Below are 72,089 nucleotides of genomic sequence, written 5' to 3'. Positions count from 1 at the left end.
GTGTATGCATTACTATATGAACTTTAGGATGAAAAATTATGTATGTTGCAATAAAACTAATTTTGTGTGTAAGGGCACTTGTTGGAAAAAAAAACATTTTTTGGGCCACAACCTGCTTAAAAATATGAAAATATAGAGCTTATGATTTTGTCTTACCAAGTGTATCAGTTGTAGAAGGTGAGGCTTGTAGGAGAGAAAGAACTAGGATGACAACCAATATCAGCTATATCATACAACAACTGTTTTGAAATGTGACAATCTTGATGACATAGCATCCATTATAGACTACAAATTTGTGTCATGGGATCTTGCACAAACATCCAGATAGTTGAGATTAAGTGCTAAACATGAGCCTAAAATTAACATAATATTACCAATTTATAATTTAAGTAATAGTGTACTATTTATCGTCAATACTTGCTGGTGTAGGAGTAACTATGAATCCATTTAAAGAAGATGAAAAAACTTGCTGGAGAACGTGTACTACTTGTTAAAAGGTATTGAGTTTTAGATTCTGTGTCTACATTAAAACGTAATAAATTTGATAATTATTATATCATGTAAGAGATAAACTGATCATAAATCATCCCATCAATAACTATATATACTACTACTAACATAGAACTATTAGGAAGAAACATTCATCTATGTCACAATAAAAAATAAATTTGGGTAGACTAAAAAATTGACCACCACACATGATTTTTAGATGACATACAATGTAAAAGCAAATAAAAATTAGAGAAAAATATTATTAATAAGAATTCCCTATGTCAATAACTTTAATAGTTTTTAATAATTTTGCTATTGGAGTTGTTGGAGTGCATGTTGGATACAACATTGTTTTGCCACACATGCCTTAAAATATGAAATATGATAGCTTATGATTTTGTCTTACCAAGTGTATCAGTTGTAGAAGGTGAGGCTGTAGGAGATGAAGAAAGAACTAGGGTGACAACCAATATCAGCTATATCATTACAACAACTGTTGAAAATGTGACAATCTTGATGACAATAGCATCCATTATTGCTACAAATTTTTGTCTTAGACCTTACAACAAATCCAGAATAGCTGAGATTAAGTGCTAAACATGAGCCTAAAAATTAACATAATATTAACAATTTATAATTTAATTAATAGTGCTATTTACCTTCAATAACTGCTGGTGTAGGAGTAACTATGAATCCATTTAAAGAAGATGAAAAACTTGCTGGAGAAACGTGTACTACTTGTTAAAAGGTATTGAGTTTTAGATTCTGTGTCTATATTAAAAACACAGTAAATAAATTTGATAATTATTATATCATGTAAGAGATAAAACTGATCACAAACATCACATCAATAACTATATATACTACTACTTTACATATGAAACTATTTAGGAAGAAACATTCATCTATGTCACAATAAAAATAAATTTTGACTAACACAATACATTATTTTAAAAGTAAACATAAGAGAAATTATTTTGATATAACATACAATGCAAAAGCAAAATAAAACAAGATTATTAATGGAAAATTATCCTATAATTGTTTTAGAAGTTACTCACTACACAGTGAAAACAATGATTAGAGCTACAAAACATTATATAATTAATATGCAGTTATCTGTGGAAAAACTAAAGTTATAGAATGCTGAAAATATAAGCAGAGAAACAAGTTAGCATTATGGAGAAGCAGGCTGACAACCAAATGAAGCAAAGAAATGTACTACAAATGAAATAAAGACATATATCCATTATTATACTGTTTAACATTAAAAATTTAAACATTTAATTTTGTTATTGGAGATCAATTGATATCACCAGCATCAAATCTATGACTACATGAGCTATGAACATTTAAGAAGAAATCTTCATATATTTTACAATAAAAAATAAATTTTTTGATTACACTAAAATTTGACTACAATAATTGATATGTGATCTTAAATGCAAACAAATATTTATAATAATATATACAATACAAATAGCAATAGATATTAGGAAAACTAGATTGTTTAATGAGAATTCGTTACATTTTTAAAAAAATAATAATTTTTTTTTATTGTAGTTGGTGGGAGTGTACATTGTTGAATACAACATTGTTTATAGCACATACATAGAAATATGAAAATGTGGAGGTTTAGATTTTGTCTTACCAAATGTATCAGTTGTGCAGAGGAAGGAGAAACAGGATGACAACCAATATCAGCTATATCACTACAACAATCGTTTAAAATGTGACAGTTTTGATCACAATAGCATCCATTATTTGAACAAGGTGGTGATAGGAACATTATACAACATCCAGGATATGTGAGATTAAGTGCCAAGCAAGAGCCTAACATTAATAAAAAAATGAACAACTTTTAATTTAATTTAATTCATAGTTGTCATTTACCTGCAATAACAGTTGGTGTAGGAGTAACTATAAAACCTTTTGAAGAAGATGAAAAACTCGAAAGATGTGTAACTACTTGTCAAAGGTATGGAGTTTTTAGATTCTGTGCACAAATAAAATGATAGTTAAAGTTTTATAATGATATTTAGAATTTCATGTAAGAGCTAAACTGAACATGAGCACTTAACTTAATGTGCTACTAATTCAGACCATGAACTGAAAAGATTTCTGTTATAAGAGTTCCCTACATTTGTAATTTTATAAGTATGTGAATAAGTATATAGTATGAAGATGTGTACTACTTGTCAAGGGTATCGAGTTTTAGATTCTGCATAAACATAAAAATGGCAATAAAGCTCATAATTATTATATCATTAAGAGATAAAGTGATCACAGTCATTACATCAATAACTACATATTCTATTACTTTACACATGACATGTTAGGAAGAAACATTCATATATAGTGGTCATTTACCTGTAATAACAGTTGGTGTAGGTGTAATTATAAATCCTTTTGAAGAAGATGAAAAACTTGGAAGATGTGTACTACTTGTCAAAGGGTATGGAGTTTTAGATTCTGTGCACAAATAAAAGATATTAAAGTTTTATAATTGCTATTTAAATTTCATGTAAGAGCTAAACTGAACATGAGGATGACATCCAACTACATGTGCTACTAATTCAGACATGAACAGAAAAGATTTCTGTTATAAGAGTTCCCTACATTTGTAATTTTATAAGTATGTTAATAAGTATATAGTATGAAGATTTGTACTACTTGTCAAAGGGTATGGAGTTTTAGATTCTGTATAAACATAAAAATGGCAATAAAGCTCATAATTATTATATCATTTAAGAGATAAAGTGATCACAATCATTACATCACCACTAACCACATATTCTATTACTTTACACATGACATGTTAGGAAGAAACATTCATATATCTCTCAATGAAAACTAAGTTTTGACTAAACTAAAATTTGACTATCACATTACATGACTTTAAAAGCAAGTAAAAAATTGATTTAGATATGACATGGAATGCAAAAATCAAGATTATAAATGAAAAGTCATCCTATAATTGTTTAGGAAGGTCCTCACTACACAGTGAAACAATGACTAGAGATACAAATATTATATAATTAATAGCAGTGTCTGAGGAAAACTAAAGCAATAGAATGATGGATATATAAGATGGAGCAAGCTAGCATGATACATAAGCAGGCTGACAACCAATGAAACAAAGAAATATACTACAAAAGACATAAGAAAGTATACCCATTATATACTGTTTAACATTAATAAATTTAAACATTTTAATTTTGTTATTGGAGATTAAATTATCACCAGCATCAAATTGATGACTACATGTGCTATGGAAACACTATAACAAGATATTTTTTTGAAATTAAAAGTTGACACAAATTGATATAGAAATATACAAAAGAGACAATAATATTATAATAATTAAAAGCAAGTTATATAAAATAATTTTTTTCATCAGAATTCCTACATACTATAAAATAATAACAACAACTTTCCTATTGTAATTATGGGAGTGTATATTGTTGGATACAACATTGGTTTAATCACATATGATTTTAATTATGAAATGTGGATGGAGCTTCTCTTACCAAGTGTATCAGTTGTAGTAGGTAAAAACTGTAGGAGAGAAAGAAGAAGCAGGATAACAACCAATATCAGCTATATCATTACAACAATTGTTCAAAATGTGACAGTCTTGATCACAATAGCATCCATTATTTGAACAAGGTGGACATTACACCATACACAAGATATGTTCATATGTGAGATTTTAGCTAAACACGAGCCTAAAATTAACATAATTTAAACAATTTTTTAATTTAATTAATTAATAAAGTAAAAAATTTATTACTTCTAAAGTAATTACCATTGATTCTCTCAATATTAATTGGATTTAACTTCATCCCTCCAACATAACTGTACCCAGCATAAGTTGTCCAGCCATAGATAGAGACAAATAATTTACCATTTGGATTAGGATGTGTTATTGTATTAGTACCACTAAAAGATGTTGAATAACCATATCCATAGATAGAACCATCTGAAGCATATATCTCAACCCATGATGGATTGATAAGAATACTGTTGATCAATAAACTCTGGTTAAAATAAGCATCATTTGGTACAACTACACTGTAATAACTAGTACCACTTGATAACAATGCAGAGAACTGGATGGAGTGTTCATATTGTTCTATTGGTGGCACTGTGTTAAGGGAAGGATCACCAAAGTTGCCACCATATATGTGTACTAACACCAATTTGAGCAACATAGATTGGTTGATCAGAAATAATACTACAGTATACATTGTTGGTTGTATAAAACCAATTGGTGTTGTTTTCATCAAATTTGATATGTTCTGAAGTGTAATTTGTACCACATGTTTTGACTGCATTTGTTTTATTGTTAGTAGCAATCACTTTGTAACTTTTGTCCATTACTTTCGACCCATGTGAGGTGGTAACAGAAATGTCTTTCCCCAAGTTATTGTTGGTGTAAGTTGTGTAACAATAGGGTCAGCATCAGAAGTCCCAGCTGGAACTCGAGCTGCTTCATGTCCACTGATAATTGTGAGTGGACTATCAGATATAATTTTCGTTTCCAGTAAGATCAACATAAGACTTAAAAACAAAGAATGTCTGAAGTGAATGAAGAACAAAGTCAAAGGAATGTCCAGCTGAAACAATTATATTAACAGTAGAACTGTCTTGAGGATCTGATGGAACAGTAATGTCATTGTTTGGAATGATAGTCACATTACTGTTATTAAGACAACCAATAATCATGAACTGACTTGTCTGATCACTCCAACCAAAAGTAGATACAACATAGTAAGTGTGTATTGAGTTGTTGGCTGTTTATGACATGGAAGAGCTAGATATGACATGAAATATGACTGAGTACGGTAGCTCCATGCAATAACTGATATTGGCTGTTTTTTTAGAGAATAAACTTTAAGACCCTTTCCCTCCAAGAATATACGTATTATCTACCACTTCATAACTTGTTGGTATAGTGACTTTATCAGGATTATGATAACTAGTTGTACCAATATATGAGAAGTTGTCATCAAGTGATGTGACTTTGAAAGTAACAGAAGTTGTTTTCATAGTATGTATGTACAATGTATGTCCATTAGATCTAGATCTATGTAAGTGCTCAAAGAATCCCACAAAAAACTCACTACTGAATGTACTAGGTCAAGGGTTCTATAATGAAAACATTTAAATAGGGGGGTTTGCATTTAGTATATATATAAATATATAGCAAGAATGTAATTATTAAGATTAATTTTGATGAGCTGAATTTAAGAAAAAACTTAATCCAGAAAAAGAGTGCATGTACAAGAATTTTTAAAAAAGTAAAGGAAAATGTATTGATGGGTCAGGTCATTAAAGAAACTCAATATAAAATGATAGCAGGGGTAGCTATCTTATCATTACTTCATTAAATGTACAATATATAACAGTAAATAAAATTCATAAAAAATCATCAAATGTAGGGATACTGGGTAATATAAGAACTCAGACAAGCCTCAAGTAGTAATGTCAGTATATATATAATATATATATCCCTATTGTAGCTACAATAGATGTTTTAATTTCAATAGCTGTATAAGAATTTTGAGGCAAACAGTCCCATAAGAAGTCTGAAGTAAAATGCTACTCAGCTAGATAGAATGTTAATATTTTAAAGGAATGTGCTCTCAACATAGCAAAATGTTACTTTCAAAATAGATACTTTGTTGAGACATTTCTGTGTGGCTGCTATGTAGGATATCCATAATACCATTCCTAAATTGGGTTTGTTTGAGAAGTTTTTACAGCCTTCCCTTATATATAATGAAATATTTTAGAAATTTTTATTTACAATTTTCTTTAATTTTTATTTGAATTATAAATTACTAAACCTGTTTCTTGGTTTATAGAAGACAAGACAAGTCTGTTCTCATTTAGAAACAATGACAATAATGATTACTAAAGAAGCTAGGAACTCAAGTCGACTCCACTTATAGAACAGGTCTCATGGTAGAATGTCTTAATGACTATTTTCATGACCCCAATCTGTTATTCCTCATGAACATATTGCAACACACTTAATTTCAAGCAAAAAAAATGGAGTTTTTGGGGGGAGACTACTTCCCACTTCTGTAAAATTATATACTACTTTTGTTTGTTAAATCTCTTAAAATAAGATTCTAAAGGTGGATACTTATATAAAATTAAAATTCTAAGCTTTTATGTAAAATAAGCATAAAAAGCCTTCTAAAAATAAAAATATAATAAAATTGGAATCAATAACAAAATAACAAACACTGGGCGAAAATTCCCCAAGATGTTTTAATGAACCTGATACAATCGATTCCCTCACGTGTACTGTTTCATGTAGTATTTAAAGCAAGAGGTGGTCACTCAAAGTACTGAAGTCATTCTTAATTTTTTGTAGTAGCTTAACAATAATATTTTGTTTACTCACCTTTTGTATATAGCTCGCTCTATTAGTAATAGAAAACACTCGAACAACAGAGAAAAATCAGTAAGCATCGTTTCAAGAACTGTACTCTAGCGAGCTAGACCTCTCCTCCTTTTTGATAAGCTGACAGTTAGACTGCCTGTCAGCTCCTCAATAAGGAGAAAAGGGTCTAGCTCGCTAGACTAGCCGTCCGCAAATGTTTTTCTTCCTGAGTGCGCGTTTGAATAAATAATATTCACGGTCAATGGTTTAATTTAGGCCTCAAATTTCGAATAAAACACAGGTAAAACGAGTTAGATCACCTCAAAACTTATGTTCTTAACTGGTTAATAATTCAAAAGTATTGGATGCCGGACAAGAAGATTTGAGATTTATGACTGACTGCTTTCATGTGTCATCATATATTATATTTAACACCACTACTGTAAGGTGTGCCAGACCCTGTTAGCGAGTGGGCGTCTGGGGACGATATTACGACCAGTCGTGATAATTTACCACACGAAGTAAAAAGGGAAACTCCCACACTTTATTAGTGAACTGCTCTAGTTGTATCAGATAAAAAAGTACCTATTTTAAAGATGTAGGTTACCTCGGTGCTTACTTACCAAAAAAATTTCTACAAGCTAAGATTGATCTTTGTTAATGGTATCATTTTTTAAAGATATATAATTTATAGTGATATTATGATAAAACTCGGCGTGTCCACAATTAATTATTATCAATATCTTAATCGATCGATATTTAGCAGAAATCGCATCGTTTCAAAATTTACTGTATAGTCCATCACTAGAATGAGGGCGTCATAGTTTAAAACTCACTCCCCAATAAAAATCACTACAATGAAATGATACACATGCACACACACACACAAATAAAAATTATATATATTATATATATATATATATGTACCTTTGAGACGAGTTTTTAAAGTTAGAAGGAGTTGATGTGTAACAAATTGTGTAGAATTTGATATCCAGTCATCCACAGAAGACAAGAACCTATCAATTACGTGCCTGGTACATGTAGTTGCTGCTTGAAGAACCTATAGTGATATGTTATCTTCAATGATATATATTATATAGATATTATTGGTTTCAAACCTGTTGAATTGCCTGATCATTCCAGAAATCACTTGAGTCAAAGACTTCAAAGGCAAGACAATGCAAGTTAGTATCACTCAAAAGAATATCAGTACAGAATCCATTATCAGTATAACAGGATTGATGACTATTGAAAGCAATTGTTTGTAATTGACTACATATTCCATTTGAGTTGTAGACACTGCTGTTTAAAATGGCATTCATAAGACAACTTTTCACATTATCAATCCAAGGTTTGGCCCTATATATATGAATATTAATAAAATGAGTCATAGAAAACACTAAATACTTACAGCAGATGTGAAACAAGTTTGGTTATTTTGAAATTGCGGCAGTATCTGTCACCATAGGCAAGAGGATATCCATTAGTACCACATTGAAATCTTGGCTCTACACACTGAGTATAGAAGTCACAGTTACCAGTATTAGCTAGAACTGTACAGTCCTGAGCATTGACAGTAACTGTCAGATAGAGCACATTGCAAACACGAGTAGCGTCATATTGTAATGTAATGTTGTTTGTCAGTTGTATAGTTTAAATAGTTAGTCTACGCCCACTCGCTTAATTTAGAAAGTAGCATTAGCTATAGGCTCTTAGACGGTGTGTGACTCACTAATGGTCAGAATACACGAAATCTATTATATCATCATTCCCACCAATAATTACTATTGTTAAAACATTAAAGATATGACTCCAAATACAAAGTATAGTTCATAGACACTAGCCCTTAACTTGGAGCTAATACAAGCATAAGACAGTAACTACTTATTACATTGTCTGAAAATGCAATCTTTGACTGGTATCCATCATATGCATCTTGCCCATGAGTGACATCACAAAGAGAAATTGGACTAAAGACCTTTTTGCATTAATTGAGTGGGTGTCTGGACACTAGAAACATTAGCATATTCTAAATTGAGAAATTGTATATTGTAAAGTAAAACTTTGACTAAAATATGATCTTCATTCTTCCGGAACATGGATTGAGTTGTGAAATGTATATGTGACTCAATGTAGGACATATGTATCTTATCATGTTACTAGCTATCTATATTGTATATATATGTGTGTGTGTGTATGTGATAGTATTGTTTGATATTAATATATTGATAATGATACTTGATATTTTAATTGTATGAGTATTAGTAGTGGTAGTAGTATCAAGTGTTTGTACATGAAAAGCATGTTTGTTATAATATGTTGTCATGTCAATATAACTGATGTTTGTAGTCTTGATACTAATACTATTTAGTAATAAAGAAACCAAAGCTAATACTAAAACCATAAATTTTGATAAAAATACCAATACTGATATTCAAGTCATTATTATAACTGTAACTATAACTAAAATAATACAGTATACTATATCATGTTACTTATTGTAAATACTATTGAGATTGCACTCTAGATCTCTACTAATGCATGACTGCTAAAATGATTGTTTTTTATAAATAAGTGAGCTGATCATCACAACAGCAGATAGATACTATATATGAGTGGGTGTCTAGACATGATAGACTAGTGGGTGGATACTATGATTGTCATAACTGTCATATGTTAACTTAATATAAGAACAAACCAACACTTCAAAGAGTATGACATTTATATGGAGACACTCTCTTACATCATCATAGAATGTTATAATCACAGTTTGTGAAGTGTTGATATATTCTGTTTCAATGATTTCAATGATTACTAATGTGAGAGATTGAGTATTTTATGATTCATCCACATTACATCAACAGGACATCATACCTTTTCACATATATAGTATTTAAATACTTGTTAAAATGTTTGATTATGTTTATATAATTGAGCTGACATCACAAGTAAAGATAACATATGACATAACATATATTTAGACATCAAAGGAACATACATAGTATGTACAACATATGTAATGTATGAACATATCTAATCATTGTAAAGTATAAAATGTATATAGAAGATGTTATTATAATTATGTACATTATATGTATGTTTTAATCATTGCTATTGATCACTAGTATCATAAACTGTTGTTATAGATTGGTTGTTTTAACTAATTGATGGTCACTTACATGCTTACAAAGTGCTGCTATCATTTGAAATTATCAACAACACACACTGTTATGATTACTATAATTACTATGGAATTGACTGTTCATGTAGTTTCAATACTATTGATATCTCAGAAAGGGCTTGCATGTGGTTAGGGGGTGTGTCCTAATATAAACTCTATAGTAATAACACTCTGACATATGTCATGCATCCAGTAAAAAATTCGTTTGTCTAACTATCAATTAAATATTACCAGATAATCATTTACTACAGGAAACAGCTGTCAATTAAAATGAGGAAGGTGGTAGTACTGCCTATGTTGGGATGGTACGATGTTCTGTATATTCCTCTTCTGTCGTTTGTACCCTGATAACATAAAAGTAGAAGGCTTTTAAAGAATATTTTACTACAGAAAAGTATGTTTTCATACGAAAATAACTGATTTTGGAAGTCTTATTTCGAGAGCTTTTAACAACGAAAGTAATGATTTATACAGAACTTGTAAGTAGCTTCTCTGGGAGACGCCATTTTTTATAAGTTGTGTGAGGAATCTATTTCTGAAACCCACTCATTTAGATCCCAATTGTATGGAACAAGAGTATTTGCTCTTTTTGCGTGCACTACATCTCTATGACATCTCTATTGTTTGAAGCCATACTTAAACTCGTGTAGTAGATAAAACATTATTGGTAATGTATAAAGTTGGCTCGTTAATTTGTCATTTCCTTTAAAATATTGTAATTATGATGTCATTATATTGTAAAAATTACAAAACGTTACGCACAAGTGCAGACAGTAGTTACCAGGTATTCCTTCCTTTCGTTGAATGGGTATGAGGCTAGGAAAGGGAAGAGAGGGACTGTGCTTATTGAGAGATGTGTGTGGGGGTGGTCAAATGACTCTACAGGCCAGAGGCTGGGACATAGATGTGAAGCAGCAGTTCAACACTGTATCGGTTTGCAAGGGTTTTTGAGCATTGGTCAACCTGGCTAATGCTAACAGGCAAAAGGAAAGGAACTGGAAAGCGAGAAAGAAAGACAGAGAAGAAGAAAGAGATCATTAATGAAGTTTTGTAGGCCAGTATACTCTATTATACCATGTAGCCTGTTGTAGTGTGGACATCAGTAACCTTTGCTTCTGTTTTTTAAGGAGACCAGATCTATCTTGTCTTCTAGCAGGTATATATATTTACAGTACATTGTTAGTTCAATTGGCTTTTTCTACTTTGTGTTATTACTAGTACTGGTATGATTACATAAGATATACTTTCTGATGCATACATTATTAATTATAGCAATACTCTTGGTTGTAGAGTAGATCCAAGCCTGAGTACACTCATCCAACCTATAATTATATATAAAGAAAAGAGATGTTAGCATATAGTTCAAATACAGTCAAATAAAAATTTCTAAAAACTTCATTAAATGTAGAGATGACAATGAAAATATATTAAATATGAAGGCTGGGTATAAATAGTATACATGCAATATACTACATTGCAGTGAAGATTCCACTTGGCTGAGTATTTAAGGGGCGTACCCTGGGCACAAGATTGAAGATGTGATCTTAAAAGCAAACATAAGTGAAATGATTTTGAGATTACTTATAATGAAAAAGGAAATAAAAATTAGGAAATAGATTTTATTCCTTACGTTTGTAATTTTACATATTTATGACAATTTTGTTATTGGAGTTTGTGGGAATGTACATAGTTAGATACAGCAATGTTATGGAGCTTCTGATTTTGTCTTACCAAGTGTATCAGTTTTAGTAGGCAAAAATGTAAGAGGAATAAGAAGCAGGATGATGACTGATGATAGTTACATGACTGCAATATTTTTTAAAATGTGACAATGATATATTGTGACAATAGCATCCATTATTGCTACAATTTAGTGACAGGGAGTATAAACAACATCCAAAAGAACTGAGATTAAGTGTCTTGAGCCCCTGGAGTCTGTTGTTAGCATAGCAACAAATGCCAACTGATTCTTTCCTGTCAGCTGTGATGACAGATATAGTGACCAATAATTCTCCTTGACCTTGTGAGCTTTCATAATCCTCTCAAACATAACCAAAAAAGGCTTCAATCTAATCTTTCTCTTTTAAATTTCACCTCTAGACCCTTAATATCCTTAATTGTTACATAAGAGCTTAATTAGACAATGCACTAAACTAGACATACAAATTATTAAGTAAAGTTCATTTGTCTATTATAACACTATGTTTCTGTCAACACCAGTGGAGATCTTACCAGACAAATCAAGTGACAAGTCTATAGCTAAATATGTACTTACATATACTATAACTTTACACTCACTGTTATATGTATTTAGTGTGTAGTAATAAATTTATGAGGATATATACTAATTCATGCTTTGATATTCAGCTTAAAGAAGATGTATGATAATTATTGTATGACTGATAGCTAATGACAGTAAGCATTGCTATGATACAACGAATTAAGTATCAGTACAACTTTCTTTTTGTATTCTAGAGAACTTCCTGTTGATGGAACATTAATATTCTAGAGTTCCCAGCTGATTTCCAGCTAATATGTATTTAGTGAGTAGTAAATTACTAGTAATACATGTATGAGGGATATATCTTTGATGTTTGCTCTTAATATTGATTACTTAAGACAAGGAAGTAATATTAATAATACCACTATCATTATGCTTTATAAGGTTATTTATGTAACAATCATTTTGTGTGATAAAGTGTCACAATATTAATATATTTTATAACAAATATTAGTAGTTGTTTTAAAAGCTATTTGCATGTACTTAACTCTTTAATTACTCATTAATTTATTAATTTAAGTACATAAATCTCGAGGATTTATTGAGTACTAGACATGTGTGAGAGACTGGTTCATCATACAGAATAAAATGCTGGTATCAGTATTGTCCATGAACCAGAAAAGATTTCAGTAAAATATATAATATATATAATATATAATGTAGTGCCACTTCCCATTCCCATGTTTTCTGTATTTAAAAGTATTATTGAGGTATTAGTATTAAAATAATATCACACTAAAATTAAAATTGCCTATGTATCTATATATGGATGGTCAAAATGTATGCACAAATTATGTTATGCAATCTTTTGCATATAATAACAACAAGTAGAATAAAAGCATAACTTTGTAGCTGTTATAATACTCAGTACACACTGCAATGATAACACATTATAGTCTAAAACAGGATTTTGTGTTTCCAGCAATGAAAGTTTTCTGAATGAATAACTTGTGATAGTGTCTATATAATTAAAAGTAATTAACGTATGTATCAATGATAGTCCATGTAAAACATTAATAAACGACCATTATTAATACTATATATACCCATATTGTAGACACCATTATCAACACAACATATACCATATTGTAAAAATAATTATTAATACAATACATCCGATATTGAAGACACCATTATCAATATAATACATACCATATTGTAGACACCATTATCAATATAATACATACCATATGGTAGACACCATTATAATATAATACATACCATATGAAGACACCATTATCAATATAATACATACCATAGATGAAGACACCATATCAATATACATACCATATTGTAGACACCATTATCAATATAATACATACCATATTTGTAGATACCATTATCAATAAAATATATATACCACATTTTAAACACCCATTATCAGTACAATATCATTTGGTACATACCGGATTGTAGACATTAAAAAAAAGCTCTCCTGAACACACTGACCCCACTTCTTCATACACTCCTCATCTAATGGATTATCACACTCATAAGGACAGGAAGGAAGCAATTGAGGAAATGGGTAAGATGTTTTTGGAATGGTAGCAAGCATAACAATTAGTGATAGTACAATTGTCTGACTGACAATCAAGTCCAGAAGGCATAGGTCTATAGAATAGAGTATTTTATGTTATAAAGTTAAAGAGAAAAGACTTTTCCATTTTTAAATACCATGTTGCTAGTACTATAATAAGACTTACATGGAACAGATAGCACCTCTTTTAATTTGTACAAAACTCATGACTGCATTTTGGAGGACAATCTATGATATATTATTTATTTAATAATATTATTATATATTTAAGTAATATATTCATTACTAATCATTATAAACAAAAGCATATCATTTTGCTTGATTTTACTAACCTGAAAACATTTTGTTGACATTCATGTAGTGTGAAGAAATTATTATCATTGGCATTGCAACCTCTATATAAATAAATGTTTCACATTTCTGTCTGGTAGCATTGTAAAAATATCGTGAATAGTACCATGACATGGACCAGTAAATGGAGGTTGATGACATGGAATTATTCCTACAAATTAAGAAAAAAAATGCAATGACTATAATGATGAATATGTACCATACTTGGACAATCATTAGGATGGACACAACGATTTATATCTTCATCAATAAGTTGTCCTTGTGGACATCCACATCCTATGACATTTGCTATCACAATATATATCAGGACTAGAACATGTTCTTGGACAAGTATGACTTTGTTTGATAGACTTGACCATCATAGTGCAATCTATAATAAAACACAAATGTGTCATATATACATATATGATTTATCATCTACTATTATTACTATATACTTTGATCAAGACAAATGTTTACCTCCACAAATAGGACAACCACAACTACTCATTTAGTAGTCGTGAGCAATTAGAAGGTGGTGGAGTACAAGGTGGACAGAAAACATTGATCAGGATGTATACATTTGTTACTAGACACTCATCAACAATCTATAAAATGTGATCATAATATATTATAATATACATAATTGTAAACATCTAAAATTTTTTATGACAAAACTTAATTATAATAATATAATGTTCTAATCATAGCTTTAGTTCTACTTTACTTTTAAAATAGACCTAACCATTCCTGTTGGACAAGCACATCCTGGTTTACATAATGGGGAACACACAACTGGTGAATTTGATTTTCGTATAGAACATGTATCAATACATCTAGATCCACATGGTTTGAATATAGCACCTTGTACAGTACAGGATTCTATTTAAAGGTATACAAATTATAATAAAAGAGAATATTTAATTTTTATTGTTGTTTAAGAGCTTACTACACTGATCTGTCACATCAGTTTCATTGACTATAAACTTTCCTCGACATTGTCCACAGTTGTCAAGTACACATTCAGCATCAGGAAAATTAGAACAGTTTTGATGATCACAAGGATTGATAAGGCAATATATTGGTGGATTATCAGGAGGACATGAACCTAATAAAAATAAGCACATGAGTTGTCATTTCCCAATTACTAATACATACTGCAATTTGCTTGTGACATTGTGACCAGAAGTGTTTAAAGAAATTGAGCTGAACATTGACCACAACTGATGGTACACATATAGCATCAGGTATGTTTTGGACATTGTGCTGTTTCACATGGATTATGTAGACATAATACCTCTCAATGTCCTTGCACTTACCACCTGTTATAATAAAGTATTTAATAGTCTTTATATAATTGTGATCAAAAAATTTTTTATTTTCAGCAAAATCTAACAAGACTAAAATACTAGCACATTATTGTAGACAGTTATGTAAAGTTTCAAAGTTGTTTTAGGTTACCATGATTAAATTGATTTAAATCAATTCTGACGATAGCTGAACTTAATCCAATTATGTAAATATGTACTAAAAATCTCTTAATGTTGGCTATATGTTAGTCCATTAAAAGAAACACAATATAACATAATAGCTGGGATGGTTAAAATATGATCACTTAATATAAAACCACAATAAATACCAATAAAAAAGTAATAATGACAGTATAGATATCTCTACATAGTAGCCACAGTATTAATTGCAAGGTCATAATGCTCATTTGTTACAGTAGCTGTAGAAGAGTTTTTTAGACAAACAATCATAACAAAAATTTTAAATAATATATATATATATTCTAATTGTTAAAAACTGTTAATGAATCTAACTACAAGGTTTAATCACTTACCACATTGTTGTAGACAGTTATGTAAAGTTTCAAAGTTTTTTTGGTTACCATCACAACCTCCATATGTAAATTGCTGACATCTACCCACAGCATAGTTATAATACCATCGAAGGATATTGTTAGTACATGGACCACTAACTGGTAACAACAAACACAAGTCTACGGAAAAGAAATGAAATTGAATTGACAAGATCTAAATGTTTAAAATGGATATTATTATTGAAATTATTTCTACCAATCCATCATATTACATGTAAACACATGTGTACAATTTTCAAATGGCATAAAAAGTCTAACAATTTTTCAAATGGCATAAAAACCATTATTTAGTAGTTACATTATAATGATTTTTATGCTGATAAGTATGATTCTAGGGACACTCCTGTGTCCTTAAAAGTAAATATAAGGGAAATTTTAAATAACATGCAAAGATAAATCAAATTAACAAATTTATGAGTAAAAATAATCCCACAATTGTTTGGTAGTGGTAATAAATTTGAGATCATGTAGAGATAACTGATTACAAACATCACATCAATAACTATATATGCTACCACTTTACACATGAACTGTTAGGAAGAAACCACCATACATGACACCAAATTTTTTAACTGGACTAAAATTTCATTACCACAATTAAGATTTGATCTTAAAATTAAACATAAAAGAAATAATTTTTTTAGATGATATACAATACAAAAGCAAAAAAATATGAAATTAATAAATTAAAATTAAAATTAACATAATATGCTTGTTTACTTTCAATAACAATTGATGTAGGAGTAACTATAATCCTTTTGAAGAAGATTTTGGAAGATGTTACTACTTGTCAAAGGGTATGGAGTTTTAGGTTCTGTGTTTACATTAAAAAGGTAATAAAATAATAATTATTATATTTATGGAAGAGATAAACTGATTATCAGTTTCATATAATGACTATATATGCTACTACTGTACACATGAAACTGTTAGGAAGAAGGTTCATCTATATCACAATAAAATAAGTCTGGCTGGACTTAAAATTTGACTACCACAATTAAAATGTGATCTTAAAAGCAAAATTAGAGAAATAGTTTTGAGATGACATGCATTACAAAAAACAACTAAAATTAAAAGAAATAGATTTTATTTCATTAGAATTTCCTACTCAGAATTTTATAAGTTTATGATAATTTTGTATTGGAGTGTTGGATGTAACATTGTTTGCCACACATGATTATAAATATGAAATATGGAGCTTCTAATTTTGTCTTACCATTATATCAGTTATAGTAGGTGAAACTGTAGGAGATGAAGAAGAAGCAGGGATAACCAACCAATATCAGCTATATCATTACAACAATTGTTTGAAATGTGACAGTCTTGATGACAATAACATCATTGTTGCTACAATTTTGTGACAGGGACCTTTACACAACATCCATAATAGCTGAGATTAATTACCAACAAGAGCCCTAACATAACATATCAACAATGTATTAATTTAGTTAGTAGGGCTCACTTACCGTCAAAACAGTGGTGTAGGAGTAACTATAAATCTCTTTGAAGAAGATGAAAAACTTGTTGGAAGAGGTGTACTACTTGTCAAATGGTATGGAGTTTTAGATTCTGCAACTCCATAAAAATGGTAATAAATTGAAATTTATGTACCATGTAAGAGATAAACTAATCACAAACATCATATCAGTAATATGTATACTACTACAGAACTGTTAGAATGAAAAATTTGTGCATGTGGCAATAAAACTTTTTTGAGTAAACTGAAATTTGACCACAAGACATGATCTTAAAGAAAACATAAGAGAAATGATTTTGATATGATTTTTGATATAACATACAATGCAAAAGCAATAAAACAAGATTATTAATGGAAAATTATCCTATAACTGTTTTGGAAGGTACTCACTACACAATGAAACAATGACTAGAGCTACAACGATTATATAATTAATAGCAAAGTCTGAGAAAAAATAAAGCTATAGAATGCTGGAAATATAAGAATGGAAGCAAGCTAGCATGATGGAAGAAGCAGGCTGACAACCAATAAAACAAAGAAATATACTACAAATAAGATAAAGAATACCAAATACCAAATTATTTACTGTTTGATGTAAGAAACCTACTGACTAAGGTTATGTATGAGTTTCTGATTGTTCTTACTAAGTGTATCAGTTAGAGTAGATGAAACTGTAGGAGATGAAGAGCAGGATGACAACAATATCAGTTATATCATTACAACAATCGTTTAAAATGTGACAGTTTTTGATCACAATAGCATCCATTATTTGTACAAGGCGGTGATAGGAACCTTACACAACATCCAGAATAGCTGAGATTAAGTGCTAAACATGAGCCTAAATTAACATAATATTAACAATTTATAATTTAATAATACTGCTATTTACCTTCAATAACTTCTGGTGTAGGAGTAACTACGAATCCCTTTAAAGAAGATGAAAAACTTGCTGGAGAATGAGTACTACTTGTTAAAAGTATGGAGTTTTAGATTCTATGTCTACATTAAAACGGTAATAAATTTGATAATTATTATATCATGTAAGAGATAAACTGATCACACTCATCACATCAGTAACTATTATATGCTACTACTTTACACATGACATGTTAGGAAGAAACTTTCATATATCTCATATATCAATGAACTAATTATTTGACTAACACAATACATTATTTTAAAAGTAAACATAAGAGAAATTATTTTGATATGACATGCAATGCAAAAGCAAATAAAACAAGATATTAATGGAGAATTATCCTGTTTGGAAGGTACTCACTACACAATGAAACATGATTAGAGCTACAACATTATATAATTAATAGCAGTGTCTGTGGAAACACTAATTAAAATTAAAAAAACTAGGTGGATAATATGTACTACTTGTCAAAATAGTTTGGAGTTTTTTAGATTCTGTGCACAAATAAAAAATGATACTAAAGTTTATAATGATATTTAAAATTTCATGTAAGAGCTAAACTGAACATGAGCATGACATCCAACTAATGTGCTACTAATTTAGTTGTTGGAGTGCATTGTTGGATACAACATCGTTTTGCCACACATGATTAAAATATGAAATATGGAGCTTATGATTTTGTCTTACCAAGTGTATCAGTTGTAGTAGGTGAGCTGTAGGAGAGAAAAGGAGAAGTAGGATGACAACCAATTCAGCTATATCATTACAAAACAATCGTTAAAATTGTGACAGTTTTGATCACAATAACATCCATTATTGTACAAGGTGGTGGTGTAGGGACCATACACAACCATCCAGAATAGTTGAGATTAAGTGCCAAACATGAGCCTAAAAATAACATAATATGTATAACTTATTAATTAAACATATAGTGTTCATTTACCTTGAGTAATAGTTGGTGTAGGTGTAACTATAGAACACTTGAAACGAAGATGAAAAAAACTTATTGAAGATGTATACTACTTGTCAAAGGGTATGGGTTGTAGATTCTGTGTCTACATAAAAAATTATAAAATTGGGTAATAAATTGATAACATACAAGAGCTAAACTGATCACAAGTGTAACATCAGTAACTATATATGCTACTACTTTACACATGAAACTATTAGGAAGAAACCATCATATATGTTGTAATAAAACTAAATGTTTAGACTGGACTAAAATTTCATTACCACACATTAAGATTCGATCTTAAAAGCAAATATAAGAGGAATGGTTTTGAAATGTTGTGAAATACAAAAGCAAAAAATAGAAAATAGATTTAACACTATAAGATTGTTGGAAAGGTGTGTTCTATCTGTCAAAGGGTTTGAATTTTATTCTAATTTTGTCTTACCAAGTGTATCAGTTATAGTAGATGAAAGTGTAGGGAGAGGAAGAAGAAGCAGGATAACAACCAATATCTGATAAATCACTACAACAATCGTTAAAAAATGTGACAGTTTTGATCACAATAGCACAAGCATTTATTTGTACAAGGTGGTTGATAGGGGACCATACACAACATCCAGAATAAGTGAGATTAAGTGCCAAACATGAGCCTTAAATTAAACAGATTGAGAAAATGACACTATAATTTAATTAATAGTGCTCATTTACCTTGAAATAACAGTTGGTGTAGGAGTAATTATAAAACCTTTTGAAGAAGATGAAAAACTTGTTGGAAAATGTGTACTACTTTTCAAAGGTGTATGGAATTTTAGATTCTGTGTACAAATAAAAATGATATTAAAATTCATAATTATACATCATGTAAGAGATAAACTGAGCACAAGGATCACATCAGTAAACATAAGAAGTCTGAAGTAAAATGCTGCAAAATGTTACTTTTAAAAATAGATATTTTGTTTTCAACATTGTCTGAGACATGGCGTGCTATGTAGGATATCCATAATACCATTCCTAAATTGGGCTTGTTTGAGACGTTTTTACAGCCTTCCCTATATATAATGAAATATTTTAGAAATTTTTATTTACAAGTTTCTTTAATTTTTATTTGAATTATAAAATTACTAAACTGTTTTCTTGGTTTATAGAAGACAAGACAAGGTCTGTTCTCATTTAGAAACAACGACAATAAATGGCTACTAAGAAGGAACTCAAGTCAACTCACTTATAGAACAGGTCTCACGGTAGAATGTCTTATGACTATTTTCATGACCCCCATCTGTTATTCCTCATGAACATAATTGTAACACTTAATTTCAAGCAAAAAATGGAGTTTTTGGAGGAGGCTACTTCCCACTTCCGTAAAATTATATACTAATTTGTTTGTTAAATCTCTTAAAATAAGATTTCTAAAGTGGATACTTATGTAAAATCATAAGCTTTTATGTAAAATAATCATAAAAAGCCTTCTAAAAATAAAATATATAAAATTGGAATCAATAACAAATAACAAACACTGGGCGAAAATTCCCCAAGATATTTGATGAACCTGATACAATCGATTTCCTCACGGGTACGGTTTCATGTAGTATTTAAAGCAAGAGGTGGTCACTCAAAGTACTGAAGTCATTCTTAATTTTTTTGTAGTAGCTTAACAATAATATTTTCTTTACTCACTTTTTGTATATAGCTCGCTCTATTAGTAATGGAACAACACTCGAACAACAGAGAAATATCAGTAAGCATCGTTTTCAAGAATGTACTCTAGCGAGCTAGACCCTGTCAGCTCCTAATAGGAGTAAGGGTCTAGCTCGCTAGACTAGCCGTCCACAAAGACTTTTCTTTCCTGAGGGCTGTTTTGAATAAATAATATTCATGGTCAATGACTGAGGTAGTTAAAAGGCCTCAAATTTCGAATAAAACACAGGTAAAACGAGTTAGATCACCTCAAAACTTATGTTCTTAACTGGTTAGTAATTCAAAAAGTATTGATGCTGGACAAGAAGATTTGAGATTATGACTGACTGCTTTCATGTGTCATCATATATTATATTTAACACCACTACTGTAAGGTTTGCCAGGCCCTGTTAGCGAGTGGGCGTCTGGGAACGAATTATTACCAGTCGTGATAATTTACCACACGAAGTAAAAAGGAAACTCCCACACTTTATTAGTGAACTGTATCAGATAAAAAAGTACCTTTTTTAAAGATGTAGGTTACCTCGGTGCTTACCAAAAAATTTCTAACAGTGGATGAGTTAGTTTCTACAAGCCAAGATTTATCTTTGTTAATGGTATCATTTTTTAAAGATATATAATTTATAGTGATATTATGATAAAACTCGGCGTGTCCACATTTAATTAATATCAATATCTTATCCGATCAATATTTAGCAGAAATCTCATCGTTTCAAAATCTACTGTATAGTCCATCACTAGAATGAGGCGTCACAGTTTAAAAATCACTCCCAATATAAATCACTACAATGAAATGATACACATGCACGCACATACACAAATAAAATTATAATATATATATATATATATATATATATATGTACCTTTAAGACGAGTTTTTAAAGTTAGAAGGAGTTGATGTGTAACAAATTGTGTAGAATTTGATATCCAGTCATCCACAGAAGACAAGAACCTATCATTACGTGCCTGGTACATGTAGTTGATGCTTGAAGAACCTATAGTGATATGTTTGTTATCTTCAATGATATATTTATATAATATTATTGGTTTCAAACCTGTTGAATTTGCCTGTTCATTCCAGAAATCACTTGAGTCAAAGACTTTCAAAGGCAAGACAATGCAAGTTAGTATCATTCAAAAGAATATCAGTACAGAATCCATTGTCAGTATAACAGATTGATGACTATTGAAAGCAATTGTTTGTAATTGACTACATATTCCATTTGAGTTGTATACATTGCTGTTTAAAATGCTTTTCATAAGACAACTTTTCACATTATCAATCCAGTTTGACCCTATATAAATAATAAAATGCTGAAATGAGTTATAGAAAACAACTAAATACTTACAGCAGATGTGAAACAAGTTTGCTTATTTTTGAAATTGCGGCAGTATCTGTCACCATAGGCAAGAGGATATCCATTAGTACACATTGAAATCTTGGCTCTACACACTGAGTATAGAAGTCACAGTTACTAACATTAACTAGAACTGTACAGTCCTGAGCATTGACAGTAACTGTCAGATAGAGCACCATTGCAAACACGAGTAGCGTCATATTGTAATGTAATGTTGTTTTGTCAGTTGTATAGTTTTTAAATAGTTAGTCTACGTCCACTCGCTTAATTTAGAAAGTAGCCTTAGCTATAGTTCTTAGACGCTGTGTGACTCACTAATAGTCAAAATACAGGAAATCTATTATGTCATTAGCCCCCACCAATAATTACTATTGTTAAAACATAAAGATACGACTCTAAATACAAAGTATAGTTCTATAGACACTAGCCTTAACTTGGAGGTAATACAAGGAGTAAGACAGTAACTACTTATTACATTGTCTGAAATACAATCTTTGACTGGTATCCATCATATAGCATCTTGCCCATGAGTGACATCACAAAAAGAAATTGGACTAAAGACCTTTTTGCATTAATTGAGTGGGTGTCTGGGCACGAGAAACAGTAGCATATTCTAATTTGAGAAATTGTATATTGTAAAGTAAAACTTTGACTAAAATATGATTTTCATTCTTCCAGAACATGGAGTTGTGAAATGTATACGTGACTCAATGTACATATGTATCTTATCATGTTACTAGCTATCTATATTGTATATATATATGTGTTTGTATATGATAGTATTGTTTGATATTAATATATTGATAATGATGCTTGATATTTTAATTGTATGAGTAGTAGTAGTAGTAGTAGTCAGTCAGTGTTTGTACATGAAAAGCATGTTTGTTATAATATGTTTTTTCATGTCAATATAACTGATGTGTCTTGTCTTGATACTAATACTATTACTAATAAAGAAACCAAAGCTAATACTAAAACCATAAATTTTGATAAAAATACCAATACTGATATTCAATCATTATTATAACTGTAACTATAACTAAAATAATACAGTATACTACATCATGTCACTATTGTAAAGACTATTGAGGTTGCACTCTAGATCTCTACTAATGCATGACTGCTAAACTGATTGTTTTTATAAATAGGTGAGCTGATCATCACAACATCAGATAGATACTATATGTGAGTGGGTGTGTCTAGACATGATAGACTAGTGGGTGGATACTATGACGGCTCATATGTTAACTTAATATAAGAACAAACCAACACTTCAAAGAGTATGACATTTATATGGAGACACTCTCTTACATCATCAAGAATGTTATAATCACAGTTTGTGAAGTGTTAATATATTCTGTTTCAATGATTTCAATGATTACTAATGTGAGAGATTGAGTATTTTATGATTTCATCCAACATTACATCAACAGGACATCATACCTTTTCACATATATAGTATTTAAATACTTGTTAAAATGTTTGAATTATGTTTATATAATTGACTTGACATCACAATAAAGATAACATATGACATAACATATATTTAGACATCAAAGGAACATACATAGTATGTACAACATATGTAATGTATGAACATATATCTAATCATTGTAAAGTATAAAATGTATATAAAGATGTTATTATAATAGTATGTACATTATATGTATGCTTTAATCATTGCTATTGATCATAGTATCATAAACTGTTGTTATAAATTGGTTGTTTTAACTAATTGATGGTCACTTACCATGCTTACCAAGTGCTGCTATCATTGAAATTATCAACAACATATGGTCTGTATTGTTACTATAATTACTATGGAATTGACTGTTCATGTAGTTCACTACTATTGATATCTCAAAAGGCTTGCATGTGGTTAGGGGGTGTGTCCTAAATAAACTCTATAGTAATAATACTCTGACATATGTCACGCATCCAGTAAAATTCTTTTGTCCTAACTATCAATTAATATTACCAGATGATCATTTACTACAGGAATTGTCAATTAAGATGAGGAAGGTGGTAGTACTGCCTATTTTGGGATGGTACGATATTCTGTATATTCCTCTTCTGTCGTTTATACACTGATAACTACTGTCACTTCAAAGACAAATTGCAGCAAATGTTTGTTTGCCACCCCACTCATAGAGAAATCAATATCAGGTATGTCAGTCTTATCTGTTTTTACTCACTAAGTTTCATTTTTATCTTTAAAGGTATAGGTATGCCAGTCACAAGTTGGCTCATCAGATTGTGGTTTCTTTTCTCTGACTTTTGCATCATTGATTGCTATGGGAGATGATCCAGGTAGATGTACATTGAGCAACAAAAGATGAGAGACCACTTACACAGCTGCTTAAATAAAGGAACTTTTTCATGTTTCCTACAAGATGTGTTGGTCGAACAGTCCATAAAATCACCATACATTTGTAAAGATACCAGTATATTGCAAATGTCGGATGCCAGAAATCAAAGATTTAAAAATGATTCAATGCAGCACTTGTTCTGAATGGTACCATATTGATGCTTGTGTGCAAGTCTCAGAAGAGGTCATTAAAAAAAGATCTTCCATTTGGTTATGCGACAACTGTGTAAAAAATTTCTGTATAATGTTGCATATAGTCAAATTCAAAAGTTTATTACAGTAAAATGAAAATTAATATTAACATTAAATATTATTAGTATAGAATGAAATATAACAAGTTATATTTTTAGATCCTAGGATAAAATATTGCAAGCACTTTATTATCCTAAATATTGCAAGTCAAAAATTTTTGTCCTAGGATAATTTTTTGTGCGGATTGGGCAAAATTGTGTGCAGCAATATTTTATCCTATAGGATAAAATAATTCTGCAGTATTATATCCGGTCGGACAAAATTTTTAAGTAGGATAATAATTGTCATGTACAGTTCTGTATTCCTCTTCTGTCGTTTGTACCCTGATAACTATAAAAGTAGAAGGCTTTTAAAGAATATTTTCACTACAGAAAAAGTATGTTTTCATACGAAGTAACTGATTTTGGAAGTCTTATTTCGAGAGTTTTTGACAATGAAAGTAATGATTTATACAGAACTTGTAAAGTAGCTTCTCTGGGAGACGCCATTTTTATAAGTTATGTGAGGAATCTATTTCTGAAAACCACTCATTTTAGATCACAATTGAACTGAACAAGAGTATTTGCTCTCTTTTGCGTGCACTACTCTCTATGACATCTCTATTGTTTGAAGCCATACTTAAACTGTGTAGTAGATAAAACATTATTTGTAATGTATAAATACAGTTGGCTCGTTAATTTGCCATTTCCTTAAAAATATTGTAATTATGATGTCATTATATTGTAAAAACGTTACGCACAAGTGCAGGCAGTATTTACCAGGTATTCCTTCCTTTGACATACAATTCAAAAGCAAATAAAAATTAGGAAATAGATTTTAATTCTTACATCAGTAATTTTACAAGTTCATGACAATTTTGTTATTGGAGTTTGTGCGGAATGTACATAGTTAGATACAGTATTGTTTTGCCACACATACTTATAAGTACATATGAAATGTGGAGCTTCTGATTTGTCTTACCAAGTGTATCATTTTAGTAGGCGAAACTGTAAGAGGAATAAAGAGCAGGAATGACAACCAATGTCGAGCTACATCACTACAATATTTTTTAAAATGTGACAATATATATTTGTGACAATAGCATCCATTATTGCTACAATTTGTGTGACAAGGACTATATACAACATCCAGAAGAACTGAGATTAAGTACCTTGAGCCCCTGGAACCTGTTGTTAGCATAGCAGCAAATGCCAACTGAGCTTCCTCTGATTTCCAGCTAATATGTATTTAGTGAGTAGTAAATTACTAGTAATACATGTATGAGGATATATCTTTGATGTTTGTTTCTTAATATTGATTACTTAAGACAAGGAAGTAATTATTAATACCACTATCATTATGCTTTATAAGTGTTTATGTATTTGTGTGATAATTGGCACAATATTAATATATTTTATAACAAATATTAGTAATTGTTTTAAAAGCTATTTGCATGTACTTAACTCTTTAATTACTCATTAATTTATTAATTTAAGTACACAAATCTGAGGACTCTTGAGTACTAGACATGTGTGAGAGACTGGTCATCACAGAATAAAATGCTGGTATCAGTATTGTTCATGAGACAGAAGAAGATTTCAGTAAAATATATAATATATAATGTAGTGTCACTTCCCATTTCCCATGTTTTTCTGCATTTAAAAAGTATTATTGAGGTATTAGTATTAAAATAATATCACACTAAAATTAAAATCACATATATATATCTATGTATATATATATATGGATGGTCCAAAATGTATGCACAAAATTATGTTATGCAATCTTTTGCATATAATAACAACAAGTAGAATAAAAGCATAACTTTGTAGCTGTTATAATACTCAGTACACACTGCAATGATAACACATTATAGTCTAAAAACAGGATTTGTGGTTCCAGCAATGAAAGTTTTCTGAATGAATAACTTGTGATAGTGTCTATATAATTAAAAGTAATAACTATATGCATCAATGATAGTCCATGTAACATTAATAGACGACATTATTAATACTATATATACCATATGTAGACACCATTTAGACAAAATTATATACCATATTGTAAAAATAATTATTAATACAATACATCCGATATTGAAGACACCATTATCAATATAATACATACCATATTGTAGACACCATTATCAATATAATACATACCATATTGTAGACACCATATCAATAAAATATATACCACATTTTAAACACCATTATCAGTACAATATCATTTGGTACATACCGTATTGTAGACATTAAAAAAGCTCTCCTCAACACATTGACCCCACTTCTTCATACACTCCTCATCTAATGGATTATCACACTCATGAGGACAGGAAGGAAGCATTTGAGGAAATGGCAAATGTGTTATTGGGAATGGTAGCAAGCATAACAATTAGTGATAGTACAATTGTCTGATTGACAATCAAGTCCAGAAGGCATAGGTCTATAGAATAGAGTATTTATGTTATAAAGTTAAAGAGAGAAAAGACTTTTTCCATTTTTAAATACCATGTTGCTAGTACTATAATAAGACTTACATGGGAACAGATAGCACCTCTTTGTATGTACAAAACTCATGACTGCATGTTGGAGGACAATCTATGATATATTATTTATTTAAGTAATATTATTATATATTTAAGTAATATATATTTATTACTAATCATTATAAACAAAAGCATATCAATTTTGCTTGATTTTACTAACCTGAACATTTTTGTTGACATTCATGTAGTGTGAAGAAAATTATTATCATTGGCATTGCAACCTCCATAAATAAATGTTTCACATTTCTGTCTGGTAGCATTGTAAAAATATCGTTGAATAGTACCATGACATGGACCAGTAAATGGAGGTTGATGACATGGAATTATTCCTACAAATTTAGGATAAAATTGCAATGACTATCATGATGAATATGTAATCATACTTGGACAATCATTAGGATGGACACAACGATTTATATCTTCATCAATAAGTTGTCCTTGAGGACATCCACATCCTGTGACATTGCCATCACAATACATTTCAGGACTAGAACATGTTCTTGGACAAGTATGACTTTGTTGATAGACTTGACCATCAATAGTGCAATCTATAATAAAACACAAATGTGTCATATATACATATATGATTTCTCATCTACTATTATTACTATATACTTTGATCAAGACAAAATGTTTACCTCCACAAATAGGACAACCACAACTATCATTTAGTAGTCGTGAGCAATTAGAAGGTGGTGGAGTACAAGGTGGACAGAAACATTGATCAGGATGTATACATTTGTTACTAGACTCATCAACAATCTATAAAATGTGATCATAATATATTATAATATACATAATTGTAAACATCTAAAATTTTTTATGACAAACTTAATTTATAATAATATAATGTTCTAATCATAGCTTAGTTCACTTTACTTAAAATAGACCTACCATTCCTGTTGGACAAGCACATCCTGGTTTACATAGTGGGGAACACACAACTGGTGAATTTTGATTTTCGTATAGAACATGTATCAATACATCTAGATCCACATGGTTTGAATATAGCACTTGTACAGTACAGGATTCTATTTAAAGGTATACAAATTATAATAAAAGAGAATATTTAATTTTTATTGTTGTTTAAGAACTTACTACACTGATCTGTCACATCAGTTTCATTGACTATAAACTTTCCTTGACATTGTCCACAGTTGTCAAGTACACATTCAGCATCAGGAAAATTAGAACAGTTTTGATGATCACAAGGATTGATAAGGCAATATATTGGTGGTTTATCAGGAGGGACATGAAACCTATAAAAATAAGCAAGTGTTGTTATTTCCAATTACTAATACATACTGCAATTTGCTTGTGACATTGTGACAGAAGTGTTAAAGAAATGAGCTGAACATTGACCACAACTTGATGGTACACATATAACATCAGGTATGTTTGGACATTGTGCTGTTTCACATGGATCATGTAGACATCGTACCTCTTCAATGTCCTTGCACTTACCACCTGTTATAATAAAAGTATTTAATAGTCTTTATATAATTGTTGATCAAATGACTTCTATTTTCAGCAAAATCTAACAAGACTAAAACACTAGCTACATTGTTATAGACAGTTATCTAAAGTTTCAAAAGTTGTTTTGGTTAGCATGATTTAAATTGATTTAAATCAAATTCTGATGATAGCTGAACTTAAGCCAGTTATGTACTTTGTGTACTAAAAATCTCTTAAATTAAAGATGGCTATTTGATAGTCCATTAAATTAAACACAATATAACATAATAGCTGGGATGGTTATAATATGATTACTTAATATAAAACCACAATAAATACCAGTAAAAAAAAGTAATAATGACAGTATAGATATCTCTACATAGTAGCCACAGTATTTAATTGCAAGATCATAATGCTCATTTGTTACAATAGCTGTAGAAAAATGTTTAGGCAAAACAATCCAATAAAAAGTCTAAAGAAAAGGTTGTTCAACAAGAGAGGAGAGAATGTTATATTTTCATTAGGTTTGTGTGGCTACTATTAAAAGATGTATCAATACATGTAGATCCTCATCATATGAATTTAGTACTATGTACAGTACAGGATCTTGTTTAAAGGTACACAAATTACAACAAAAGTAAACATAAAATATTTTATTGCTGTTTCCAAACTTACTACACTGATCTGTCACATCAATTTCATTGACTATAAACTTTACTTGACATTGTCTAAATCCGTCAAGTACTTGTACACATTGAGCATTAGGAATGATAGAGCAAGTTTGATGATCACAAGGATTATTAGGACAATATATTCGTGGATCACCAGGAGGATGTAAGCCTAATATAAATAAGTAAAAATGTCATTTTCCAATTGCTAATACATACTACAACTGTTGTGACATTGTGACCAGAAGTGTTAAAAAAAATGAGCTGAACATTGACCACAACTTGATGGTACACATATAGCATCAGGTATGTTTGGACATTGTGCTGTGTCACATGGATTATGTAGACATTGTACCACTGAACGTCATTCTTACACTTTCCACCTATCATAACAAAAATATTAAATAATGTTTGTTAAAAATTTTTATGAAATAACTTTTCTTTTAGTCAAATCAAACAAGGTTTAAACACTTACCACATTGTTGCAGACAGTTATGTAAAGTTTCAAAGTTGTTTTGGTTACCATCACAACCACTATATGTAAATTGCTCACATCTACCCACAGCAATAGTTATAATACCATCGAACAGTATTGTTAGTACATGGACCACTAACTGGTAACAAAAACACTTGTCTAGAGAAATGCAATGAAATAGAATTGATAAGATCTAAATAATAATTTGCTTTTTGACCAAGAACTTACCACAAACATTTGTGACTTCAGTATTTCCAATAAAATATCTTGGGGAGCAATCTGTACACTCATCACGATAACAAACTGCATCAGGATAGTCAGTACAAACACTTCCATCACAAATATCTAAACTACATTTCTTAGTTGGTTGACCAAATGAACAACCTACATAAATAATAATAATTACATGCATGGAATTCATCATATTACTACAATATATAACTCACCACAAAGATCAATGCATTTCATTAAGAGTCACAAATTGATTTTCATTACCAAGACAACCACCATATATGAACAATTCACATTGACTTGAACTGGTGTTAAAAAACCAACGAGGAATTACCTTTGCATGGTCCAACTTCAGGAGATAGATGACAAGTAACTAGATAAATAATAGTATTAAAGTTATAACAAATTGGTAACAACAAAAAACAAAATCTACAGAAAATGTTTTAATTTTTAAATGTTTCGAAAATAATTATAATAATTATTTTTATTAATTTTTTTTGACTAATCTATATATATATTACATGTGTACAAACTTTCAAATGGCATAAAAAATCATTATTAAGTAGTTACTTATTACTTTGCTTACTAGACAATAAGCGTGATTCTAGGAAACTCTCCTGAGCCAGTTCCAGTTCCTGTATAAAATGGCACATGCACATACATTAAAGGTGTATACCAATTATATTTTATTTAAAGAGAATGATTTTTGAAAAGAAAATTGGAATGACTGAACTACAAAGATTGCATATTTAGCAGCAGTGTTTGTGGAAAAATGTATATAACTATATTAGGGACTGCCTTGTATGTGCAATTAGGAAATAGAGTTTATTTAGAACCTATTCCTCTACATATGAGTAATTTTAATAATGATTTGAGTTCATAATAGTTTTATTATTAAAGTTGGTGGGAACCGTACATGTTAGATATAGAGATAATTTTGACACATATTTTATAACTATGAAATGTAGTATGCTAACATTTGTTAATAATTGCCATTAAAACAGTCACTTACCATTTAAGCCAGACCCTAAGCCTGATTGTGGGTATACTCCTAAGTCAGATCCAGAGCCTAAGATTAACATAATATGAACAACTTATTAATTGAATTCATGATAGTTATTACCTAAAAGGAACAGTTGGTGTAGGAGTAACTATAGAATCCCTTGAAGAGGATGAAAAACTTGATGGAAGATGCGTACTACTTGTCAAAGGATATGGAGTTTTTAGATTCTGTCTCTACATAAAAATGGTAATAAATTTGAGATATGCAATACATAACCTGATTGCAAGCATCAAATGAGTAATTACATATGCTACTACTTACACATAAACTATTAGGAGAAACCATCATACATGTTGTAATACAATAATGTTTTAACTGGTCTAAAATTTTGTTACCACAAATAAGATTTAATTTCAAAAGTAAACATAAGAGAAATGATTTGATATACAATGCAAAAGAAAATGAAAATTGAGATCATAAAAACAACTTGTTAATTAAATATATAGTGCTTATTTACCTTGAGCATCAGTTGATGTAGGTGTAACTATAGAAAAACTTGAAGAGGATGAAAAACTTGTTGGAAGATGTGTACTACTTGTCAAAGGGTATGGAGTTTTAGATTCTGTTTCTACATGACAATGGTATATAATTGATAATTGAAAAAAAATATAATTAATACATCACAGTATGTAAAACCAGGTCATACTATGCTAGTAGTTACATTAGTCATGTCAAGTAGAAAGAAATAGGAGCCAATGCTATCATTACAAAGTAGAGGCAAAAATATAGCAGCAATAATTATGGCATATTAAAAGTTTAAATTAAAAATATAACTGAAGTAAAGAAAGGATTGTAGGATATCACAGATTGTTTTGGAACAAATAAATACCTATTAGTATGAAATGTGGTGCTATAAAATTTGTAATTACACTTGACTATTATAAAACTTACTATTTAAGCCAGATCTATGATACTACTGATTTACCTTGAGCATCAGTTGATGTAGGTGTAACTATAGAAAACACTTGAAGAGGATGAAAATACTTGTTGGCAGATCGTACTACTTGTCAAAGTGTATGGAGTTTTAGATTTTGTCTCTATAAAAAAATGATAATAAAAATTGATTATTATATCATGTAAGAGATAACCTGATCAAACTCACATCAGTAAACTTTATATGCTTACTAATTTAAACATGAACTATTAGAAAGAAATCATCATATATGTTGTAATACACCTAATTTTTACTGGTACTAAAATTTTGTTACCACAATTAAGATTTAATCTTAAAAGAGAAATGATTTTTGAGATGACAAACAATGCAAACAAAAATAAAATTGACATCATAAGAACAACTTATTAATAAACATATAGTGCTTATTTACCTTGAGCATCAGTTGATATAGGGGTAACTATAGAAAACACTTGAAGAGGATGAAAAACTTGTTAGCAGATGTGTGCTACTTGTCAGAGAGCTCGAGGGATGGAGTCTAGATTCTGTTTCTATATAAAATTGGTAATAAAATTGAGAGCATGCAAGAGATAAATGATCATAAACATACATCCAGTAACTATATATACTACTACGTTACACACGAACTATTGGAAGAAAACCATCATACATGTTCATAATAAAACCTAATGTTGACTGGACTAAATGTCATTACCACAATTAAGATTTGATCTTAAAGCAAAACAATAAGAGAAATGATTTGAAATGTTGTGCAGGTATGAAAGCATATGATAAAAAGAAATATTTTATGTGATAAGAGTTGTTCCACATCAGTATTTTTATAATTTTATGATAATTATGTTATTGGAGTTGGTGAGAGTATACGTTGTTGATACTATATTTATTTACCATACATGAAGGTTAAATTATTAAAATGCAGCTTCTGATTTTGCTTACCAAAGTTATCAGTTTGTAGTAGATAACAATATAGAAGATGAAGAAGAAGCAGGACTGACAACCACAATATTCACTATATCATTACAAAATTGTTCAAAATGTGACAATTTTGATGACAAGTAGCATCCATTATTGCTACAATTTTGTTCTTAGACCTTACACAACATCCAGAATAGGTTGAGATTAAGTGCTAAACATGAGCCTAAAAATTAACATAATAAGAACAACTTATAATTGAATTCATAGCACTCCTTTACCTTGAGTACAGTGGTGGTTAGGTGTAACTATAGAACCACTTGAAGAGGATGAAAAAACCTGTTGGAAGATGTGTACTACTTGTCAAAGGATATGGGTTTTAGATTCTGTCTCTACATAAAATAATAATTGATAATTGTTATATCAGGTATAAGATAAACTGATCACAGCACATCACATACATGTTGTAATCAAAACTAAATGTCGACTGACTATAATTTTATTACAACAATTAAGATTTGATCTTAAAAGCAAATATAGAGAATTGATTTGAAATGTGTGCAATACAAAAGCAAATAAAAAATAGAAAATAGATTTTAAGCTATAAGAATTCCATACATCAGTGATTTTATAAGTTTATGATAATTTGTTATTGGAGTTGGTGGGAGTGTACATTGTTTAATACAACATTGTTTTATCACACCATATATATAAATATGAAATGTGGAGTTTTCTGATTTGTCTTACCAAGTGTATCAGTTGTAGTAGGTAAAATATAAGAGAGGAAGGAGAAGCAGGATAAAACCAATATCAGCTATATCACTACAACAATTGTTCAAACATGTGACAAAAATTTGATGACAATTGCATCCCATTATTGCTACAAATTTTTTGTCTTAGACCTTACACAACATCCATGATGCTGAGATTAAGTGCTAAACATGAGCCTAAAAATTAACATAATAAGAACAACTTATAATTTAGTTCATAGTGTTATTTACCTAGAGTAACAGTTGGTGTAGTTGTAACTATAAAACCACTTGAAGAAGATGAAAACTTATTGGAATATGTGTACTACCTGTCAAAAAGGTATAGAGTTTAGATTCTTTTTTTATATAAAACTGGTAATATAATTGAAAAAATTGGAAGAGATAACATACTAATACTTTATACATGAGCTATTAGGAAGAAACCATCATAACATGTCTAATCAAAAAACTAAAGGTGATGGACTAAAATTGATTAACACAGTTAACATTTGATCTTAGAAAGAAAAACATGAGAGAAATGATTTGAAATGTTATACAATACAAAAGTATATGAAAAAAGGAAAGATTTGTAGGTGATAAGAATTTGCCAACATCAGTAATTTTATAAGTTTATGATACTTCTTTATTGGAATTGTGAGAGTATACATTGTTAGATACAACATTGATTTATCATTATCTTACCAACTGTATCCGTTATAGTAGATGAAACATATAGGAGAGGGAGGAGAATCAGGATGACAACCAAATATCAGCTATATCACTACAACAATTATCCAAAATGTGACATTTTGATGACAATAGCATCATTATTGGAACAAATTTTTGTCTTAGACCTTACGCAACATCCATGATAGCTGAGATTAAGTGCTAGACATGAGCCTAAAAATTAACATAATAAGAACAATTTCATAATTTAGTTCATAGAGTTTATTTACCTGGAGTAACCAGGTTGGTGTAGGAGTAACTATAGAAACCACTTGAGAGGATGAAAAAACTTATTGGAATATGTGTACTACCTGTCAAAAGGTTATAGAGTTAGAGATTCTTTTCTATATAAAAACTGGTAAGAAAATTGGAAAAGATAAAATAACTAATACTTTACACATGCGAGCTATTAGGAAAGAAACCATCATAATGTGTAATCAAACTAAATATTGACTGGACTAAAATTTTATTACCACAATAAAGATTTGATCTTAGAAGCAAACATGAGAGAAATGATTTGAAATGTTATACAATACAAAAGCATATGATAAAAAGAAAAGATTTGTATGTGATAAGAATTTCACACATCAGTAATTTTATAAGTTTATGATAATTCTTTATTGGAATTGGTGAGAGTATACATTGTTAAATACCCACATTGATTTATCATTATCTTACCAACTATATCAGTTATAGCAGATGAAAAATATAGGAGAGGGAGGAGAATCAGGATGACAACCAATATCAGCTATATCACTACAACAATTGTTCAAAATGTGACAATTTTGATGACAATAGCATCCATTACTGCTACAAATTTTTGTCTTAGACCTTACGCAACATCCATGATAGCTGAGATTAAGTGCTAAACATGAGCCTAAAAATTAACATAATAAGAACAACTTCATTATTTAGTTCATAGCGTTTATTTACCTAGAGTTAACGTTGGTGTAGGAGTAACATAGAACCACTTGAAAAAGGATGAAAAGCTTGCTTGAAGATGTGGTACTACCTGTCAAATGGTATAGAGTTTTAGATTCTGTGTCTATATAAAATTGGTAATAAAAATTGAGATCATGCAAGAGATAAACTGATCACAAGCATAGCATCAGTAACTATATATGTTACTACTGTACACATCGCTATAGGAAAAAACATTTCATATCAATGTGAACTGCACTAAAATTTTATTTCCACAATAAAGATTTGATCTTAGAAGCAAACTTAAGAGAAATGATTTAGAAATGTTATCCAATACAAAAGTATATGAAAAAAGCAAAGATTTATGTGATAAGAATTTCACACATTACAGTAATTTTATAAGTTTATGGATAATTCTTTATTGGAATTGTGAGAGTATACATTGTTAAATACAACAATGATTTATCATTATCTTTACCAACTGTATCAGTTATAGTAAGATGAAAATATAGGAGAGGGTAGGAGAATCAGGATGACAACCAATATCACTATATCATTACAACAATTATCCAAAATGTGACAATTTTGATGACAATAGCATCCATTATTGCTACAAATTTTTAGTCTTAGACCTCCTACACAACATCCAGGATAACTGAGATTAAGTGCTAAACATGAGCCTAAAAATTAACACATATAAGAAAAAACTTCATAATTTAGTTTCATAGTGTTTATTACCTGGTAGTACAGTTGTGTAGGAGTAAAATATAGAACCACTTGAAGAGGATGAATAAAACTTATTGGAATATGTGTACTACTTGTCAAAAGGTATGGAGTTTTAGATTCTGTTTCTATATAAAACTGATAATAAAATTGCTAATTAATTATACATGGCAAGAGAAAACTGATTAATAAGGGTAAATCACTAACTACATATACAAACTACTTACACATGAACTGTTAGGAAGAAAACTATATTATGTTTTAATGAAACTAAATGTGTGACTAAACATAAAATTTTGACTACCCAAGATATGATCTTAAAAGCAAAAGAGGAGAAGAAATTTGGATGTAATTTCAATGCAAATAAACAATGTCATAACTGAAAAAACATCCTATAATTGTTTTGGAAAGCTATTGACTTCACAGTGAAATACTGATTAGAGTTAGAAATAATCATTGACGTGAACAGAAACTACTAACAAACATGATTTGATGAAACAATTCCATGACACATCAGCATTTTTCAAAAACATTTCGTTAGTTTATAAATAAGTCATACATGGCATTAACCTTGGTAAGAAGAGCCTGACAAGTTTTTAAAATATTGTATTTTCCCCTGTGTTGTGGGTGAGATATTCTGTGTTTTCTTCCAGATATTTCATTGGGAACATAACAACTTATTAATTTAATTCGTAATGATATTTGTACCTTGAGAAACAGTTGGTATAGGAGTAACTATAAAAACCACTTGAAGAAAGGATGAAAAACTGTTGGAAGATGTGTACTACTTGTCAAAAGGTATGGAGTTTTTCAGATTACTGTTTCGATATAAATGTGATAATAAAGTAAAATTGCTAATTATTATATCATGCAAGAGATAAAACTGATAATAAGGGTCAAATACACTAACTACATATACAACAACTACTTTACACATGAACTGTTAGGAAAGAAAACAACTATATTATGTTTTTAATGAAACTAATTGGAATGTTGAAATAAAATAAAATTTTGAATACCCCAAGATATAGATCTTAAAAGCAAAAGAGGAGAAGAAAATTGGATGTAAATTTCAATGCAAATAAACAATGTCATAACTGAAAAAACATCCTATAATTGTTTTGGAAAGCTATGATCTTTCACAGTGAAATACTTGATTAGAGTTAAATAGATTGTGAACAGAAGAATAAACATGAACACAATTCAGCATTTTCAAAAAATTTCGTTAGTTTATAAATAAGTCACTACATTGGCATTAACCTTGGTAAGAGACTGACAAGTTTTTAAAATATTTATTTAATGTGTTGTGGGTGAGATATTCTTTGTTTTTCTCCAGCATATTTTCATTGGACACATAAACAACTATTAATTTAATTCGTAATGATATTTTTACCTTGAGAAACAGTTTGGTATAGGAGTAACTATAAAACCTTGAAGAAGATGAAAAAACTTGTTGGAAGATGGGTTACTACTTGTTAAATAGTATGGAGTTTCAGATTCTTGTTTCTTCATTATAATGAAATAAAATTTTTAATTATTATATCATGTAAGAGGGATAAACTGATCAAAAACATCAACATCAGTATCTAGATATACTGCAATTTACAAATAAATAGTAAGAAAAATAAAATTTTTTCATATGTGTCATACTAAAATTAATTTTGACTAGATTTAAATTAATTTACCACAAAGTAAAGATGTGATATCAATTGCTCAAAAGCAAACATTAGAGAAATGATTTTAAGATATACAATGCAAAAGCAAATAAAAATTAGAAAATAGATTTTTTATGTTTAAATCATTTGTTTATATATATAGTTAGTGGAAATGTACATTGTTAGATAAAAAGCATTATTTTGACACATATACTTATTGGAAGATGTATACTACTTGTTAAATAGTATGGAGTTCAGATTCTGTTTTCTTCATTATAATGAAATAAAATTTTTAATTATTTAATTTATATCATGTAAGAGATAAACTGATCAAAAAACATCACATCAGTATCTAGATATACTGCAATTTACAAATAAATAGTAAAAAGAAATTTTCATATGTGTCATACTAAAATTAATTTTGACTAGATTTAAATTAAATTACCACAAGTAAGATGTGATATCAATCTCAAAAAGCAAACATTAGAGAAATGATTTTTAAGATGATATACAATGCCAAAGCAAATAAAAAATTAGAAAATAATTTTTTGTTTATATAATCATTTTGTATAATTAGAGTTAGTGGAAATGTACATTGTTAGATAAAGCATTATTTTGACACATATACTTATAAGTATTAAATGTATTGTACTAACATTTTGTGCTACTAATATAATAAAAAACTTAGTCACTTACTATTTAGGCAGATATTAAGCCAAGATCCTGAACCAGATCCTAAACCAGATCCCGAACCAAATCCTGAACCAGATCTACTATCTAAATAAAATAATGCATACATGTGATATAAATATACGAACTACATTTCTTAGTTGGTTGACCAAATGAACACACTACATAAATAATAATAATTACATGCATGGAAATTATCATATTACTACAAAATATATAACTCACCACAAAGAGTCAATACATTCGTTAAGAGTCCCAAATTGATTTTTATTTCCATGACAACCACCATATATGAATAATTCACATTGACTTGAACTGGTGTTAAAAAACCAACGAGGAAATCTACCTTTACATGGTCCGACTTCAGGAGATAGTTGACACATGTAGCTAAATAATTAATAGTATTATTTATTTATACCAATCATTATATTATGTATATATTTATATATATGTTAATACATGTAGAAATTCTGCAAATGACATAGTTATAACCTGAATGTTCTGAAGTAAACTAATTGTTACTTATAAAACAATTACCATCACTTCTTGGGATGTTAATGCCATTTAACTTCATACCCCCAACATAACTGTACCCAGCATAAGTTCTCCAGCCATAGATAGAGACAAATAATTTACCATTGAGTTGGATGTGTTATTGTATCGGTACCACTAAAAGAGTTTGAATATCCATATCCATAGATAGAACCATCTGAAGCATATATTACAACCCATGATGGATTGATAAGAATACCATTGATCAATAAATTCTCCAGGCTAAAATAAGCATCATTTGGTACAACCACACTGTAATAACTAGTACCACTTGACAGCAATGAAGAGAACTGGATTGAGTGTTCATATTGTTCTATGGTGGGTACTGTGTTAAGAGAAGGGTCACCATAGTTGCCACTAGCATATCGTGTACTAACACCAATTTGAGCAACATAGATTGGTTGATCAGAGATAATACTACAATATACATTATTGGTTGTGTAAAACCAATTGGTGTTGTTTTCATCAAATTTGATATGTTCTGAAGTATAACTTGTACCACATGTTTTGAATGCATTTGTTTTATTGTTAGTAGCAATCACTTTGTAACTTTGTCCATTGTTTCGACCCATGTGAGGTGGTAACAGAAATCTCTTTCCCCAAGTTATTGTTGGTGTAAGTTGTGTAACAATAGTCTCAGCATCATATATACCAGCTGGAAACTCGAGCTGCTTCATGTCCACTAATAATTGTGAGTGGACTATCAGATATAATTTTGGTTCCAGTAAGATCAAATATAAGGCTTAAAAAACAAAGAATGTCTGAAGTGAATGAAGAACAAAATCAAAGGAATGTCCAGCTGAAACAATTATATTAACAGCAGAACTGTCTTGAGGATCTGATGGAACAGTAATGTCATTGTTTTGGAATGATAGTCACATTACTGTTATTAAGGCAACCAATAATCATGAACTGACTTGTCTGATCACTCCAACCAAATGTAGATACAAACATAGTATGTGTATTGAGTGTGTTGGCTGTTTATGACATGGAAGAGCTAGATAAGACATGAAATCTGACTGAGTACGAAAGCTCCATGCAATAACTGATATGGCTCTTTGTCTAGAGAATAAACTTTAAGACCCTTTCCTCCTCCAAGAATAAGTATGATCTAACACTTCATAACTTGCTGGTATAGTAACATTATGAGGATTGTGATAACTAGTATTGCCCATGTATGAAAAGTTGTCATCAAGTGATGTAACTTTGAAAGTAACAGGAGTTTTTTTTCATAGTATGAACATACAATTTACGTACATTTGATCCATGTACATGCTCATAGAATCCCACAAAAAACTCATCACTGGATGTACTGAGGTCAATTGGTGGCTCTGTAACAAAAAACAAAACATTTAACAAATATATGTTATATTGTAGTACCAAATGTGATTGTAAGTAGGAAAAAGGTAATTATTTAGAAACATTCCAATGAACTGAACTTAAGAAACAAATTAATCCAAATATGATACATAAATTGTTCTTTATAGTAAAGAAATGTACGAATAGCTGTATCTCAGTTCAATTAAAGAAACATACTATAAGATGATAATAATGAGTATTATTATATAGTATTATTATTTCAAAGAAAAGTACAATATATGACAGTAAGAAAAATTTTTTGAAAAGTCATATATAGAGCTAAACTAGCACAACTAGGAATGCAATATAGACATCTTTATATAGTAGCTACGATATCAAGGTTAAAATGCCTATTTGTCACAATAATTCTAAATTTAAAGCAAACAGTCCCAAAGAAGTCTAAAAGTAAAAGTTGATTCAGCTAAATCAAAATAAGATTTGTTTAATAAATGTCCTCCAACAGCAAAATGTAACTTGTAAGACATGTATTAACAGATGTAGACTAACATTATTTCAATATAGTAGGAAATACAATTGATAAATAGATTAGCATTGATAAGATAGAATTGAATACAGCATATCTGAATATAGTATCAAATAGAATAAGTATTGGTTTACTTGACCAAGAACTTACCACAAACATTTGTGACTTCATTATTTCCAATAAAATATCTTGGGGGAGCAATCTGCACACTCATCAGAATAACAAACTGCATTGGGATAGTAGTACAAACACTTCCATCACAAATATCTGAACTACATTTTCTTAGTTGGTTTGACCAAATGAACAACCTACATAAATAATAATAATTACATGTATGGTAATTATTATATTACTACAATATAGTATATAACTCACCACAAAGATCATTGCATTCATTAAGAGTCCCAAATTGATTTTCATTACCAAGACAACCACCATATATGAACAATTCACATTGACTTGAACTAGTATTAAAAAACCAACGAGGAAATCTACCTTTGCATGGTCCAACTTCAGGAGGTAGATGACAAGTAGCTAGATAATTAATAGTATTAGTTATTCATATCAATCATTATATCATATATATTTATATATATGTTATACATGTACAAAATTTGAAAATGGCATAATTAAAAACCTAAATTTTTGTAAAGTAAATTAATTTTTACTTATAAAAAAATTACCATCGCTTCTTGGAATGTTTATTGGATTTAATTTCATGCCTCCAACATAACTGTACCCAGCATAAGTTTGTCCATCCATAGATAGAGACAAACAATTTACCATATGGGTTAGGATGTGCTATTGTATTGGTACCACTAAAAGATGTTGAATAACCATATCCATTGATAGAACCATCTGAAGCATATATTACAACCCCTGATGGATTAATAAGATTACTGTTGATCATAAACTCTGGTTAAAATAAACATCATTTGGTACAACCACACTGTAATAACTAGTACCACTTGATAGTAATGAAGAGAACTGGATTGAGTGTTCATATTTGTTCTATTGGTGGAACTGTGTTAAGAGAAGGATCACCATAGTTGCCATTAGCATATCGTGTACTAACACCAATTTGAGCAACATAGATTGGTTTGATCAGATATAATACTGCAATATACATTATTGGTTGTGTAAAACCAATTGGTGTTGTTTTCATCAAATTTGATATGTTCTGAAGTGTAACTTGTACCACATGTTTTGACTGCATTTGTCTTATCATTAGCAGCAATCACTTTGTAAACTTTTGTCCATTGTTTCGACCCATGTGAGGTGGTAACAGAATGTTTTTTCCCCAAGTTATTGTTGGTGTAAGTTGTGTAACAATAGGGTCAGCATCAGAAGTCCCACTGGGACTCGAGCTGCTTCATGTCCACTGATAATTGTGAGTGGACTATCAGATATAATTTTGGTTCCAGTAAGATCAACATAAGGCTTAAAAACAAAAAATGTCTGAAGAGAATGAAGAACAAAATCAAGGAATGTCCAGCTGAAACAATTATATTAACTGCAGCACTGTCCTGAGGATCTGATGGAACAGTAATGTCATTGTTTGGAATAATAGTCACATTACTGTTATTGAGACAACCAATAATCATGAACTGACTTGTCTGATCACTCAACCCAAATGTAGATACAACATAGTATGTGTATTGAGTTGTTGGCTGTTTTATGACATGGAAGAGCTAGATAGGACATGAAATCATACTGAGTACGGTAGCTCCATGCAATAACTGATATTGGTTTTTTGTTTAGAGAATAAACTTTAAGACCCTTTCTCCTCCAGGAATAGGTATGATCTACCACTTCATAGCTTGCTGGTATAGTGACTTTATGAGGAGTTGTGATAACTAGTTGTACCCATATATGAGAAATTGTCATCAAGTGATGTGACTTTGAAAGTAACAGGAGTTGTGTTCATATTATGGACATATAATGTACGTACATTAGATCCATGTACATGCTCATAGAATCCCACAAAGAATTCACTGCTATATGTACCAGTGTCAATCTGTGGCTCTATAATGAAACAATAACACTTAAATATCAATTATGGTAAACTGAAAGCAAGAAATATTAAAACCATTTACACAGTGAATAATTACAATTTTTTAAAACGTAAAGGAAATAGGAGATGGCTCAGTGTATTAAAGAAACACAAAAGAAGTTGATAGTTTCCTATTTATTAAATATAGGAAATAGCATGATGATAAAACATCTAGTACAACCCCAAGTAGGAATGGCAAGATGGATGTCCCTACATACTAGCCAAGTCACTAATGTTATTTGTTGCAATAGTTGTAGAAGAATTTTAACTATTCAACTAAATAGAAATTTAGGTTTTTATTAAGGAATTTGCTCACAACATACAAAAATGTAACCTTCAAATATAATATTGTTAAATACTCCTGTGAGCTACTATGTAAAACATGACATATAGATTTACATGGTTTGAATATTGCACCATGTACAGTACAGGCTCCTGTTAGAGTAAATACAAATTAAATTGAAATGTATATTTAAATTTTTATTCCTATTTCAACTTACTACACTGATCTGTAACATCAGTTCCATTAAGTATAAACTTTCTTTGACATTGTCCACAGTTGTCAAGTACACATTGAGCACCAGGAAAATTAGGACAATGTTGATAATCACAAGGAATATTAAGACAAGATATTGGTGGATTATCAGGAGGACATGAACCTGTTATAATTAAAAAATAAAATGTCATTTTCCACTTTTTAATACATACTGCAGCTGTTTTGTGACATTGTGACCAGAAGTGTTAAAGAAATGAGCTGAACATTGACCACAACTTGAAGGGACACATATAGCATCAGGTATGTTTGGACATAGTACTGTGTCACATGGATTGTCTAGACAATGTACCTCTTTTACATCATTCTTACATTTTCTACCTATCATAACAAAAAGTGTTAAAGAATGTTTATATAATTGTTAAACTGTGACTTCTATTTTCAGTGAGATCTAACAAGGCTAAATCACTTACCACATTGCTGTAAACAGTTTTGTAAATTCTCAAAGTTGTTTTGGTTACCATCACAACCACCATATGTAAATTGCTGACATCTACCCACAACATAACTATAATACCATCGAAGGATATTGTTAGTACATGGACCACTAACTGGTAACAAAACACACCTGTCTACAGAAAATACAATGAAATTAAATTGACAATCAAAATAATATTTTCAAACATTATTTGAACCAACCAGTATATTATATATGTTAATACATGAACAAATTTGCAATTGGCATAATCATAGTCTGAATTTTGTAAAGTAAACTAATCATTACTTATAAATAATTACCATCGGTTTTTAGAACATTAATTGGATTTAACTTCATCCCTCCAACATAACTGTATCCTGCATAGCTTTTCCAGCCATAGATAGAAACAAATAATTTACCATTTGGGTTAGGATGTGCTATTGTATTGATACCATTAAAAGATGTTGAATAACCATATCCATAGATAAACCATTGATACATATATTGGAACCCACGATGGATTGATAAGATTACTGTTGATCAATAAACCCTGGTTTAAAATAAGCATCATTTGGTACAACTACACTGTAATAACTAGTACCACTTGATAGCAATGAAGAGAACTGAGTGGAGTGTTCATATTGTTCCAATGGTGGCACTGTATTGAGGGAAGGATCACCAAAATTGCTACCCGCATATCGTGTACTTACTCCAATTTGAGCAACGTAGATTGGTTGATTAGATATAATACTACAATATACATTATTGGTTGTGTAAAACCAATTGGTGTTGTTTTCATCAAATTTAATATGTTCTGAAGTGTAACTTGTACCACATGTTTTGACTGCATTTGTTTTATTGTTAGTAGCAATCACTTTGTAACTTTGTCCATTGTTTTCGACCCATGTGAGGTGGTAACAGAAATCTCTTCCCCCAAGTTATTGTTGGAGTAAGTTGTGTAACAATAGGGTCAGCATCAAATATCCCAGCTGGAACTCGAGCTGCTTCATGTCCACTAATAATTGTGAGTGGACTATCAGATATAATTTTGGTTCCAGTAAGATCAACATAAGGCTTAGAAACAAAAAATGTCTGAAGTGAATGAAGAACAAAGTCAAAGTAATGTCCAGCTGAAACAATTATATTAACTGCAGCACTGTCCTGAGGATCTGATGGAACAGTAATGTCATTGTTTGGAATAATAGTCACATTACTGTTATTAAGGCAACCAATAATCATGAACTGACTTGTCTGATCAGAATAACCAAATGTAGACACAACATAGTATGTGTATTGAGTTGTTGGCTGTTTTATGACATGGAAAAGCTAGATAAGACATGAAAATCATACTGAGTACGGTAGCTCCATGCAATAACTGATATTGGTTTTTCGTCTAGAGAATAAACTTTAAGACCCTTTCTCCTCCAGAAATATGTATGATCTAACACTTCATAAATTGCTGGTATAGTGACTTTATGAGGGTTGTGATAACTGGTTGTACCCATATATGAGAAGTTGTCATCAAGTGATGTGACTTTGAAAGTAACAGGAGTTTGTTTTCATAGTATGAACATATAATGTACGTTCCTTAGATCCAAGTACATGCTCATAAAATCCCACAAAGAACTCATTACTGTATGTGGTGACATCAATCTGTGGTTCTATAATAAAAAAAATAATGGTTAAATATATTTTAGAAGAAAGTAATTATTAAGATCAATTCCAATGAAGTTTAATTTAAGAAATACTTAACACGAATATGTAATAAAAAGTATAAAGTATTTCTTAAAAATTAAAGAAATGTAGGGATGCTATAACTCAGTCTATTAAAGTAAACACAATATAACATGATAGTTTTAGATTTTATAGTTATGTTGCAGCAAACAGAGTAAAGAATAAAGAACATTGTGCCATCTCATAGCACACTATTACAGGAATGTTGAGCCAGTTTGACAAACATTTAGGGCTTGTTTTCATAATATACACTCAATATGATTTTCATATGATGTATGATCCTTGGACCTGTACTTGTACTAATATGATATCAACTTTAAGTGTAGTCCCTTTGTTGGGCGAGGAATACCTCAGTAAATTAGATTTTTCAAAGCCAATACTTGTTGTCAATGGTTCGCTTATAGAATAAGTAGCTGGAGCTGTTTTAATAGAGAGCATATACTATACTAGGTGTTTTATATATTGTAATGCATTATATATTATCAGGTGTATCAGTAGAAATTACACGTATACACTTTGATTAATGTCACCAAATTTAATGCTTGATGACAGAGTTGAAAAATCTGTGATTTCAGAATATTTATTTGTGAGCTAACAAAAGAATGTCATTGTTATCTCTTTGACTGACCTCCACTTCTACACAAAGTTGAGAACACCAAGTGAAAGTGTAGCTACTTCAATGTTAACAACAAAATATGCAATCAATAACAATATAACTAACATTTACATAAAAATACTTCACAATACTTTCTTGCTTAAAAGTAACTTGAATCTAATCGATTATGGGGTCTATAATTATAAGTAGAGCATCTTAATGGTGTCTCCTTACTAGAGGATCACTAACAACTGACTCAGTTTACGATTGTACAATCATATTGTCAAGAGCTAAAACAAATCAAGTCTTCTGAATCAGAAACCAGACTGAAATCATTTTCTGGCACTCAATGTCATTGTTGTTAACATCACAAATTTTAATGTGATCAAAGTGTTGACAATGAAACTCACATTTGACTTTTTTACATGAGGTGACACTGGTACTAACAATTCAATGATCTCTCCAGAAAGTCACTATTTGTGAACTGGGTAGAAAACCCTGGCTAATACAAAGTCTCCTATATATAAAAAGTATGACGTTTATTATGCTGATTATTTCTCCTCTTTGGGCTTATTAATGCTGGTCTATATAACTCACAATGTTTGAAAATAACACATCTAATCTCAATCTAGGACAATTGTTTAAGTTTTAGTAGGAGACTAACACATTGGAGCATGTCAGTTTGGTTTTTGGTTTCAGGGAACCACTTGACAACTTTCTCGTAGATAGCTTAAAACATTGTATGGCTTTTCCGATGAGTCCATATGATGGTGAATGATATAGAGAAAGGTTTCCTATAAAGGTGACAGTGAAGTATCAGCATATCATGGAACAATGAAAACAATGTATGAGCACCTCAAGAGAAAGCACCCAATAAAGATTGAACATGTTAAGTCAAGAAGCCAAAACAGTTGAAAGTTAATACTACTACTCAGAAACACTGAAAGAGTGCCAGCTCATGATGTTTATTCACTTAATGTTGTCAATAGTGAAGGTTCAAAGCACTTGTGGCCTACTTTGGAACTAGGACATTATCATTCTTCTGATTGCTTTTTGTGGGGTTGATAGAGAGAAAATATGCTGACGTAAGGTAGAAGAACACTTGCTAACTGAAATAGTAACTGTTTTACAGATAAATGCAATTTATTTAAGTGCTAATAATGTTACCATTTCTACAACATTGTCCATGGTCTTGTTCATTCTTTGGAGGTCAAAAAAGAGTTATCTATTATTTAACAATGTAAGCATCAATTATATGGGAACTGGTGTGGCAGGATGACTGCATGGAAGAGTCCAATCAAGTAAAAGATGAAACTGAGGACTATTTTAGACAACAGCAGTTTTTCTCAAAATTCATTTTCACTAGATTGGTTTGATAGCAATTAAACTAAGTTCTAACACTGCAATGTTACCTAAATAATATTTAGCTATTGTAGTAGCACCTATATTAGTGTCTTTTCAGTAGCTAGATTTGTGGTAATAGGATTACAAGTGAGCCTTATACCTTAAATCTGGATACGTTAGTTATTATAAATAAGAAGAATATGTGTAATCATCAACTCTTCATGCTTTGTGATTAACTTATGAGCTTTTAATAATATTTGCTGTCAAGATGCAATTAACACTTCAGTAATAGTTTGTTGTAAAAACGTACTAGACAATTAATAGATGTCGGAATTCCCTGGTATTTGGATCTCTATGTTAATGAACATCACAAGTATTAGTAACACTTCCATGTCTTTATGTAAAGACAGCAAAGAGACACAGCTTCAAACTAGTGCCTAATGACTTTGTCTCCTTATCACACATGACATTCTAGCATAACAACTGTTTCTGCCCTTACTTTTGGCCACTTTTGTGAAACATCATTACTTAATCATTTTAATTGTGGCACACTGTATCTTGAAAACAATAGGTTTGAGCCATATGATTACCACCCACGATGATAACAAGACTTTGATGTTGTCCATTTTCTCTGAATTATGTGTGCTTGCTCTGATACAAGTGGTGGGTAGAGCTACTTTATCTGGAGGCTGCGACTACTCCTCTACAGGCTGACTCTGTGATAGAAAAGTGTCAAATGTCATTTTGAATTGTAAGATCGGCCTTTAAAGTAGTCTTCGTTGTATATGATGCTATCATTCACTCCATAGTAGAAATGACAATGTAAACATATCATCTGGAAACTCTTTGAAGTCGCAATTTGTCTTAGGTAAAGTGCTATTAAATCATCTTTTTAAAGACAACGAGATTGGAATTTGAAAAGTCAAACGTGCAAGCTATTCTCGAAGTTTTGCCACGCCCTTATAAAATATGGGCGTGTCCACGTAAATTAATATTTAAAAAACGATTCAAAAATCTGCCGAATTGTCCGTTACAGATACACTAGCTTCACGGATGTAATAATTACCACACGCAAACACACACACACACAATAAAGCATTTTTAACCGATAAATACAGATTATTTAAGTGCTGAGTATATGTTACCATTATTGCAATTTTGTCCATTTTCCGTGATGTTATTAATCTCTGGAGGTTAAAGAAGAGAGTTATCTGTTATTTGACAATGTAAGTATCGAGATCAGAAACAGGTGGAATATTGATAATTTTGAACCTCAGAATACCAGTAGTGACTTATTGAAAGTTTGTTTCATAAGATGACTGCATGGAAGAATCTGATGAAGTAAAAGATAAAATTGAAAAATATTTTAAGCTACAGCAATTTTCTTGAGATTTCTCTCCACTAAATTGGTTGATAAAAATTGATCTAAGTTCCTCAAATTGGCAGAGTTAGATAAATGTATTTATCTATTGCCGTGTCACATCTGAACATGTCTTTTTGATTGCTAAACTTTTGGTAACAATGTTACAATCTGACAATGTGGACAAGTTAGTTGTTTAAGTAAGAATATGTGTAATTATAAATTCTTCATGCTTTTGTTGTAATTAACTTTTGAACTTTTGTTAACATTTGCTGTTAGTATGTAATTAACACTTCACAATTGATTTGTTGTAAACACCTGCTAGCCAATTAGTCGACAAAGGAAATTCCTTGATGGAGCCATAGCAGGTGCAATGTATTTTAAAGACAGCCACTAGACATAGCTTCAAACAAATGCTTAATGACTTCGTCTCCTCATCACACAACTAACTCTTTGAGTGTGGGCAAATGCCCTTTGTCCTCTCTTCATGATACATCATTACTAAATTGTCTAAATTTCGAAACAAAAACTTTGAGCAATTGATTACAACCATAATGATAACAAAGACTTTGACACTGTCCTTTATCTCTGAATTATATATACTCTGATATCGCTAGTGCTGGAACTATTTGATCTGGAAGTTGCAACTATTCCTGAATATCTCTGCAGGCTGACTCTGTTGATTGAGTAATGGAAGGAATTATCAAGTACACACCTCATCCACATGTAAGATCTACTGGAACTCACAAAAATCTGACAATTTGCCTTTGTGTAAACTATTATCAAAATTACCCTGTTGGCGAGAATGAGAGTGGAACATGAAACGGTGTACAATAATAGACCCAGTTTAGTGGTCATTCTTAATCAGAGCACTAGTTCATCATAAGGTTTGTTTCCTGGCTTAGCCACCTAATTTCATGCTATAGAATTCACTTCAAGGTCACACAGTGTCTAGTGATCCACGTTTTCATAAGCTGTTAAAGTCACTAACCAAGACAATTTGAAAGATTACATAGAGGATACAAATAACACGAGGTAAGTGAAGTAGAGATGGACGATACAATATTTTGAGCATCATTACGCAATCACGTTGTATACTTACTACTAATGCTTAATTATTTAATACACCCACTCACATTATCAAGGTTTTAGAGTTTTGGTTTTAAATGGTTTTAGAAAAACTTAGCTAACGTTTTAATAATATGTACACGTCGCGTCGTTGGGATCTCAGCACTGTCAGCAATATCTGTATCGTCAGAATATAGCGGTCTCTCGTAAACGATACAATACAGTCACGCCCCTATTTAACTACTACACCTGGGCCTCTTAGATGAAACATGAGTTTGTATTTATTATATAGCTGTTGTCTTACCTCTGTGGGCTACCAAACAAACTTTCTAACAAGCTAGGGCTAGTTTCTACAAGCCAAGCTTGACCTTTATTAATAGCATCACTCTTTTTAATATACATAATTTTAATTATTAGGATAAAACTTTGGCGTGCCATATTTAATTAATAATGATATCTTATTGATCTATGTTTAGCAAAAAAAAATACCGAAATAGCATTGTTCCAAATCTGGTGTATCACGCACACATTACAAGATACACTTGCTTTGCAGACAGAACTCCTCCCCAATATAAATTAACCACAATATAATGATTGTAATAATTACCGTCTACACAACACATGTATATATATATTATATATACCTCCAAAAAGATCTTTCAAAGTTAGAAGGAGTTGATGTGTAACAAATTGTGCAGTATTTGATATCCAGTAATCCACAGAAGACAAGAACCTCTCTATTATCCTGTCTAGTACATTTAGTTGCTGTTTGAAAACCTATAGTGATATGTTATCTTCATGATATTTATATATATGTATATATAAAAAGATAGATATTATATAGATAGTATTGGTTTCAAACCTGTTGAATTGCCTGTTCATTCCAGAAATCACTTGAGTCAAACACTTCAAAGGCAAGACAATGCAAGTTAGTGTCACTTAGAAGAATTATCAGTACAGAATCCATTGTCAGTATAACAGGATTGATGACTATTGAAAGCAACTGTTTGTAATTGACTACATGTTCCATTTGAGTTGTAGACACTGCTGTTCAAAATGGCTTTCATAAGGCAACTATTCACATTATCAATCCAAGTTTGACCCCTATTATATGATATTAATGAAATGAGTTATAGAAAACACTAAATACTTACAGCAGATGTGAAACACTTTGGTTATTTTTGAAATTGCGGACAGTATTTGTCACCATAGGCAAGAGGATATCCATTAGTACCACATTGAAATCTTGGCTCTACACACTGAGTATAGAAGTCACAGTTACCAGTATTAGCTAGAACTGTACAGTCCTGAGCATTGACAGTAACTGTCAGATAGAGCACCACTGCAAACACGAGTAGCGTCATACTGTAATGCAATGTTGTTTGTCAGTTGTACAGCTTTATATAGTTAGGCTACGCCCACTCGTTTATTAATACTCTGTTTTGGCTGACCAATCAGAACACCCCGAAATCTATGTCGTCATCAGACGCTCACAAAGGTAATAACTGCTTCTTGCAACTTTCTAGAGCTAAATCTTTGACTGGTATCTCCCATCTTGCCCATTGGAATTCAAGATTATGAAATGCATTAGACTTTTGTATCAATTTTGTAAAAGACTACAATATAATTTACATTCTTACTAAAGGTTAATTAGTCAGTGAACATAACCTTTGGGCTGTGAAATATATCTGTGACTCAATATACATACATATCTTGTCATGTTACTAGCTATGTTATAAACAATGTATAATAGTATTGTTTTGTGACTTGATATTTATAGCATTAAGTATATGACTAGTAATTAGATATTTTCAGAAAAGAACATGTTGTTTAGTAGTATGTTGTTATGTCAATATAACTAATGCTTGTTGTCTTGATACTAATACTATTACTAATAAAGAAACCAAAGCTAATACTAAAACTATATCTTTTTGATAAAAATACTAATGCTGACATTTAAAATTATCAAAACTATAACTATTACTAAAATAATACAATACATTGTATTCTACTCATATCACTTATCGCAAAGGCTATTAATACTGTACTCCACAAATGCATCTCTGGTAAAATGATTGTTTATGTGACCATTTTCTAAAAGTCTACTGATCATCAGATCAGCAGATAGATACTATAATTGTCATAACTGCCATAATTTAATTTATGATAAAACAAACCCAACACATCAAATTCTATGTATTGATTAGATTAGAGTATATGATGTTTACATGCAATAGAGTTGTGTATACTTTAGTACATATAATATAGCAATGTACTGAACTTGATTTCATAGTAAGATAATAAGTATTTATACACTGTTATACATGTCTGAGGGAGTGTACACTTGTCACATCCTGTTGTCATGATTTCCCATATGACAGTTATGACAAGAGTTTATTAGATCTTCCACAAATAGTCACATTATTGTTGAAAGTACCAATCGATGACAAATCACCTCATTGACAACTCAGGTTAATATAATATTTTATATAGACCTCCAATCATACCCCATATATAATGCTGAGTTGTTACATTAATTACATGTATAGTGTGAATTTGTAACTACACTACTAGGTGTGTTAACAGTATATCCTTTAAGAGACTGCTATTAAACAGTAGATAAACACTGTACCAAAGGGAAAGACTTTCATGAAATTATATAACACACATTGTGTAGATCACTTTATTTCATGTATATGAGAAGCCAAATGTTATCTGTTGAGTTATACATATCCTGCTAAAACTTCAAACTACTCTTTTAACATTTTATAAATGTTTGAGTATTCATGTTAGCACAGAAACCCTCTCTTAAATGGATCTTCATGGAATGGTAAAACCACAGTTTGTGAAAATTTGATATATTGTGGTTTAAATCATAACACATTACTAATGTTGTGTTTGAGTATGTTTATGATCATCATCCACATTACATTACATGATATCATACATTTCAGGATTGAAATACTTGTTATAATGTTGATAATATAATTATTATCTTATTTAGCTGACATACAATATTACACAATACATATGTCACATAATATACGTTAGATGTCAATGAATGTACATAATATGTACAGCATATGTAATGCCATTAATAAATCTAATCATTGTAGAGTATAAAATGTGTATAAAAGATGTCCTTATAATTATGTACATTATATGTATGCTTTCAATATCATTTATTATTAATCACTAGTACCATAAGCTGTTGTTATAGACTGGTTGCTTTAGTAAATTGATGGTCACTTACATTCCTAGGAAGTGCTGCTATCATTGGAAAGTATCACACCACATATGTTGTTATGATTACTACAGAACTGACTCTCATATAGTTCATATACTGGTATCTCAGAAAGGGCTTGCATGTGTTAAGAGAGCTTGCATGTGGTTAAGGGCTGTCACAATATAACTCTATACTCATAACACTCTGACCCATGTCATGACATTTAAAATTCTTTTGTCTAACTTTTTAATTTCAGACTATTATTTACTACATGAGTTATCAATTAGAATAGGAGGTAGTACTACATATATGATGATGTACGATGTTCTGCATTCCTCTTTCTTCTGCTGTTTTACACCCTGATATCCAACAATATACAACAATAAATGTATGTACATAGTATGCACAGCATATGTAATGTATGAACATATATTTCCACAGATATTTATTGTAAAATATAATATGCATGAAAAAGATATACATCATATTTATGTGCATTAAGTACATGCTTTAAACACTGCTCATTAGAGATCACTAGTACCATAAACTGTTGTTATAGATTAGTTGTTTTAACTAATTGATGGTCACATGTGTCTACATAGTGCTGCTATCATTTGAAAGTATCAACACATATGCTGTTATGATTACTATAATTACTATGGAACTGACTGTTCATTTAGTTCAAAACTATTAGTTTCTCTGAAATGGCTTGCATGTGGTTAGGATGATATCCTAATTATGCTCTATAGTCATAACACTCTGACTCATGTCATGTATTAAAATTCTTTTGTCTAACTATATATTTACCAGACAATAATTTGCTACACAAGTTGTCAATTACAATCATGCAGGTGATAGTACTACTTATGCAGCAATGTACAATATTCCATATTCCTCTTTTTTCTGTTGTTTACACCCTGATATCCATAAAAGTAGGAAATAAAAAAATATTTTATGTATAATTATTGTAGAATATAAAAAATATACTATTTATAATTAATACTTTTATCATTGTCTTTTAGCTGTATACAGATCTTATTTCATTATCTTTTCAATTAGAATTTTGCTTTTTAAAAAATATACTATTAAACAATAAGCATATAAAAGAAACATTAGTTTGTATGCATGTGAAGTAACATACTTTACAAAATTGATATTTTGCATACATATATGTATATTGTATGTTGACATATAATTATATATTTTTTCACATAGGAAAATTATAATATGAATGGTGAGACAAATAATAGTATGTTATTGTTTTAATAATAGTACATTAAAAGAGAATGACAAGACGAAATGTTTGTGGTAATATGTGGTGAATAATGATATGAATAATGAATAATAAAATTATCGTCCACCCATTGAAGTCCAATGAGATTGTTGATTTTAGGAATTTCACATTAAAAACCACTTGATTCACAGTATTATCAACGATTTCATGATAAGTGGCTATTATAGTAAAGATTATGGCATTCAAGTAGATGAATTATGCCTGTTGTGAGGTTGTACAACAAGAATGATTTATCTTTTAATCTTCTAGAATTTAATTTTCATATTGTTTCCTCCATTACTCAGGATTAATAAAGTATGACAATACGCTAAGTTATATCAAAATAGTATGGTGATTTAGTAATAGGAAATTAAGCTTTATAATGATGATCACTTTGAAATGGAATTCACCTTGTTATGTAAACACCTTTCATCATATTGTACTTGTATAGTACAGGTAGTAGGCACAAACATGAACTCCATTTCAAATAGACTATTAGTCACATGTAACAACTGCAAGATGGATGAGTGAAGAATGAAAAAGAACCCTTGTATGTCATGAAGGAACCAGACACAAACTTACAGCAACAACTTGTATTTATATTTCATGCATGCTAAGAATAAGAAGAGTGATATTGTTGCAGATATAAATACAACTATAGATATATAATATTTGAACTTGTTGCTGGTCATGAGTATGATATATTTGTTATGAGGACCAATTGAGATATAGATACTATTGATAGTCACTGGCTATGAGCCGATGAATGTTACAATAACCAAAAAATTATCTACAACTTCACTATGTCCTATCAACAACTCTTGAATTATATTAAGCTACTACATGTTCATAAGGAATAAACAGACAAAATAAATATATTAAATATTGCAAAAATAGTTATTTATGCAAATGAAAGAAAACAAGTACTGTTTGCTATGTAGGAAATATGTAGCTCTAAAATACAATAGCATTGACCCACTAATCTAAATTATGTTGTTTTGCCTATGAGAGAGAGAGAGAGAGAGAGAGAGAGAGATAACTTGTATATTTTTATATAGTATTTAACTAGTTATTATAATAATTTTGTGTATACATCATTGTTAATATTTCATAATTATTAGTGTTCCATACTTAACTTATAAGCTAACAGCAATCAATTTAAAATGATCAACACGGCCTTTGAAGTCATTGCAACATCAGGTAGATTCTGTTGATAACTTCAAAATCTGTATCCTACCAAAATCACTGCTGTTCCACTGAAAAATTCAAGCCCACCTTAAACTTACTAAAACACAGACCAGTTCATAAACTCATTTTAACTAATAATTATTCATGTAATAACCAAGATCATGCAATTACATATTCAATACAATCAAAACAGGCATGGGGAAGCACTTAAGAGCTGGTGCTTAAGTCGTTTTATTGGTGTTTGAAGTTGTGCTTCAAATACTTCACTAAATGCTTGCCCATGTCTGCTCCACGATGCAATTCACATATATTTTTACTATATTAAATGATATCAGAATGTACTCTAGTTATAGCAGGTGTTTTAAGATTATTTAGTTTCAGTTTTAGTTTAGTTGAAGTTGATTTAAAGATGTAGCTACTTTGGCTGTGTATAGGTTATTGTCAACAAATCCATTGTAAGTAACTTGGTCAACAGTTTATGCATTTTGTGAAGCTTAAATATTTCCAATAATGAAACTAGTCCATGTACAACAAATTCAAATATACTTGAAACTAAAACTCTTCAAAACATATTTCAAATTCAGCCGACTAGATTATGCCAGGATATGAGCTATATTTATACAGTGAAACAGTTCAATTCTTATATGATACCAATGCATGCACAGTGTTACATGTACTTACATATAGTCATAGCTAATGACGTATAGCTGCAAAATAGATTTTCCTTATAAGTACATATTGATCTGTTATTAGGTTTTTGTGTAAAAGCAATAATGATGGCTTGGAACTTAAAACAGGGCCATTTAATTGGAAAAATTAAGAACTTAAAAAAATTCACATGATCTGTTAACTGAATTATTATATCTTACCTCTCATGAGACATATATACTGGTAGTACCAAGACTGTCACTCAATGTGTATAGGTGGTTCTAAAAAGAGAACAATTTAAGATTACTAATATAATAAAAATATACTAAAATGTATATTATAACACATTTATATTTATCACATTTTCAAGAGAGTTCCAATTATGAGAACACTGGATTTAAAATTAACTAGAGTCCAATGATATAATATATGACATTCCTTATATCCAATAAGAACAATATAATGATAAACTAATAGTAAATTATTAAATTTTTTAGACACTCGTAGTAGAAAGTGTCTATGTATGGATGGCCTGGATATCTATTGAGCAGAAGACACTAAATATCTAAGATCTATGTCCATTTTAAAATGACATCATTGCTTATCACATGTATAACCACAACCAATATTTAAATATGCAGTATAGCGCCACAAAATTGAGATTGTTCACTGGTCTCTTAACCTATTGTGAATATAGACTATTTTCCTGTTTGTGGTCTTTTAAGATGCAGGATCATCAATGGCATACACAGTTAACAGATGTTAACTGACTCCAAAAATGATATATAACTATAAAGAATATAAGTCATAAGGTGTATTCTATATGTCATTGCCTATATTAGTATGCAACTGTCATCCTTATAATCTTGTTTGCATTTTTTGTAGGGGACTGACATTTGCTATCACTATGTTTACTCCATTATATAAAAAAAATTTAAGTACTTGTATATAATGTATATAAAATCACAATAGCATTTTAGCAAATATAGGAGAAATAGCTTTAAGATAATATACAATGTAAAAGCAAATAAATATTATGAAGTTAATAAAATTAAATTAAAATTAACAAAATAAGAATTTAATTATAGTGTTAATTTACCTTGAGTAATAGTTGGTGTAGGAGTAACTATAGAACCACTTGAAGATGAAAAACTTGCTGAAAGATGTTTACTAGTTGTCAAAAGAGTGTGGAGTTTTAGATTCTGTCCCTACATAAAATAAATATTAAAATTGATAGTCATTATATTATGTACTGATCACAAGCATCAGTAGTAACTACATATGCTACTACTTTGCATGTGAACTATTAGGGGAAAAAATCATCATACATATCATAATAAAACTAAATATTGACTAGACTAAAGTTTGACTACCACAATTAAGAAGTGATCTTAAAAGTAAACATAAGAGAATTGACTTTGAAGTGAAATTTAGCAACACAGGACAACAAAAATTACTAAATAGATAAATTTAATTAATGCACATGTGAGTTGTTGACATCTGAGAATTGGACAACCTATTTATTGCATCAAAAATATCAAACAACATGACTAATATTAAGTTTATATCTAATATAAGCTATAAAGATGACCAATTATGTTGATTTAAATAATATTCCACATAATTATAGTATTACATTAGTTGGATAATAAACTCTTAAAACATCATAACATATTCTAACAACAATTACTCATTACCATAGTAATGATATACCATTTTAATGAGCAACAAAACAATAACTAGAATGGCTTCAAGGTAAAATAATTACTTCAAAGATAATAAATGTTTTTAGCCACAGAATAAGTAGTTAAACAGAAAATAGAAAAAAGCATTCCTATTATCCAATAAAACTGTATTATGATAAAGTCATAGTGAGTTATAAGATTGTCAGGCATGTGGTAGCAAGTGCCTATGTAGGGATGGCCTGGATAGTCCATTGAGCTGAAAAACACTAAATATCCCAATACAACCAAGATAATTCAGAATCTCTCACTACTTGAAAAGTTCTTTCTACAATAATACCAAGTGATGGCTAATGTATGGACTAGACAACGATTCTAAGGATCACATTGAAACACCTAACTTCATGTTTCTTCAACTTTTATAGTTAAAATAACCATAAAAAAAACTACCGCTACTATTTTCTCAGATATAGCACATTTTAAATGAACTATGATGTTTTCCATCTCATCTTTTGAGCACTTTATAAGAAGAAAATAGTGGTTTCAAAGTCAGTATCAAGTCATCTCACAGATCAGTGCCATTTTGACATGACATCATTGATATATTACATGTATAATACAAAACAAGAGAGCAAACGAAACAAAACAATTACAGAATTAATGAACATGCAAAATGGCTCTATCTGATTGGTCAATTAGACATAGTGGACAAATACCATATTCAAGTTTGTGCTATGACAATAGCTACATGTACTAAGAATGTAAACACAAGATATCAATCATCAGCCTCTTATATAGTATACAAAAATGACAGTAAGAGTAGACTATACACTCTACACAATAATAACTTACCAATTACTGTCAATGTGATGTTTTTTGTGTACATATAACATGGTTCCACATATACTTGACAACGATAAACACTTGATCATCTTCAAGTAGTGTTGGAACAATTAACAATCCTGTTGATATATAGCCATTATCAGTTAAATAGTAATGTCTTGAAGGCATGTTATTTATATCAAGTAGTACGCCATTTCTGGTGAATCTGATGTCAAGTTCTACTATCTTGCCAGTGGACTATAGAAATTCCTTGTGCCCTGCAATACATTAAAGTTGCTCTGTACATTTCCGTGTAATAGAAGTCATATGGTCTGACTATAAATGTGACATCTGTGTAATCTGAAGAGGAAGGAAGGTAGAGAGGGAGGGAGAGAGGGAGAGAGAGTTATAAATGTACAAATCCTTAATCAATAATAATATTTTCTACCTATACAGTTATGTTAATTAATGTTAATTTATTCAAATAATGAGAGAGACAATCTTACAATATGTCAATTCTTTATATAGGCAAAACAGCTGTTATATACATGGTATATGTGCATGATGTAGGTGAGTAGATAACTTCTTAACTAGTTAATAAATACTCGTTAATTTAATTTGTGTTTCCCTTTGCCTGTAATACAATCAACTTATGTTTGCAGCTTGTTAACAGTAGTAATGCAGTATTGACAAGAGATATATGAACTATAGTCTAGACTATTGAAAAAAGTAATAGGAAAAAATATTACTTTTCTTTTTTTTTCTTTTTTTTTTTCTTTTTTTTGTTAATATTTTGACAAAATTTTACGATGAGAGATATAGAGAGAGATCATTACAAGTTACAGCAATTAAGAGTTCAATATTGTAATGTCTACAAGGTCACTCAAATAGTCAGTTAAAGTCTATACTTAACATATAGGTGAACACTTAGCACTTGCAAGTTTAAAAAGTCTACACTTATACACACTGGTAATAAAAGTTGCATTAACAAAAAAAAATGCCCAATATAGCTGATAGTGTGACAGTAAGAAGTCAAAAACAATGACAATGGCTGTTTATAAAGCCAGACTAATAAACCATAATAAAACTTAATAACAATATAGCTGATAATGTGAACTTAATAGAAGTCACTAAAACACAAACAATATGTTTATAAGCCAGCAACACTAGAACATCACTAAACCAAGTAATGTGGTTTAAATTAGCAAAACACTATTGTTACATGTGATTTATTCAAAGGTTTTTGCACAGAAAAGGTTATCATGTAATCTCTAGAATGTTGAATACATTATAGAAGTAGAGTGATAATGACTCAAGATCTGACATGTGATGTTATCAATTTATACATACATCTATTTACTACACCTGGCAATTTATTTGATTTGTCTGAAATATTATAGTGTATGTTATCCAGTTCTCTCTAAAAGTTTATACTATTAATCTAACATGGAATATTAAACCAGGTCAGACTTAGCTAATGATTTCGTTAGTAATATAATAAGTTATCATTATAAAAATATACAAAGGATGAATTTTGTGTACATCACGGAGCGGATTCTAACTGGTATAAATTTTATATAAATGATAAATGCAAAACAAAAGCTAATATAGTTTGCTTTTAAAATAAAAAATAAATTACCAAATGTGGTGCAGTGTAAATTGTTTTAAATATATACTTTATACTTTGACCATTGAAAAGTAGTCACTTACCATTTAGGGCAGACCCTGAGCCAAACTCTAAGCATAAGTCTGAGCCAGACACAAATTCTAGATAAAATAGAGCGTATACATGAAATAAAGTAGTGTACCAAAATATTATTGCTTAATGTTAAAAGATTTTTCACTAATGGAATGTATAAAGTGTCTTACCAGGTGGAGTAGGTGAAACTGTAGGAGAGTACTGTGTAGTACTAGCTGTGTCTACATAAAAATGATAATAAAATTGATATCATGTAAGTGAAAACCTGATCACAAACATCATATCAGTAAACTACATATACAACTACTTTACACAAGAACTATGAGGAAGAAACTTAGATTTACATCATAATAAACTAAAATTTGACTGGACTAAAATTTGATAATGTGAAAGAAAATAAAAATTATGAAATTAACGAAATTAAATTAAAATTGACATAACAAGAGCAACTTATTAACTTAATTTTCAATGCTCATTTACCTTGAGTAATAGTTGATGTAGGAGTAACTATAGAACTTCGTGAAGGATAAGAAAAACTTGGTGGAAGATGTGTACTACTTATCAATGGGTGTGGAGTTTTAGATTCTATCCCTACATAAAAATTATGAGAAATTGATAATCGTTATTCATGGAAGTAGTAAACTGATAGTTATATCATGGAAGTAATAAACATCACATCAGTAAACTTTATATGCTACTACTTTACACATGAACTGTTAGGAAGAAATTATCATATAATGTCATAATAAATTTTTGACTACCACAATTAAGATGTGATCTTAAAAGTAAACATAAGAGAAATGATTTTGAAACAAATTTTTAGCAACACAGGGTACCAAAAATTATTAATAGATAAATGTTATCAAAAAATACATGTGCTGTTGACATCTGAGAATTGGACGACATATTTATTGTATCAAAATATCAAACAGCATCACTAATATCTAGTTTATATCTATTATAAGCTATTAAGCTGACAAATTATGTTGATTTAAATAATGTCCTACATAATTATAGTGTAACGAGTGTAAACCATTGTGCTATACATTACTGTAATGATTGTATTACAACAAACCTTGCTGTTGAAACCCATTGTGTTATACAATACTATATTAATGTGTGAAATATTGTGTAATCTCTAGAACTCTCTAGAATGTTTTGTATGATTTGTATTTAAGTAGATATCACTTGTCGTTGAATCAGATATATATAAATCTATCATAAGTTTGTTTTTCATAAGTATTACTGTTTTGAGTTGTAACAAAAGATAGTCTGCAAAACTCAGCTCTCAAGCGGGTTACAATTGGCACAGTGGGTAGGATCGTTTCTAGAAGCAACAAGAATCAAAGAAAAGACACACAAGATGAGTAAGCCACCTGTTCTTCCTGAAATCTATACTGGAGAAAAAAGCTGGGACGAATGGATAGACCATTTCGACAGCGTCGCATCTGTGTGTGAGTGGGATGATCAGGCCAAAACTCAAGTGGTTGCGGGTACGATTGACAGGTAGAGCTGGGACAGTGTTCAGGAGACTGCCTGAAGTTACTCGTAACAACTTCCAGGAGGCGATTGAGGCATTGCGGAAACGATTCGAGTTCAGTTACAACAGTTAACAAGAAGGTAAGGAGAATTTCCAGAGTTACTGATTCTCAATGTGATAACCTATGGAAAATTGTCAATAGGCCAGGTGATAGACTAAACTTACAACAACAAAATCAACTTTTTGCACTACTCCTTGAATACCATGACCTGTTTGCTGAAGGACCTAATGATTTTGGGAGGACAGGCAAGATCAAGCATAGAATTGATACGGGAGAGTCTCCACCAATTCGTCAACCTGTTTGCAGGATCCCACCTTTTTGTAAATGCCAAACAAAAGAATTGCTAAGAGAAATGCTAGACAAAAATGTCATTAAGACATCCAATAGTCCCTGGGCTTCTCCAGTAATACTTGTTCAAAAGAAAGATGGGACTACACGATTTTGTGTTGACTATCGAAAAGTAAATGCTGTCACAAGAAAAGATGCCTATCCTCTACCCAGAGTAGATGACATTCTGGATACCTTAGCTGGTTCAAAGTGGTTCAGTAAATTAGACCTGATAAGTGGATACTGGCAAGTGGAAATGAGTCCAGAACATCAAGAGAAGAAGACTGCATTTTGTACGACTGAAGGGTTGTTTGATTTTAATGTGATGCCCTTTGGTTTGTGCAATGCTCCAGCTACATTCCAGAGATTAATGGACATGGTTTTAGCTGGTCTACAATGGTCAAGTTGTCTTGTTTATCTCGACGATATAATTGTCATTGGAAAAACATTTGAAGATCATCTAATAAATCTCAGAGAGGTTTTCAAACATCTTAAAGAAGCTGGTCTCAAATTGAAGCCTGACAAGTGTGATCTCTGTGTGGAGCAAGTCAAGTTTTTGGGTCATATAGTATCTGCCGAAGGAGTACAGACAGATCCAGAAAAGACTGAAAAGGTGGCACAATGGCCACAACCCTCCTCAAAGAGAGAAGTACAACAGTTTTTAGTGCTAGCAAATTATTACAGAAGGTTTGTGAAGGACTTTGCTAGCATAAGTAAACCTCTACATCGTCTCACAGAGAAGACAGCAAAATTTGAATGGACAGATGATTGTCAAAGAGCTTTTGAAGAGCTTCGACAAAGACTTGTTACTGCCCCAATTTTAGTGTTTCCAGATTTTTCACGAACATTTGTTCTGGATACAGATGCCAGCGATATTGGGATCGGTGCAGTATTATCACAGCTACAGGAGGATGGAAGTGAACGAGTTATTGCTTATGCCAGTCGTGTGCTGACCAGACCTGAACGTCGCTATTGTGTGACAAGAAAGGAGTTGTTAGCTGTAGTGTTTTTTACTCAACACTTCAGAGCATATCTCCTGGGAAGAAAGTTTTGTCTTCGTACTGACCATGGATCCTTAACATGGCTACGGAACTTTAAAGAGCCAGAAGATCAGTTGGCTCGGTGGATAGAAAGATTACAGGAGTATGATTTTACAATCTCTCATCGGCCTGGACGAAAACACCAAAATGCAGACGCATTGTCTAGAGGGCCATGTACACAGTGTGGAAGAGAAAGCCATACTGACTCATCATCACAAGTTGTAGACGTAGAGAAAGAGAACACTATCATGGTATTAACAGAAAAATCATCACAAATTTACGTCAGATGCAGCTTGGTGATGGTCCAATTAGTTTGATTCTACAGTCACTTGAAAAGAATGAGAAACCAAGATCTGACGATGTTAGACAAGAAGGACCAGAAGCACAACGTTTATTACAGCTATGGAGTAGACTGCTGGTAGAAGATGGTGTTCTTAAACGGAGATATGAAGATACACATACTCCCTCTACCTGGTTACAGTTAGTGGTTCCACATACTCTTAGAGAAGAGGTCCTAGAAGAAATACATGCAGGAGCACTCGAAGGTCATTTAGGAGAAGAGAAGTCATTACACAAACTTAAGGAAAGGTTTAACTGGCCTGGCATGCAACAAGACATCCATAATTGGTGTAAGACCTGTAAAGTATGTACTACTAGGAAATCTGCTCCTAAGAAAAATCATGCTCTGCTGCAGACAATAAAAAATGGTTATCCAATGGAAGTTGTTGCTGCTGATATTCTAGGACCACTACCAGAAAGTGAAGCAGGAAATTCATACATCTTGGTTGCCGGTGACTATTTCACTAAATGGATGGAAACATATGCAATACCTAATGAAGAAACAACAACAATTGCTAAGAAGTTAGTGGATGAGATGTTCTGTAGATTCTCACCCCCTGAACAATTACATTCAGATCAGGGTCGACAGTTTGAATCGACTCTAATGAAAGAAATTTGTGACATCTTAAAAATTAAGAAAACCAGAACTTCAGCTTATCACCCACAGTGTGATGGACTTGTAGAAAGGTTCAACCGCACCTTGTTGAGTATGTTATCAACAACCACAAAAGATCATCCATTTAATTGGGAAAATCAAATTCGCAAAGTTTGTATGGCCTATAATACAAGTGTACATGCATCGACTGGATATACACCATTTTATCTCATGTTTGGACGTCAAGCGAGTCTCCCTATTGATTTGATGTATGGAACTGGAGAGAACAATGAACTTTCTACAAGTGACTATGCTACACAACTCAAGATAAGTTTAGACGAAGCCTATCGTATAGCTAGAGAGAAATTACGTACGTCCCACAGACGTCAAAAAGAATGTTATGACAAGCGTATTCATGGAAAGCCATTCAAGGAAAGTGATCTTGTCTGGTCACATTCACCCGTTGTTCTTCGAGGGCAGTCTAAAAAAACTTCATCACCCATGGACTGGCCCATTTAAAATTGTGGAACAAATTTCAGAAAGTGACTACAAAATTAGAAATGTCCAAAGAAAGAAAAAGTTACAAGTAGTTCACTTTGATAGACTTAAACTATGTACACCAGGAACTAGGTTCTCTTCTGGTGCTACTGAAAACTGTAGAGAGTTCTGACAGAACTACAGAGAATTCTAATGATTACTCTGCACCAGATATTTTTGGACAAGATATGGAACTTGTTGAAAGTGGACCAGGACCACCTGAGCCACGTTATCCAAGAAGAGATAGAAATGCTCCTAATCGTTATGCACCTACCATTGCTCACTAGAATATACAAATTCGGGACGAATTCTTATGGAGAGAAGGGCAATGTAATGAGTGTAAACCATTGTGCTATACATTACTGTAACAATTGTATTACAACAAACCTTGCTGTTGAAACCCATTGTGTTATACAATACTATATTAATGTGTGAAATATTGTGTAATCTCTAGAACTCTCTAGAATGTTCTGTATGATTTTGTATTTAAGTAGATATCACTTGTCGTTGAATCATATATATATATTTATAAGTTTGTTTTTCATAAGTATTACTATTTTGAGTTGTAACAAAAGATAGTCTGCAAAACTCAGCTCTCAAGCGGGTTACAATAGTATTACATTAGTTGGATAATAAACTCTTACAACATTTGAGCATATTCTAACAACAATTATTCATTACCATAGTAATGATATGTCATTATAATGAGGCAACAAAACAAAAAAAATAGAATGATTTCAAGACGTTATAAATGACTTCAAGAATAATTAACTTTTTTATCCACAGAATAAGTAATTAAACTGAAAAATAGAAAAAAGCATTCCTATTATCCAATAAAACTGTATTATGATAAAGTCATAGTGAGTTATAAGATTGTCAGGCATGTGGTAGCAAGTGTCTATGTAGGGATGGCCTGGATTGTCCATTGAGCAGCAAGTTTAAATTGAGAGTAGTCTATACACTCTATACAACAATAAACTTACCAGTTACTGTCAATGTGATGTTGTTTGTGTATTTATTATATGGTTCTAAGTTCACATATACTTGACAACGATAAACACTCTGATCATCTTCAAGTAGTGTTGGAACAATTAACAATCCTGTTGATGTATAGCCATTATCAGTTAAATAGTAATGTCTTGGAGGCATGTTATTTATATCAAGTAGTATGCCATTTCTGGTGAATCTGATATCAAGTTCTTCTGTTTTGCCAGTGACTATAGAAATTCCTTGTGCCCTGCAATGCATTATGGTATCTCTATTTATTTCTGTGTAATAGGAGTCCATTGGTCTGACTGTAAATGTGATATTTATGTAACCTGAGGAGAGGGGAAGAGAGACAGAGAGTTATACAACATGAATCAAGTCCTTAATCAAATTCTTTATTGGGCAAAATTATTTGTCATTTTCCTTTTTTCTGTAATACAATCAACTTCTGTTTGTAGCTTGTTAACAGAAGAAATGCAGTATTGACAAAAGATATATGAACCATAGTCTAGACTATTGAAAAAAGCAATAGGAAAAATTATTACTTTTCTGCCAAGTCTAATAGTTTTACAAAATTTTACAATGAGAAATAGAGAGAGATATCATTACCAGTTGCAGGAATTAAGAGGTCACATATTGTTATGTTTACAATGTCAGTCATATACTCTAGTCAGCTAAAATCTATACTTAACATGAAAGACTACAAAGATTAAAGTGCCAACCAACATAAGAGTAACAAAAACAAAGTGCCTTTAGAAGCAGTTAGGATTTATGATCCTGCTTATATTCATATAATATTATTGCTTTATCCATATAATAACATTTACTATTAGTCATCGATTTATCTAATACATGTGAGATAAATATATTTAAGCTAGCTATTATAGTATTAGCACTTGGATTAAATTTTAAAAATCATTTCACAAGATACTTATGCAACTGGTTAAACTGGGTTCTAAGATTAACTCATAATAACACTGCCAGCTATATATTTTGTCCAATTAACAACAAACAAATTGTAATTATTTTTAAACAGTTTCTCTTAAATATATGTAACAAATATTATAAACTACCTTTGATTAATTCTCCTCCTACATCAGTTATTATTTTAACACATATCAATAAAGTTTTATCAACAAAAAAAGCTCAATACCATCTGAATGTATGACTGTAAGAAGTCCAAAACAATGACAATGGTTGTTTATAATGTCAGGCTTAATACAACATCACTAAACCACAAAATGTGCTTTGGTGGTTAGCAGCAAAACTAGCATACATGTAAATTACATGCCAATTATTAAGATGTTTTTGCATACAAAGGTTATATTATTGTAATCTCAAGAATGCTGAATATAATACAATAATGTATATATAGAGTGATGATAGACCTCACCTATATGTCATCAATTTATGCATACAGCAATAGATAGATAAATATGATTAATGCACATGTGTTGTTGACATCTGAGAATTGGATGACATATTTATTGTATCAAAAGTATCAAACAGCATCACTAATATTAAGTTTATATCTAATATAAGCTATTAAGCTGACCAATTATGTTGATTTAAATAATGTCCTACATAATTATAGTATTACATTAGTTGGATAATAAACTCTTAAAACATCATAACATATTCTAACAACAATTACTCATTACCATAGTAATGATATACCATTATAATGAGCAACAAAACAATAACTAGAATGGCTTCAAGGTAAAATAAAATACTTCAGGGATAATAAATGCTTTTAGCCACAGAATAAGTAATTAAAAAGAAAATAGAAAATAGCATTCCTATTATCCAATAAAACTGTATTATGATAAACTCATAGTGAGTTATAAGATTGTCAGGCATGTGGTAGCAACTGCCTATGTAGAAATGGTCTGGATGTTCAATGAGCAAAAAACACTAAATATCTCAACCAAAACAATTCAGAATCTCTCACTACTCGATAAGTTCTTTCTACAATAATGCCAAGTGATGGTCGATTTGCAGACTAAGACAATGTTTCTAAAGAACACAGTGAAACTTGGGCAAATGCTGAATTTGTCCAAATTTCTTCTTGTTCTTTAATAGTCAAATAGCTCAGTGACCAAATATTTGCTAACATTTTCTCAGATATAACACAATTTTAGATGAATTATATGCTTTTCTATCTCATGTTTTGAGCACTTTATTAGTGAAAATAGCGATTTCAACAGTCAGTATTGAATAATCTCTCCGATCTATGCTATTATGACATGACATCATTGACATGTTACATGTAAAACCATAAATATTTGAATAATATTAAAAATTTGAAATATGTAGTATAGTGCCATGAAGTTGAGATTGCTAAATGATCTCTCAATTTATTTTGAATTGACAAATATAGACTATTATCCAGAATTATATGACTGGCACACAAGAGGAAAGAATGTAAACCGACTCAAGGAAAGGATGTGTTAACTGACTCCAAAAAAGATATATAGTTACAAGATATTGGTGCCTTCTATATATTGTATTATTATGCAACTTTCATCCCTACTATTTTACTTGTATTCTTTGTTTTAAAAAAGGTTTTATTTACTTGTATATTTGCTAGTATTTCAATAGTTACTTGTGGAAAATAAAAACTTTAGATCTTGTAGTCCATTGGACACAATTATAGAATTAATGAACATGCAAAATGACTCTATCTGATTGGTCAATTAGACTTAGTGGACAAATACCATATTCGAGTTTGTGCTATGACAATAGCTACATGTACTAAGAATGTAAACACAATATATCAACAAATACACAATCATCTGCCTCTTATATAATATACAAAATGACAGTAAGAGTAGTCTATACACTCTATACAACAATAAACTTACCAGTTACTGTCAATGTGATGTTGTTTGTGTATATATTATACGGTTCTAAGTTCACATATACTTGACAACGATAAACACTCTGATCATCTTCAAGTAGTGTTGGAACAATTTTCAATCCTGTTGGTGCATAGCCATTATCATTTAAATAGTAATGTCTTGAAGGCATGTTATTTATATCAAGTAGTATGCCATTTCTGGTGAATCTGATGTCAAGTTCTTCTGTTTTGCCAGTGACTATAGAAATTCCTTGTGCACTGCAATGCATTATGGTTTCTTTATTTATTTCTGTGTAATAGGAGTCCATTGGTCTGACTGTAAATGTGATATTTGTGTAACCTGAGGAAACGGAGAGATAGTGAGTTATACAATATGTTTCAAATCCTTAATAATTTTCCATATTTGGGCAAATTATGTTATATGCACAGTATATGTAAACAATGTAGGAGACCAGATAAATTCTTAAGTAATTGGTACTTGTTAACTTAATTTGTTGTTTCCCTTTGCCTGTAATACAATCAACTTATATCTGTAGCTTGTTAAAGTGTTAATGGAGTATTAATGAGAGATAAATAAACTAGACAACTGAGAAAAGTAATAAGATAAACTATTCTTCTTCTGCCAAATCCAATATTTCAACAAAATTTTACAATGAGATATATACATAGAGAGAGAGAGAGACCATTATAAGCTGCAGCAATTAAAAGGTCAAATATTGTGATGTCTACTAGGTCACTCACATAATCTAGTCAGTTTATCTATATTTAACATGCAGGTGAACACTTGCAAGTACAGGAACACTAATGTCAACTTCATATAGTACAATTTTTTTAAAGGCCAAGCTTAATATACAACATCACAAAACCATAAAAAGTGCTTTGGTTAGCTGCAACACATAAATGTAAAGTACATGTGGTTTATTCAAATGTTTTTGCACAGAAAGGTTACATCATTGTAATCTCTAGAATGTTGAATACATTATAGAAGTAGAGTGATGATGACTCAAGATCTGACATGTGATGTTATCAATTTATACATACATCTATTTACTACACCTAGCAATTTATTTGATTTGTCTGAAATATTATAGTGTATGTTATCCAGCTCTCTATAGTATTATATTTTGTCTATACTACTAATCTAACATCCAATATTAAACCATGTCTCAGGTAATGGTTGTGTTAGTCATATCACGGAAAAAGACCTAAGGGGCAATATTATCATCAGCAAGTAATGTGCAGAAATAGCAGAAATTATTATGGCATCTTAAAAGTTAAAAATAAAACAGCAACTGGCTAAAAATATGACTGAAGTAAAAGAAGCAAAGAAATCTATTTGATTAGCAAATCATTTTTGAAATATAACTTTTGATTAAGAGTTTCGTTATTTCTACTACTACATAAATCAGAACATAGCTTACATTTTTCTGTTTATCACAGAGCAGGTTAAAACTGTTAAATTTTATATAAAAGACAGTAAATACAAACAAAAACTAAAACAGTTTGCTTTTAAAATACATATAAATTACCAAATATGGTGGAGTATTAATTGTTTTAAATATATACTTTATACATTAAAAATAGTCTATTACCATTTAGACCAGATCCTCCTGATCCAGATACAAATTCTAAATAAAATGAAACATATACATGAAATAAAGTAGTGTACCAAATTATATATATTATATAATGTTTAAATTTTAAGGACCTTTCACTAATTTGATGCATGAACATTTTTGTCTTACCAGGTGGAGTTGGTGAAATTGTAGAAGAGTAGTGTGTAGTACTAACTGTGTCTACATAAAAATGGTAATAAAATTGATGTCATGTAAGTGATAACCTGATCATAAACATCACATCAGTAACTACATATGCTACTATTTTACACATGAACTATTAGGAAGAAACTTTGATTTCCATCATAATAAAACTAAATTTTGACTGAAATAAAATTTAACTACCACAATTTAAATGTTATCTTGAAAGCAAACATAAGAATTAAGATTTTAAGATGATATGCAAAGTAAAAGTAAAAAATTAATAAATGTTAACATAAAAAAGAACAACTTATTTATTTAATTCATAGTGTTCAATTACCTTGAGTAACAATAGATATAGAACCACTTGAAATAGATAAAAAACTTGCTGGAAGATGTGTACTACTTGTCAAAGGGTATGGAGTTTTAGATTCTATGTATACATAAAAATGATAATGAATTAAAGATCGTGTAAGATATAAACTGATCACAAACATTATATCAAAAAATACTTATGCTACAAATTTACACATGAGCTATTAGAAAGAAATCATCATATATGTTGTAATAAAACTAAATTTTATTAAGTATGAGTGTACATTGTTGAATACAACGTTGTTTTATCACATATACATAGAAATATGAAAATGTAGAGGTTTAAATTTTGTCATACCAAATATATCAGTTGTAGTATGTAAAAATATAGGAGAGGGAGGAGAAGCAGGATGACAACCAATATCAGCTATATCACTACAACAATCGTTCAAAATGTGACAATTTTGTTGACAATTGCAGTCAATATTCCTACAAACTTTTGTCTCAGATCTTAAACAACATCCAGAATAGTTGAGATTAAGTGCTAAACATGACCCTAAAATTAACATAATATGTATAACTTATTAATTAAATATATAGTGTTTATTTACCTTGAGTAACAGTTGGTGTAGGAGTAGAACCACTTGAAGAAGATGGAAGATGTGTACTACCTGTCAAAGGGTATAGAGTTTTAGATACTGCTTCTACGTAAAATTGGTAATAAAATTGAGAGCATGTAAGAGATAAACTAATCACAAGTGTAACATCAGTAACTATATGTGCTACTACTTTAAACATGAACTATTAGGAAGAAATCATCATATATGTTGTAATAAAACTAAATGTTGACTGGACTAAAATTTGATTACCACAAGTAAAATTTGATCTTAAAAGTAAACATAAC

The 72,089-nt window shown here is 30.5% G+C and overlaps 1 protein-coding gene across 1 annotated transcript; it reads right to left on the bottom strand.

Moving 5' to 3' along the window:
* Nucleotides 1-28,061: 28,061 nt before the first annotated feature.
* LOC121391287 (tissue factor pathway inhibitor-like) lies at nt 28,062-41,456 on the bottom strand. The gene is given in 8 exon segments (XM_041522967.1): nt 28,062-28,196; nt 29,090-29,115; nt 30,247-30,311; nt 30,759-30,809; nt 30,811-30,850; nt 39,071-39,216; nt 40,628-40,712; nt 41,375-41,456. Coding segments are annotated over 8 exon segments (630 nt in total).
* Between the last annotated feature and the right edge of the window lie 30,633 nt (nt 41,457-72,089).

This window comes from Gigantopelta aegis, unplaced genomic scaffold (genome assembly GCF_016097555.1).
Source record: "Gigantopelta aegis isolate Gae_Host unplaced genomic scaffold, Gae_host_genome ctg2048_pilon_pilon, whole genome shotgun sequence".
Classification (NCBI taxonomy): domain Eukaryota; kingdom Metazoa; phylum Mollusca; class Gastropoda; order Neomphalida; family Peltospiridae; genus Gigantopelta; species Gigantopelta aegis.
Note: the sequence above shows the minus strand (reverse complement) of the source record. Positions and strands in the feature narration are given on the sequence as shown.